Source organism: Dreissena polymorpha, chromosome 4 (assembly GCF_020536995.1).
Source record: "Dreissena polymorpha isolate Duluth1 chromosome 4, UMN_Dpol_1.0, whole genome shotgun sequence".
NCBI classification, from domain to species: domain Eukaryota; kingdom Metazoa; phylum Mollusca; class Bivalvia; order Myida; family Dreissenidae; genus Dreissena; species Dreissena polymorpha.
Window position 1 is genome coordinate 2,444,356 of NC_068358.1, and position 72,089 is coordinate 2,516,444.

At 35.0% G+C, this 72,089-nt stretch overlaps 1 protein-coding gene and 1 long non-coding RNA gene across 3 annotated transcripts; one reads left to right on the forward strand and one right to left on the reverse strand.

The window, feature by feature from the left end:
* Positions 1 to 2,400: 2,400 nt before the first annotated feature.
* On the reverse strand, positions 2,401 to 12,249 carry LOC127879801 (uncharacterized). The gene is made up of 5 exons (XM_052426852.1): positions 12,158 to 12,249; positions 9,750 to 10,125; positions 9,508 to 9,576; positions 7,694 to 7,805; positions 2,401 to 7,371 (listed from the first exon to the last, which is right to left on the reverse strand). Exons 2-5 carry the CDS (start codon positions 10,122 to 10,124, stop codon positions 4,412 to 4,414), a joined length of 3,516 nt encoding a protein of 1,171 aa, XP_052282812.1. The 5' UTR covers position 10,125; positions 12,158 to 12,249; the 3' UTR covers positions 2,401 to 4,411.
* Positions 12,250 to 15,799: 3,550 nt separating this feature from the next.
* Positions 15,800 to 25,907, forward strand: LOC127879689 (uncharacterized). Of its 2 annotated transcripts, XR_008049212.1 has the most exons (5): positions 15,800 to 15,852; positions 19,788 to 19,909; positions 20,359 to 20,451; positions 22,736 to 22,836; positions 23,342 to 25,907. It is a non-coding gene; the product is annotated as an uncharacterized LOC127879689 (long non-coding RNA). The 2 variants fall into 2 exon arrangements; XR_008049213.1 differs by lacking the exon at positions 19,788 to 19,909 and having other exon boundaries at positions 15,825 to 15,852.
* Positions 25,908 to 72,089: the final 46,182 nt, after the last annotated feature.

The window sequence follows — 72,089 nt, forward strand, 5'->3', positions numbered from 1 at the left end:
ACAATTTCAAGGAAGCAAGATATATGAGTCCCATAAAGGCAATCCGAATGGGTTTAGAAACCGGGAATCATAATGGGCTCCACATGGGAAAACCATAGAGGACCATTGTGGATCAATACCCAAGCTCCGTATCGGCTTCTTTTTGGCCACTTGTTGGCTGCTTGTGGGGTGCATATAGATTTCAAGACTTCCAACTTTATTTAACATCAAGTTTTATCAAATTTTCTTTGCCCACAATATGCTCATGCACTAATATGGCGTATTGATATTGTAAGATATTAATGTAATAGATAAAACATGTAATGGCATATGCAAGTAAATTACTACCGTCGGTTTTCTTGATTATTGGCGCTGTCGGAAATTTCGTATTTCTTTTTAAACTTTGTTCTGATGTCCTGATTGTCATGTTTTGTTTGTGTAACTTTATGATAACTAAAACACATCATAGTTGACGGTTATTACAGACACAGTGTTCATAATAAAACTACGCATACCTGAAAGCGATCTTCATAATTACTTTGTTAATGGCTATATAAATGGATATGATGGTAAATCATGCTTCTTTATATTGCATTGCACAACAGTTTGATGTGTGCTGCGTGGATGCAGTAGCGTGTATCCCCGTACTTATCTTCGATGTTGTTATATTTTCAGCCTTCAGAGGCTGGTAGCGGTATTGTGTTTTTATTATTTTTTGTTTTTAATGAAAATTCAATACTGCTCCAGCAGCTGGAGTTTCACTTCTTTATATTGCATTGCACAACAGTTTGATGTGTGCTGCGTGGATGCAGTAGCGTGTATCCCCGTACTTATCTTCGATGTTGTTATATTTTCAGCCTTCAGAGGCTGGTAGCGGTATTGTGTTTTTATTATTTTTAGTTTTTAATGAAAATTCAATACTGCTCCAGCAGCTGGAGTTTCACTTCTTTATATTGCATTGCACAACAGTTTGATGTGTGCTGCGTGGATGCAGTAGCGTGTATCCCCGTACTTATCTTCGATGTTGTTATATTTTCAGCCTTCAGAGGCTGGTAGCGGTATTGTGTTTTTATTATTTTTTGTTTTTAATGAAAATTCAATACTGCTCCAGCAGCTGGAGTTTCACTTCTTTATATTGCATTGCACAACAGTTTGATGTGTGCTGCGTGGATGCAGTAGCGTGTATCCCCGTACTTATCTTCGATGTTGTTATATTTTCAGCCTTCAGAGGCTGGTAGCGGTATTGTGTTTTTATTATTTTTTGTTTTTAATGAAAATTCAATACTGCTCCAGCAGCTGGAGTTTCACTTCTTTATATTGCATTGCACAACAGTTTGATGTGTGCTGCGTGGATGCAGTAGCGTGTATCCCCGTACTTATCTTCGATGTTGTTATATTTTCAGCCTTCAGAGGCTGGTAGCGGTATTGTGTTTTTATTATTTTTTGTTTTTAATGAAAATTCAATACTGCTCCAGCAGCTGGAGTTTCACTTCTTTATATTGCATTGCACAACAGTTTGATGTGTGCTGCGTGGATGCAGTAGCGTGTATCCCCGTACTTATCTTCGATGTTGTTATATTTTCAGCCTTCAGAGGCTGGTAGCGGTATTGTGTTTGCTTATCTTATGTTATATTTTCAGCCTTCAGAGGCTGGTAGCGGTATTGTGTTTTTATTATTTTTGTTTTTAATGAAAATTCAATACTGCTCCAGCAGCTGGAGTTTCACTTCTTTATATTGATGAATCATAGGCAAAATGCTAACCCTAGCATTATTTAGATCTTGTCGAATTAACTCCACGTAAATTAATTTTAATGTATCTATATAAAAAAGCTCTAACTGCTAAACATGTTCGCTATGTAACAAGTGCAAAAGGGAAACAATTTGATTTTTTTAATGTAAATTATGGAATAGAGTAATACCCCGTGTTTATCGCGAAAAGTCAATGCATTTAGCCAGTCATATTTCACAATGATTATCCGAAATGAAACGTAACAGTAATCTCAACGTGAAAGTTGATTTGAATTGTGCTGTTAATTTGTAAATACGTTTTCGTGTCTTTTAAGATGTTTTGAATTTTATAGGTTATACGAGTTCGTCAATTTCTTGGAATTGTATAAGCAATGCATTTGAGCATAATATAACATTCTGATTTATAATATAATAATAATAATGAACGCAAATCAATATAACCGGAGGGACAATAGAAAATCACCGTCAACGCAATGTTTAAGTCAATAAATAAGCACATTCTTTTCAATGAAGTAGAAGTAAACGAGAAAATTAACTTGGATCTCGAAGTAAAGCAACCAAACCTACCATTTTTCAACAGTTAAATACAGTCGCTGCTGGTTAAAACGCTGACAATATAGATACATGTATTACAATAATCCATTTCAATGCAATAAGACCATATGAGTCGCTAAAAATTACAAGTTTTACTTTTTTCATACCAAAATTACAGGCGTTACTTTCGACAGAACAAGTTTAGTAATGAAATGTTTTTAGCGTAAATTGACACAATTACATACTAAAAATATCTGTTTACATGGCCAATAAGTCAAAGCGCAAACATGAACAAAAAGGACAATTGCCATAATTATCGTATCGGAGCGCGTATATCGTTAAAACAGAAATCTGGTCTTTTGACAGCCATGCTTAATAAAATCCAGCCAATGCACTTTCATGTTTTGAACGAAAGCACTCAAAGAACAGTTTGGCAATTTATTAGCATATCTATAAGTTTGTGATTAGTTTGAAAACTGACCACTAATTTATTACAATTTACGTTTAATGTAACTTAATGACCCGGACGGCCATGTTTTCTTTGTGATATTTTTTAAGATGAAAATGAAAGATTCTATGGAATATTATTTTGAAATTAAACCATGCAGTTTTTACGGAAATAGTTGAATATAGTAAAATAGCGACACAATGACTCGTCACTAGGTTATTTTGAAAATAATACCAATTAACTTTTTTTAACAAGTTTACATACTTATCCGCTTAGCATAATTTCAGTAGGTTGTTTTTGTGAAGCTGACTGAATATAATATTACGCTAATGGTCTTAGAAAATATTCTATATTTCGGAACTGCAAACGTACACCAAAAGATTTCAATGTATGTGAACTTATTATTAAATACATTGATAAAATATTAAAATATACAATATTTTTTTTAATGCTACACAGATATATACAATATATACGTATTTTTAGTTATTTTAAGTTATTTACAGAATTAAAAAAATATTTATGTTATAAATTTACTATTTTGTTAGGCCTTTAAAAGCGCGGTGTTCTTAAAAAAAGAAATTTTGGACAAGTCGATATCTGTTGTTTACAGGTCTGCAGAGAAGATTATACACGTATACATCGGTATTGAATTCTATAGTAATTTTATCATAATTCTTGATAATATAAATAATAATTGAAACCACACCATTGCGCAAATTCATGATAGTTTAAATGCATACATTACAACACGCTAAAGAGGTATATGCAAACTCAACAAAATAATAAGCAAATCAAATATATAACATCTCACTCCTTCCGACCCAGTGGATTGTTTTAAGTCATTTACTTCATAAGTCCCTATTAATCATGGGGCATGGAAAGTTATGCTCGAACTGGAAGGATATGAACAAACATTTATAAGACACTTCATTATGTTACACACCAAATGTTTAAGCATCCTATCCTTGCGGTTTGAAAGATACTTTATTTTTTAATTGTCAAACTATTTTAAGCTATGGTTAACTTCATATGAAGTGGGACGGAAAGATAAAAATAAACCTTTAAAATGGGGTATACAAAGGATCTTTCGTGTAAATATTCTTTAAAATCAACAGGGCGGTTTAGAAGATGTCGTTTGAATAAAAAGTGTATGCAATACCCGTGGCAGAATATGCGTTCTAATAAGATGGTCCTGTACATTGCACAAATGAGTTTAAAAAACATTGCCTTCGATGATAAAGTCGCGTTAATTCGTTATAAATAAGAAGAACATTTCAAATTGCAATATAATGATTGAAATGTATGTGAAATTGTATCGATGGGGGCGCTTTATACGACATGATCTACCCTGCTTAAAGCTAACTATACCTACATTTACACCTACACATACACCTAAAGTTAGGTTTATATATAACACACAAAAACGGCAATAAAGATGCGCGATTCGACAACAAAATATAATAACGGTTTTGTATTTAGCTCATAAATAATCAGGCATAAATTTTAATTTCAAGTCAATATTTTCGAATAATACTAAATCTGTATTCATTGTATCGAATATTATGCAAAAACAAAACGTAAAATACATTTTAATATATATAGAATATTTGTAAATGTGAGTTCATGCCGTCGATATGATCACCGTAATCGTCACAGCCCCGATATTGACCACTCCAACTGTGTAGACTTACATCATAGTCATCGGCTGCATAAGCAGTAGCCATCATCACCATAAAAAGCAATGGCACCAGCAGCGGACCCATCAGAGTTTACAGCAGCATTAAGAATAGCAACCATAATATTGGCATATTCAAAATCACCACAAGTACCATCGTTTTCAGCAGAATTCCCATTCTCATGTTCGCCTTCTTTTAACACAAGAAAGATACCTAACAAATATGTAGCATCTTTAATTGTCAAGTGTGTGGGTTCATCTATGCTAATACCTGCACAGTTTGTTTGTTTGCGAATACATTCAAAATATGTAGGATCAACCATTCTTATTAAAAATTCGATCGCTCTTCGATTGCAGTGAGCATTTCGTCTCCTTTTGCTAAATAGTTTTACCCTTCGGAGTATATGGTACAATGTGTCGCCTCGTTTTGTAATAAGCCTGTGGTCTGCTTTGTATTTAATCAGCAACAGTTTTGCAATTTTTACATCGGCCTTTTCACATGCGACGTGCAAAGGTGTTCGGCCATAATTATCTCTGGCGTTCACATCCACGTAGGCTGCCAAAATGTCTAAAATTGTGGCGTTTCTTTTAAAAACAGCAGCGTGCAAAGGTGTATAGCCTTGTTTTTGTGGAATTGATTTATCCGCATACGTTAATAACATTTTGATCATTTTATTGCATCCGTTCATAATGGCAAAAAATAACGCTGTTCGGCCGAAGAAATCTCTTAGGTTTGGATCAGCTCTTTCACGGATAAGCATCTCCATCAATTTTGTATCTTCTTTCCAAACTGCAATATGAAATAACGACATCCCTTTAATGAATGATTTTTTACCGTAAGACTTGATTCTCAATTGATCTTGTTTTCTATCATGCTTGAGTAATTCTTCTACCGTTGGTGTGTGGCCTCTAATTGCAGCTAAGAATATTGGATAATGTCCTCGGTAGTCTTTTACATAGACGTCCGCACCTTTTGCAAGAAGTATTGTCACTAAAGCCAGAGCACCTACATCTGCAGCTATATGCAAAGCTGTCCTCTTGAACTTGCATTCTTTTATTTCAAGTGGAGCATTATGTGTCAGTAGTTCTTTTACAATCTCAGATTGTTCATAAATGACTGCCTTGTGCAAGGCAGTCAACTGTTTGTCATTTTGAACTGATGGATCAGCTCCATATTCCAACAAACATTTTACAGCATCAAAAAGTCCTTTTTTGCTGGCTACAATGATAGGATAATTGCCATTTATAGCATGCCCTTTGTCATTTATATCAAAGCCTGTATGCTGAAGTATTGCTTTCAAACAAGACAGATCTGGCCGGTGCATAGCTACATGAATCGTATCCCCCGTTACCTTAGCATCCTTTGATAAAAGCAATTCTACAATTTCGAGGTCGCCTAAATGCGCTGCAATTAACAAGGGGTCAATGTCTTCGTTGTAAAATAAGTTGTTTTCAACCAATGCTTTCGCCAGGACATTGATTTTACTATACAGCGCATATCCAGGGACACACATCGTCATCTCATTCATTCGAATGCCGTAATCTAAGAAGTGTTTTATCATTTTCATAACAGGCTCTCGAAATATTTCTTGCTCCAGGTTATCTCCCTTTATAACGTGTAGAAATTTTTTGACAAACTGCTCATTCAAAAAAACTGGGTGCTTGAGAATTCCAAAATCCAGGTTATGGATCGGTATTAATGCGTAACGGTGGTCAACTTGTTCAAGAATTTCTTGAGAAATTTCCGATGTAGTTAAATCACTTTCATTAACTGCATTGCAGTTTTTACGTAAGACCAGTTCTGTTACCTTTTTACACAAATGGAGATAATTGTCTTTACCGACAGCTACACAAATTTCATCTGTTTCTTCTGTGTCTAGACGGATTCTACTCATTAGAAAATCTCGTGGGCACAATTCAATGGTTTCATACATTTTGTGGTTAGGCTGTCCCAGTACAACACCAACCATGTCTCTTATGACATTATGCCTAAATTTATATTCTCCGGAGTGTTCTATATATATTAGAAAGTCTCTCTCGTGACTTCTTAAAGATGAACGTATGTTCTCCATGAATTTGTGGTTGACATCAATACCAAATAGATTTGCTACACATCGTATGTGCTCTGAAGCATTCGCAGGATTTCGTACGTCATCTGATTTTAAGTGTCCTTTCTGATCTGCCCAAACGATGACAAGAGCTAAAAACTTTTGGAACATGTCTTCGTCGTTCGCATTGTACAGCTGTTCAATACAAGCTTTGAAATGGGCTTCTGGTTTTTCAAAAAATTGTGCTCCTAATTTCATAATGTTTCCATCATGAACAAACAAATTAGCACACTGAGGGAAGCCAAAAACATAATTTTCAGTTTTGACAGCGTCCAAATTAATGTTTCCCATCGATTGTACTACGCAATCATCAATATCAATATTGTTCAGCAGTATCAAATTTTCTGCATTGGTTTGTTGAACACGCGAAATTAAAATTTCTTTTTTCTCTTCGTGGGATAGATCATTTGAGGCAAGATGTATGATATTCCCCTCTTTCGTCTTGAATATTGAAGTGTTATTAAGTGCATCAAGGGCCTCTTCCATAATATAATGCCGAGACGTTATAATTACATTCAATCGTTTCTGTCTAGCAGCTCGCTCTATTTCTGGCAGATACGCTTTCCAAGCTGAAACATAACTGTTGTCTAACGCACCAGCACCGAAAATATAATCTATTATTACAGTGTTGAACAGCTTCAGCGACCAGTCAACTTTTCGCCAATCGTGGGCGTTAGCCAATTTCAAGCAATTATCAGGTTTTGACCTGTTCAATGCTAGGTCCGCCGCCATCGTTGTCTTCCCTTCCCCTGGATGTCCAGTTAATATTGTCAGATGTCTGTCATTTAACATATTGTCTGCTAGATGCCAGGACTTAGTTTTGACGTAATATTGTTGATCACGTTGGTATTCTTTAAGGTCTTCTATCGTGATAGCTAAATGCAAAAGATATTAGGAGAGAAATATAGATCGCTATTACATACGAGCCAAGCGAGTTCGAGCCATCCGACAAAACTAAATATAAAAAATAGCAATAAAAAATCGGTGCTTCGAAGAGAGTTCGAGCCAACAGGAAATTCGAGCTAAGCCAGTTCTAGCCATCGGGTTTTGACTGTACTACATCAGCTAAACACCAACAAATGACTGATATACAAATACAATTAATATATATTAATATTATTATGTAACATTTAATACATATAATAGGATTGAACTAATTAAAACATGTAAATATTTTTTAACGTAAATTGTACAAACCTCGAAGGCTTTTCATTTCAGGTGTTACTATTTCCAAAGTTTTTGTCTTAATGTCAATTATTGTATTCTGTATATCGTTCATACCGCAACTGGTTCCGAGTTCGACCATAGCCTGCAATGCGAAAATGAAAACAGTGTCCATTCAATTTAATATTTCAATACCTAATGAGTAGCGCCTCACAACATATGAATCCTCAGACTCTTTTTTTTCAATATTGCTTCTTTGTTGTTATTTGTATGTCAGTCGTATGTTTTTAATTACGAGTATCAGTTACTATTCCCAATATGTAACAGCAAAAACAATCCTTACGGAATCTTTCTGAGATGGACGACGGTGATTTATAATTGTTATTTCCACTTGTATGCTTTGTTATAAAATCTGGCTAAAATTGATATTAAGAAAAGCCTATGACCGGTTTAACACACCGTTACTTCTCTTTCTCACTCTGAAAGCACCGATGCAGCTTTTATTTTTATACCATATAATTATGGTGAATTATTGCATTAATTGCCCTTGACGTTATAGAAAATAATACGAGTCCAAATTAAAATATAAACAAAATGAAACTTGACATACACAACCAGAAGAGAACGTAACACGGGATACATTTTTTTGAAAAAAAGGAAAAAAGTACAAAAATGAATCTGAGCATATAAGCACAAAACAAAGCACACAAATAAGTATTTCAGACATACACATGAATAAAACTATGGTCACCACCATGGACATGTTGAGGCAAAGGTTATTGGGCAAAGACTTTTAAACAATAAGAAATTAATGTGTTGCCCAACGGAATACCTTTTTCGAGCGTTGTTGTTTATTTGCAACGATACGCGGGTAATGTTTATTTACACGTCTATGTTTTGTGGAAAAGATTCGGCAATCGTTAAAACCGATGTAAATGACCAAGCACGGCACATAGCAAAAATACGCGGTAAACACACAAACATTTGCAATATTGGGGTCACCGCCATGGAATGGTCAATGCAACGCTTAGGGTTTAAAGAACAATACATGGTAACGTGCACTAACATCTGAATATTTTTCCAGACTTTTGCACTTTCGTTTTTTTTTAACTTTTCCAATATTCCACATTGGAATATGTATGTTGGTCATATCAGTTTATAATTGAACAAACGATGTGGCTTGGCGCCCATAAAACCGTTTTTAAATACCTGCTTATCAAACAATAACGTTTGTCAAAGCCGCCTTAATGTTTCTGCTGTTCCGTGTTGTACTAAGAAGTTTTATTGACATGCGTCTTTTATCTCCGTGTTATGCTACATTCTTTTTTTCGAAATGTTGTCCGTTTTGATTAATTACGGACCCCTTGATGCAAAATTGTTCTTTTGCTTTTGGTGTTTTTATTTATACAATTATGTTCATGTTATCTAACGTTTAGTCGTGAGTTTGATACATAAATATATGCATATTTCGATTCAACACAAAACAAGCAAATTCGTTGAATTGATATTCCCCGCCAATATGCTTCTGGACACAAAAGTGTTATATTTGACACTCAAAAAAGCATTTTTTCAAGATACAAAGGGCCATAACTGCGTTATTAACAGATGGTGTACAATGCCATTTGGCGTGCATCATCACCTTATCCATATATATATACTCATACCAAGTTTCAATGATATCCGCCAAAGCAATTCCAAGATATGGCTCCGGACGGACGGACGGAAAGACGGACGGACGGACAGACGGACAACGCCAAAACAATATCCCTCCGCCTATGGCGGGGATAATAAATTTATGCTATCATCATCCTCAATCATAGGTTATCAAACAATAATGTGTACGTTACCCTCTCTAGGATATCCCAGTCGTTTTGAAATTCCTGCTGTTCTAAGCTAGCAACCGCTTGGTGCTGAATCTAGAATAGATATACGTTAACACAAGACAAAACTTACAAATGTTAATAAGCTAGACAAAACACAATTTAAATGAATCCGACATGTTAAGTAATATTCATAATATTAAAATTCATGCATACTTTACTTCCAACTAAAAAAAATAACAAATGTTTTACTCTTTAAGAGCACTAACTTTGTTTCTTAAGTTCCTTATTCGCTGAATGTTCTCCTGGTCCGAGTTGCCTGTTATTTTACTGTTATCTTTTTCAGCCCAAACCTTGAGTTTGGGATACCAATAGCAGACGTTTTGAAGGAGACACAGCAACAATGTCGTATCAAAACGGTCGGATTGTGGATTTGGGTTTAATAATTTGTATTGTTCATTGGTTATTATATGATCTCTATGTAGCTTATCAAGTTTGCTCTTTGCAAACTTGAGTGTTGTAGCTAAATCAAGAGGTTTTATTTTAGAGTCAAACTTGGCTCGCAGAACCTTCTGCGCTTCCATAAGAAGCAAATGGAGGCGTATGTAATACGCCTCATTTTGAGTACCGTCGACAGACGCCATTCTGAAATAATATAGAATTGGTAAGTTGAAATTACACGTATTTAAGTTGAAATTACATGTATTGATATAACGTACTGTTTTAACGGTTCGCCTTATGAAATCAATCAAACAATAATTTGAATGTAGCAATAGCATCAGCACTCGGTAAGATTATTACCGTTTAATTATTTTCAATTAAAATAAATATTTAAAGATTGTGACATTTTGTGACTTTTAATTGTAGAGTTATTTGTTTCGTTTATTGATATGTCATCGAATCGTGTATCAATTAAATTAAATCTATAGGAGTAATCGCAATGGGTTATTTACGTTACGTCACGTGGTCAAACTATAAAAGAATTGTGCATTCGCACCGTTTCATATATACAAGGACAGAAAATTGCTGTTATGCGATGATAGATAATTTCGTAAACGGATCATTTGTTTTGATGAAGAATTGTTTAAAACATAATAATTATTTAAATAACATTTTGACAATAGGTAGTGTTTTTTTAATGTCCGTGCATGACCAACTTTTGAACAACAATTACGGAAGAAATTAATATGATATGCATCGATTGTTCATTCAGTAATTGGTTAATTCATTTACAAAAGCGTAATAGAATTGCACTCATTCTAATAATTATCCCGCTTATTATGGATGCAATTTACTTTTAGTGAGTTTATGTGACCTTTTTAAGTCTCAAAACCGCTCATTTGATCGTGAATAGTAATGAAAAATTAATAAGAAATTTATGTAGATGAAGAAGTCTCAAGAAGTCTTAGGCTATAAATATGTCAGGTTATATACAACTAATCGCAGTGATTACCTCCAATAACGATTAAAATCACTCAAATCTCTTTAGGTATACCACGGCGCAACTAAAATGGATAATGCCGGAATCATTTGCATTCATGTATTAAATGATAACGTGTTGCTATTGAAATCTGCATTGTGTCTTGATGTACCACAATCTGCTGGCAACCCAACATTTGTGTTCAGCTCCAAAATAAGTTACAGTAGGAACGCGCTTGGCTGTCAATCAGATTTTAGTATTGAACTCCATGCACAGTGTTCGATATTGTTTGTTACTGATAATAAAATGAAAGTGGATTGCAGATGTACATAATCCTTTATCTAAACATCTTCCCCGTAGAAGAACACCACTAATGCCATCAACCAAAGCAACAACAAGGAAAACATCACCCCTTCTTACTTTGCAGTATCATGATCAACAACAAAAACAGAACGATACAACCATCACCGCCAGTATTTTCATCAGTTTCGTCATCATGATAGAATCGTCGTAATCATCTTAACCGTCATCATATTATCATAAGTTAGTGATTGTATTCACCATTTTCATGATATAATACAGAATACAAACATCGTTATGGGATACTTCATCTCATTTTTCAAAGCAATAATTCAGTATACACAAATGAGTATTTCTTATATTTACTTACCAAATCGAATGGGCACTGATCGATGATTGCAATAGTGATGGGGTGGTGATCAGAAAAAAATGCTGTTGATTATGCTGATATTAATTTTGACGGGCCTGATGAAGACGGTGAAAAGTGAATCTGAAGATTGTGAATTTAATGATTTACATAGTAATAAGATAATCAATATTTTGATGACGATAATGATGCCGCAGTATGACACCGACGGTCAAAATGATGACGATGATTATGATAATGATGATGAAACTGTGAAATGAATTCTTAATGAACACAACAAAGAGCGTTTCATTTCAATAAATTGTTGAACCACTTCAACGCACTTTGGCGATGACGAAAAAAACGAAGTTCAGCTATTTTTGTGTTGAACACCAAAGTTGAGAGTAAAACAATGCGCGTAATACGTGGGTGCCCATCTTTTAACACAATAGCGAAACACTTGAATGTTTTTAGCGCTTTGATTATCATTCGTTAGTCAACAGCATCAAACTTATGTCAATGGCAACACTAACAGTGTAAGTTAGTAACAGAGGGATAACTGTACATATATATCCACTATGAAACGATATGATATTGACTGTTTAACATACCTGAGCGTAGAGGACGGTTCGTTTGTGTTATCTAAAATACATTCTTAACACCTGGATGTACGGAAATTGATATACGCTAGTTTCGATTTCCTTTGGTTTTCAACCTGCATTCAAGGGAAATAATCGAAATAGCCGTTTTCAGAAAATGAGGCCAGATAAAGCGTGGAACAAAACTTTGTCCCGACGCGTAATATCAGATGCATAACTGTCCCTTATTAATTAAACTTTTATAAAACTTATTTTATTTTAGTATTAATTAAATAGATTATAGGAACTTATTAATAACTTATGCCTACTGCAATTTATGCTATTTTTTGTTTTTAGTGTGAGCGTTTACAGGGTTACATGCAGTCAATTTGATATATAGCACACATTGTTCAGTGAATGCTGCCTAAGATTTGTAAAATAGAATGCAAATGGTTGTTTTTGGTATTAATTTGAAGGTATATTTGTAAGCAATAAGAAAAAAAAAGCCATTTTTGTGCTCTACTTTTTTCTGTTGATGGTTCCCGGCTTTGAAAGTAGGTCATACTATTTGAGTAAAAATGGTCGCCTCCACATGTGTCAAAACTGGTGTGCCTATTCTAAGGTAAATATTTTGAGTTACAACACATAGAATTTGATGGCATGCATTTTTTTCAAAAGATTATGCATTTATCTTTCCAATGATGTATGATGATATAGTGTTGAAACGCTTGGTCATGGTAAAAATTGATGTGGAACATCAACTATTTTATATGTAATATAGAAGGAAATTAATTGCGCATGCGTAACCTTAGAGCACATTTTGCAAATCAGTATGTGCTAAGAAGCCTTAGCTACGCTATGGAAAGACAACCACTGCCTGTTGCAGCAGACGCCAAATGCTATGAGCGTCTGCTAGGAAAGATAACCACCACATTTGCCTGTTTATAGTTCACCACGGGTACACTGCTATATGGGTGTATATGACTGATAGTGTTTAACAGCTTGTACGACGAGATTGGCCAGTCTAGTGTTTATCATTGAAATATGTACATATTGGCTGCTTTCATGGAAAACGGGGCTTAATGCATGTCAAATAAGATTAGCCTGTGCATACTGATTAGCCTGTGCAATGCGCACAAGCTAATCAAGGACGACATTTCTGATTTCATAATGTTTTTCGTTTAAAGAGAGTCTCTGGTACTGGGATGACAATTTATGCATATGCATGAAGCCCTAGCTGTTTCCCAAAATGAAGCTTAATTTATATTTTGTATTGATGATTTAAAAAAAATAAACCATCTGAACGTGTGCTTTAAAACACACTCTTTATAAATTTGAATGGGCTGTGTTCATTTAAAACTTGCAATACAAACTGAGTTGCCTCTAAACTTATACAACAGCGAACACCAAGAGTGCCTTCAGCGCTTTGATTATATATACTAAGTGATCTACGTCTATAGTGGAGACATGAATGTTCTGAATTTTCGTGTTTTTTTTAATAATTCTGAGTTACATGGGAACCGTTTATAAAGTACGTCACACTCCAGATAGGGAGAGGAGTGGAGTTATGTGTGCCAGTTTTTGACAGGGGGGGGGGGGACAGGCCATGTGTGACGTCGCACAATTTTATGAATCATTTTTATTTGAATTATGTTTATGTCAAAATAGCATGAAATGCTTATGTCTTGAATATGTTGTTCACGATTCCTCTCGCTATGAGCACTAGCAAGTATGCTGTTGCGAAGACTTGTTTTATGTATAGCCTTGCTTTATTCATGCCGGAAGTTGTACTATTATTATTTCCGCCGCATAATTATGTCACTGAGCGAGAAATTCGGCATTTAATTTAGTTATTATTATAATGCAAACATTTTCGTGGGATTAGTGTGTAATACTTTTATTATTTCATGATCGTGAACTTATAAATGTATACATAACGCCATTCTTTAAAATATATATGTGTGACGTACTTAAGGGTTGGGGTTCGGAAATGTGCGACAGTTTGTAACAGGGGGAAGCTGGGGGGGGGGGGGGATTAAATGGTAAAAAATAGCGTGACGTACTTTATTGGCGGCCCCATATGAGATTTGGCTCGTTACATGTACCTGAATCATAAGTAGCACGCCCTCTGAATGATTCGTTATCTTGATAGTGGAATTCATTTTCAAAAGACATAAGTTTATGTAAGTGTCTTATTTCTTTTGATGAGAATTTGCAAAGGGTAATTACAACGCACTAGTATGGTGATATATCTCATTATTGTTAGTAAGATGGCTTTCATGTGGCAATTGGCCAACCTGATGTCATCCGTTAGTACTAGTTGACGTTTTTTTCATCCTTGATATAGTTTTGTATGAACAGTGACGTTACTTTATTGCTTTCTCTGCTAGTGCTTATAATGCTCCTTAATTAGTATCGTTTTGGCTTAAACATGTGGTTCTGATCTTCAAAGGTGATGAAAGCGGTCAATTTATTAAAAACTAAATCTCAATTTTCTTGATTCATTTATGAATTTTCACCAACAAAATATCCCTTGCACAGAAAAATTTAACAAATAGTAATATAACGCCATAAATATCCAATAAGCACTTAATGTTCCTGTATTCCTCACTTAATCTTAAAGTCTTCTTTCATGATATGAAGTTGCATTTGAATGCCTTTATTGCGGTCAAATGTTCTTTTTTATTTATGGCTTTCGTTTCTATTTTTGTTTCATTTTTTTACTGTAAACCATTGTGAAGCATGTTGCACTGATTTCTATTAAAGGGATCTTTTCACGGTTTGGTAAATTGACAAAATTGAAAAAAGTTGTTTCAGATTCGCAAATTTTCGTTTTAGTTATGATAATTGTGATGAAACAGTATTACTGAACATTTACCATAGTCCAATATAGCCATTATATGTATCTTTTGAAGTTTTGAAAACCTAAAAATTATAAAGCGTTGCAACGCGAAACGATTGAATAATTTGGAGAGTTCTGTTGTTGTCGTTTACATTTACGAAACTACGAAGATTGCTTATATAAGGTATAAAATACATGAACTATGTATACTCGGCGGAATAGTCGAGACGGTTAATGCGTGTTTACTTCAGACTAACTCCAGGACTCCGGGGGTCACTGATTCGAGCCCTGCTACCGGCTACTTTTTTTTCCTTTTTTTATTTTATTTTTGATTTTTTACTGGAGCTTTTAAGATGCAATGTTTACATTTATCAATATAAAGCATTTAATGACAAACTTCAAAATATGCCAAAATCTGTGAAAAGGCCCCTTTAAATTATCGTGTTCTTATTATCATTTTTATACATACAAAACTTAATAAGAAATCCAGATCCGAGCATAGTATCACGAGCATATTTAAGTCAATGGTCTGAACCAATTTTGAGTTGTTTCTCATTTTAGATGAGATTATCATGATCAACTTGGTGTTCACCTATGCTGTTTTAGTTATGGGTTTAACGCTACTCTATCATTATAAGAAAATATAACCCCTTAATGAGAGAAAGAGTAACAAATATCTAAAATATATCCATCAAAGTCAAAACGTGGAATGTATCCTAAACTCATTTGACCGTTCCAAAAGTCAACGTATTTACCTTAAACTCATTTTACTCTTCCGAAAGTTAACTGTCTCAGTTTATAGCAACAAAAGTATGTGGAATGTAACCTACAATGAGAATGAATAGCCGCCCTTTTCTACAATTTCGACAAACATATTCAGTACGAAGTAAGTCAATTATACACGATATTTTATTCTGTTTAACAAGTCGTTTTACTTTAGGACACACGGCGAGTCGTGACTGTAGTTTGTTACCTATACAAACATATCTGAGAGTGTATAGGTCCATGTTGTGTGTCAGGCTTGAGACTAATTTGAGTAAAGTCTGAACTAGGCCAACTTATATTTTCAAAACTGAGTCATAATAACATTTATAATTTTATGTTTCTTAACTATTTTCAGGTATGTGCCAAATACACATACCTGCTATTTTGGACAAAAATTTACTAGGCAGTTTTAATGCACAACCTAGTTATGCTTATATAGAGAGTAATAGGTTGGTGACATGGATGGAGAATGGTTATCTGGCAAGTCGGATCAAATTTTCGGCTATCCCTATAAGATCCTCCGACCAGCTAGATAACTATTCTCCATCCACGTCACCAACCTATTATTCTCTTTATCATGTCATATTTACAACATTTGTTGAAATATTTCTTAAATTGAAATGTTTCTTAAATATCTAGTTTTCCTGTATTTTGTGTTAAAATATTTAATATCATTGGAAACACCATGCGTGTACAAAAACATTCATTGTGATGTCACATCATGCAAAGCGCTTAGGCTAGCTTCCGTCTTGTTAAACAACACAGAAATTGAGTTACTCGTTATTAATTCAATACAAAGACCAAATTATCCTGTTTAAATTATTATGTATAAACTAACAGTACTTTACATGTTTTTGGTATTTTATTAATAGAAAAAAGTATATTTTATTAATAGAAAATAGTAAAGGCTTGCACATTGGTGGAGAGCGACTGACGGATATTGGAGGTCACGTGGTCAACTAGCTTAATTTCTTTTGGGTTATTAGGTTAACTGGTTATCAGGCTGATTTAAAGGCATGTGACAGGATAAAAATAAATCTCTCTCTTTGTAAACAGTGCTCAAGCCAGGATTAAGAAGGGCATATACAACAGTCCTTAAATAACAAATATACATATCCTTGATTAAAAACAAATTTCTGATTTCTTTATCTTTTTTATCACTTTGACCAATATAATTTTGTTACCGTAATAAATACATACATGTAAACTCATAAATCACTTCTGATATCTAAGAAAGGAACAAGTCAGGGTGGCATAAATGGCAGAAAAAATAATCAGAACGGGAATGGGTGCTCTGTCCCTTCTATTGAGTGTTACAATGTAGGTGGAGCTTTAATTTGTGCATACATGCCAGACGGCCCGATCTTGGTGGGACAGTCCATCTTTTGCAGTGTTTGTCCAGGCGTCCTGAAATGAGACACAACATGTCGGAGTCCTGACATTTGTAAAAAAACGATGTACCATCTACAGGGGACAAAAATTCCACTCGTCCGCTCGTATTGACGAGTGAAATCTTGAAAGGACGAGTGAATTTCCCAAAAGCTCTCGTCCTACAGGACGAGTGAAAAAAAACTGATGTTAAAATATGTATATTCTGACCAGTAAGACTCTTTTTCATTAAATAAAATCATTTCTTAAAGCACATCTATTCCGAAAGTAGAACGCAAATGAACCGGAAATCGTAATTGTAAATTTCATACAGCAGGTGCGCGTTGTTATGCGAGACTGTGTCCCGAGTAAATATTGGCTTTTTGGTGTAAACTTTGCGCGTTCATGTTGACAGGGAACCATCTGACTTCATTCACTGTAGGTTACATTATCCTAAACGGAAGTGGAATTTGGGGGGTTACATGCAGTTGGTTTGCTACTAAGTACATATGATGCAGGTCCTGGTGCATAAGATTTTAAAAATGTATCTGAAATGAAGAGTTTAGGTGTCAGTTTAAAGGTACATGTGTAAGTCACAGGGCAAAAGGCCTGATTTGTGCATTTCTTTGTATGTTAGTGGTTGCCAGCCTCAATAGTAGGGCATGGTTTTTGCCTTCAAATGGCAGTGCCGGTAGCTGTCAAAACCGGTTCATATGTTCTAAGGTAATTATTTTGAGTTACACCGTATAGAATTTTTTCAAATGCAGTTTTTTTGTAAGTTTATGAAACCACCTTTCCAGTCATGTATAGTTATATATTGGCTTATCACTCGGTAATGGTGAAATTTGAGATCAAAGATTGCGAATTCTATATATAACAAAGAAGGAAATTAATTGGGCATGTGTAACCTGTAAGTATTGATTTTTTTAAAGAATTATTTTACTGCGAAGTACGGTTTTAAACCAGTCTGAATTTCATCTGAAAAATGTCTGACATACGAGCGTTCTTTAAAGGGGGCAGGAGCAATGTTCAACCATCCGAAATGGAAAGCACGCAAGCATTAGAAAACGGGAAAAACAAATTTGTCTTCATTTATTTATTTTGTGTTCCTCATAAATAAAGTAAGTTAACATTTCTTCTGTGATCAGCTGTCATGAATAACTAAGTAAGCAGCATTTTAGCAGTGATATACGAAACATTGTTAGTCATATCAGTCCTTTGCAATCTTTCTTTCACACATATTTGAAGGACAAGTGCAGTTGTTTGCAGGACGAGTGAAAATTTTAATGCACTTGTCCTGCAGGACGAGTGCAATTTATAAATATTTTTGTCCCCTGATCTATAAGATCAGAATGAAAATTGCTATTCGAGATCCTTCTGGCTTAAATATACCATCGCTAATCCTTTTTTTGCCCCCTGATAACAAACCATTTCTACTAGTCAATTGCTTCAGTGTTGTTTTTGAACTTGATCAGCGATTTATTGGCAATTTTGATTTTATCCGGCATTCACACCATGATGTTTTTATGATTGGGTCGCTAATTGCTATTGAAAAGTTCATCATAGTCAATTAAAAGCCAACTGCTTTTTATTTCATGGCCCAAATAAAGTCCAAAGATACTATAATGCAGTAATATACCATTTGAGACTAAAAACTGTCAAAACACACATTTTTATATCAAACAAATTAAGTGCTGACAGATACATATTAATGTTTCACATAACTTTAATTTACGACTGATTTTTAGAAAATAGTTTGTACATATTGCATCAATCTAACATTAAATTTATTTGATGATTGGTTGAGTAAAATCAGTGCTGATGCATGCACATTGTGTTAACGATTAACACATGTTAAATTAGGGCCTTTATCCCCATTGGTCTTCAAATAGAGACATGCCCCGCATATCATGTTATGGAGTCATCCGCATAGTGCACATGTGTGTTTACTGCTAGAAAATAGAGAACGTCTGTGTCAATGAAATTCTTAAGCATATAAATTTAGCATCATTTTTGGCCAGAAATTATGAGATTGTGTAAGTTATATACTGATTTCTACCTACAGTAAAGGTGGCATAATTGATTGTTTTAAGTGTCTTGCTTTTCTGTCAAATGTCCTGACTTTTTTTTGGAATGTCCCGATTTGGACCTAAAAAATTCATGCATGTATGCATTTAAGTGCTAGAGTATAAATATACATATCGAGACTAACAATGCAGTGCTCCAGCTAGGATTTGAAAAGGGCAGGGGGGCTTTTTTGTCCAAAGGGGACTTTCAACGCGCAGTATTTTGTGAAAAGGGCACGTACGAGCGCGCGGGTGTTTCTGGAATGCTTCCTATTGCATGTTAATTTATATGTTATAAATAATTGTATTATTCCCATTATTATTAAACCATTCAAATATAATGTCTACAATGAGGATTTAAGTAATTACAATGTAATAAGAGATTTATGAATAATCATATGTAAAAAAAAAAGGGGGGAGGGGGGGGCAGGGCGGAGGTTCGTGGGGGCAGGGCGGAGGTTCGGGAGGGCAGGGCGCGGCGCCCTTCGATTTAGGCCTAGCTGGAGCACTGCAATGGGTTGTTGACTATACAAAACTCCTTAATTTCACATTATTTTTTTTAATAACAGCTCACAATTTAGCCCAAGTCTTAGCGAAAGTTATGCTTTGTGAATTTTTATAGAAGAAAAAACAAATTGGCAAAAGAGATGGCTGCAAATTTGGTAGGAATGGCTTTTCTTCCCTACTACAGACATTTGATGGAGTTGCTGGAAACAAACCAAGAAATTAAGAAAACAAGCAAAGGTGAAGTGTTTCATTGGAAATCCCCATTAGCATCAAAGAAAAACTATATTGGAATTGTTATTTCTAAATGACCAGTATCTAAAATTATGTTAGGGTATTCTTTTTCAAACCTCAACATGCAGCTAATGTTTTCATATCTCTATATATTTAAACAATACAACACATTTTCAAATTTTGCCAGGTAACAAAATAGCAGAAATACGATGAAACTAATTACTTGCCAGATTTTAGTATAAATATTGTTAATTAATATTAATTATAATAAATATTGTTGTAATATTCTTGTAATAAATTATTAATTGGAAAACATTTGTTTTGAAAAAGACATGACCACATGGAAAGCACACACAACTATGTACTATATATATATATATATATATATATATATATATGCATTATTCTGCTGATCACATAATACATGGATGGTTTATTCTATATAAAACATACAGGGATATTCAAGCAGATGGCCTGGGCAGCTGGAGGCACATGTGCGGGTGGTCTGGTAGCTGGACCCCCAGGAGCATTGATTGGTGGTATTGCTGGTAAGAACACACTTTGTGACAGGGTCCCCTTAATGGACCTGTCCCTCGTAAGGATAGTACTTCTTTTGAATTGCACTGAAAATATTTTAAGTCTTAAGGGTAGGCAAGCTATAATTCTTAACATGCCTCGCCACCTCCAAAAAGAACATGTCAGGGCATATTGTAATGCTAGCGCCCGTATGTATATATGTATTTAGATAGCATACACTCTTCAATAAAGTTCATACAAATGTTTGTTATGATAGTAATGCTGCAAATTATAAACACCCGCCAAAATGCCATATCATTTGTTAACTTTCTGGTTTGTGAGTTATATGCAAATGTTCTTAAATTTAACCTGTTTCTAATGCCAGTTGAATGGATGTTTACCAACTTGTTTACAACAATTTCGAAACTGAGGTTATAAATTAGTTGAGATTGATGATGGTCAAAACAATATAGAAACTGTAGTGTTATTGAGTTTGTTTTGAAGAAAGTTTGCCTTATGTAATAGATTCCAACTTCTATGTCCAAACAATACACTCTTTATTAAATTTGATTCTTAGATCTTTACAAATTGTTTATAATGTACATGTATATACGACAGATTAACAGCTTTGGTATGTTTATTAACTTTAATCACTAAAGGAAAAAAATATACCATCTGAGAAAACATGATTTCAATTAGCTACACATATTTTTTTCCGATTAATGCCATCAAAGAAGCAGTGTCTTTGAAAATAAAGAAGGGGATGGGCAAAAGAGATGTCTAATTAATTCTATGAGTATGAACTACCGGGTAATTGCTAATTTCATAGGTTATATAGTAACAATTTTCCAATAAATGCATACATCAAAAATTGAAATGAAAAAGCCAAACGATTGAAGTAATGATTTATTATAGTGTTGAATATTTATACATCATCTAAATATTTCTGCATCATTATGTTTTAGGTTCTCTGATTGGTTACAGGTTACATTACACTAAATCATTGTGTATCCCTCCATGGTCCATTCGAAAGTAGTGCCTATTTCTAAAGGGTTCCTTTTCTCTTCTTGAATATAAGCCATTTAACAATGTGAGACATGTCTTTTGTGGTTATTTGTTATATCCTGTATGTGTTTTGGAGTACTTTGATGCCTTGGATTGGAAGCTAACTTAAAAGATGAACTTTTGAGGGTGTGTTTTCTATTGTGTGGGGCTTTTGTCGAAATTAGGATTCCGAAACACGTTTTTCTACGGTGGGTTCATTTGACAGCGATTTACTTTCTTAGAAGTTGCGAGACGGTATGTTTTTGATAGCAATAATTGGAAGAGGACAGATCCCTCCCCCACCCCTGAATTCCCCCCCCCCCCCCTAAATTTCTTTTTTTTTTTAAGATCATCTCTCAAATGTACACCACACCCTCACACTATACCCCCCCCCACCCCACCCCCCACCAATTTTTTTTTTTGAAACGGTTAAAAAACACAAATATTTATTTTTATTATTTTATGTTTGAAATACCGTCCAACCATCGCACCCAAGAATCCCCCCCCCCCCAAATTTTTTTTTGCATTTTTTTTTCCGCAGTTTTGGAAGATAATGTAATAAATGTCCACGCCCCCACACTATACACTCCTCTTCACTCCACCCCTCCCTCCTTTGTGATTGAAAATGAGAGTCCCTTCACTTTTAAAAAGAAAATAGATGAGCGGTCTGCACCCGCAAGGCGGTGCTCTTATTCTCTTTGTTTGTAGGCCTGACCATTTGTCCCTTGAGCCGCAGACGGTCAACAATCCGCTAGCTGTCTTGCTCTGACTTGTGCACTGGACATGATTTCAATGAGAGTCATCATACTGATTGTTTAATTCAAACATGAATTTCAGTTTGTTCGTTAAAGTACTAACTTAGCTGTGTATTTACAGTGGACGTAGTGGTGCGTCGCATGAGGTAGACTAGGTATTTCCATATATACACTATGTTTACAGAATTGCGGTCGGTGGAGCAACATAACTGATGAGTTAATAGCGCTAGTTCTTCAGACAAATAACTTTATTTTCAATCTATCAAGCATATTTAGCTGTAGGTGGGCCATTTAGCTGTAAGATCTGGCTTTGGTTCTGTTAAGCCCTTAGAGTAATGAATTTCAGAGTGAAGACCATAGCGCCTTTTCCTAGTCAAGTATCGGGCAGCTGTATGTCTTTTCAGAAATGCACATGTCTTCTTTAGCATGTCATTGTGATTGCTTTTAATAAGATAGGCAATAAACTCATAACCTTTAGATAAAGGAGCATCGGTAAATTCAGGTTTCACTATTTCAGAGTCAGCCAGACCATGATTGAGCTTAAGGATTGTGCTGCGGATGCGGCCTGTGCAGTTCCGGGAGAAAGTCACTGTCTTGGGCATTGTGGTCTGGTATCAGGTAAGCACTATTGAAAGCCTCACACTTTTGGGGGGTCTGAAGCCTTGTGCTGTCAATGCTATCTGGTTCAAGTACAATTAAAATGCATTCTTCAAGCAGTACTTCATCAGATATGGTTATCTCAAGCTTACAGTTCTCGGGCAGATATGACTTCGATGTGTTCTTGCCAGCAGAACCCCGACAGGCCAAACTATGCGTTAAGCACTATTTTCCACAGCAACCCTTGCAGACAAAAAACAATACTTGAAATTACTTCTGGCATTTAATTTCTAATTTCCTTTACATCTCTTTTGTATGTGTGTTTGCTCTTTTTAACTCTGACATGCCATCTTGCTCGGATTGATAGAGCATACCTGTTTTGTTTAGAGCCAAGTCCCCAGCGGCTCGAGTTTGCCGTGTCAATAATGCTAAAGCCATGGCATGATGTCTCCTTTATGTGTTTCCTTATCTCAGTGTTGAACATAATTGCCAGTTTCAGGGGTCTTAACATTTTATTTTATTAAAGGTCTGGATGATCCTTGCCTGACTCCGGGTTTGTGTACACCTCAATCCGACTTCCTGTCCGGTACCGAGGCTGCAGTGGTGCAGCGCTTGTGGACGATCCATCAACATCCTGAAAGGTCAACACTTCACCAAGCTGGGAAAATTGATCCTGATAGTCATCCCCAGGTAGTGGAATGAATGTACACTGAACTACAGAGGAATCACACCCAAATGACTTTCATGACATTAGTGTGGCCCCTCGCGTAGGAATTCCTTAGCAAACATGCTTTTTTGCATGGGGACTGTGGCATTTTTGCAAAACTTAAGCTTTCAACACTGGATTTTAAAGAGAACACTTAATAAAATGTAGCTAACAGGTCTTATTTTTATGAGAGAGACTATCTGGATGAGCAACAAATGTCACATTGTGTCGTTAGCTGTTGAAGGAGCGATTTGCGCCATTTTAAGTGTTCATTTTGGGTAGCAGGCTTGTATTGGCTTGAAAGCTGCAAGTTATTCCTCTCATCATAATAGCATTATTATTTTAACTGCAATGTGTATGTTTTGATTGTAAGTGAAGCTTTTAATAATAATTTTCTTGAAAAACATGATTTAATATGCTGTCAGTGAGGTTTTTTTTTGAAAAAAGTGCTTAAAATTTTAAAAAAGTCTCCTTTTTCATCAAAAAAAGTACACTGATTCACAATCAATACATTTAATTGGGCCTTTTGCTGATTTATTGGTGAATTTTGCATGCAATGATACCAGTTTTTGCCATAAAAGTTACGCGTAACAATAATTGGAGACACAAAATCAGCTGTCGTCACTTAGACTAAAAATCATGCATTCCTACTTGACTGCTGCAAATTTAGTCACCGCTTTTAATGGCCATTTTAAGGCTTTTGCCCCCATCCACATGCACTGAAATTGCATATTCATGGTGGAAATAGTTCAAATCTCATGTGGAGAAAGTTTGAAAAAGATAGGACAAAGTTAAGTTCCCTTAAAGGTTACATTACACTAAATCATTGTGTATCCCTCCGTGGTCCATTCGAAAGTAGTGCCTATTTCTAAAGGGTTCCTTTTCTCTTCTTGAATATAAGCCATTTAACAATGTGAGACATGTCTTTTGTGGTTATTTGTTATATCCTGTATGTGTTTTGGAGTACTTTGATGCCTTGGATTGGAAGCTAACTTAAAAGATGAACTTTTGAGGGTGTGTTTTCTATTGTGTGGGGCTTTTGTCGAAATTAGGATTCTGAAACACGTTTTTCTACGGTGGGTTCATTTGACAGCGATTTACTTTCTTAGAAGTTGCGAGACGGTATGTTTTTGATTGCAATAATTGGAAGAGGACAGATCCATCTTTCAAATGATACCAGGTTCGGTAAAATTGATACGTCGAAAAGGCAAGAAAAATGCTGTGAAAGTTGTCAGTTTTATAATGGGACCCTATGGGAATCGGAATTAGTGTAATATAACCTACATTAAATCGGATGAATACTCCTCAATGCTGAAAATTTTGCACAATTTAACAGACAAAGAAAAGCCTGAATTAGTGCGTAAAGTTCAGGAATTGGTGGGCAGCACAGCCCTGGAGTCTCTGACCAGCTTCATAGGGACACAGGTGCAACGAGAGCTGCTGCTTAACTGTGTGCGACAATTTCTTGGTAATAAAGGTGGAGGATAGTGGAATGTAACCTGTGAAACTCTCATTAGTGCACTTGAAAAGTGGGGTTCTGGAAGACATTTTCTTTTAAATATTCAAAGGGAACAATGAACTTGAAAAAATACAACTCTTAACAAATAATTATTAAATACTTTGATTTGTATGGTATATTTCCTTTTAAAGTGTTTCTTACAATAGCTACATGTATATGTTACACTTAAAAATGAAATTATGATTCCCATTAATTGAATAACAATGGCTTTTTTAATATCTATAATTCTTAATTTAGGCATTATTGACAGTATTTTTGCGTATGAAGAAGTAAAGCATGAACTCATTTATTAATTTAATTCAGGAAGTATCAATACCCTTGAACATCTAGTACTTGTACCTTTAAATATTGAGTTAAGTACCAGTACCCTATACTTTTGATTGCCAGTGCCTTTTAACATTAGTACTCACAAGAACATTGAACACATAATCATAGCTTTTATAATAGTTTAGGGTGATACTTTTTGATAATACAGAATTCATTTAAGTTTGCATGATGACATTGATAACATGTTTGTGTTACCACTACACAAAGTATTGCTCATTAAATCAAGTACCAGCAGACCATGTTTAGGGCCTTTCCCCAGGATTTATTTAAGGCTAAGAGACAAAGAGCCGCAATTGCAATAAGTTCTATTTTTAATTTGATTTGCCTTAAATTGTTGTCTTCATTACGTTAAAGCTAAAATGAGCACAGAAAGATGATATTTGTAAAATAAGTCACAGCGGAGCCACTGTTTTTGAAAATCAGCCACTAGGTTGCCCCTGCGCTTAAATACTGTGGGTAAAGGCCTGTCCATACCATTAATGTAATCTGATTTAACAAAGTGCATATACTTGTTATGCATGAATACACGTTAAGAAACATTTGTATATCATCATATTTAAATTAATGTTAGTAGTATTAACTAATCAGATAATGTGTTAGTTGTGTATATGTCTGCAAATGTTTCATTATTTTGTGATAATTTTATTCATACTGCATCAACCGTTAACTTCTATCTATTTCAACAACTATAATTTTGTGATACTGAAATGAAATGCTAGAAATTACATATGATTTATATTGTGTTATCATTCTTTTGTATGAGGTATGACTTACGTCAGATAATTAATTTGCTTTCTAACCTCATCTCAGCACAATTGTCTCATAGTGAGCTTTTGTGATTGCCTTTGTCAGTTATATGTCATGCTTCGTCCATCATCATCATTTACCTTGTGAACACTCTACATGCAACATTTATTGTCCTATCCTCATGACATGTGGTCAGAAAATTTGTCTTAAATGATGTCTTGGCAGAGTTTGCAACTGGGTCGCATGAGGTCAAAAACTAGGTCACTAGCTCAAATTAAACAAATAACTTGTTAACACTGTAGGAGTCATATTTACTGTTGAATCTTCATGAACATTGGTCAGAGCATTTTGTTTTAATGATATCTCAGTTAAGTTTTGAAAATGGTTCAGGTTTATCAATAAAGATGGCTGCAAGGGTCGAGGCAGTTTTCCTTATAGAGTTATAGTGAGATCTTGTGAACACTCTGGAATCACATTTTTAGTCCAATCTTCATGAAACTTGCTGAGAACATTTGCTTCAGTAATAGCTCTGTGTAGTTTGAAAATGCTTGTCGTCAAAGACATTTCTGCTGGGATGTTTTTCTTAATTGGCTGTACGTTGTGAACACTCTAGAAGTCACATATTTAGTCCATCTTCATAACATTTGGTCAAAACATTTGTTTTGATCGTAGATCAGCAGTTAGAAAATATTCTGGTCTTGTTAAAAAAAAAACAGCGGCCAGGTGGGTGGGGCGAGGCAGTTTTCTTTTTAATGTGATAGTGTTCAGGCCACATTGGGCACATTTATTGTCCAATCTTCAGAAAATTTTGTAGGAGCAATTTCCGACCGAATAACAGTTATGTTTAAAACTGGGTCATGGTTTTGGTTTTGAGAAAGACATGGCCACCAGGGGTTGGGTCAGTTTTCCTTATATGGCTATAATAAAAGGATGTGAGCCGTATAGAAGTCTAATTTTATAGTCCAATCTTCTTTAAACCTGATTAGAACAAGTGTTCTTACAATTTTTCTGCAGAGTTAAAAACTGCTCTGGTCTTGTTGAAAAACATGGCCTAGAGGTGCCCCGTGGGTGGGGCACTTTACTTTACATTGCATTAGTGTTAAAGCTCTATTGGCCACATTTATTTCCAATCTTCATGAAACTTAGTTGATCATTATTCTGAAGATCATTTTGCTTGATTGGAACTGGGTCACATGAGTTAAAAATAGGGATGGCAACGGTTATTCGGTTAGCCGGTTAGCCGTTTATGAAGGAGGTTAACCGGTTACAAAATTAATATTCGGTTACTCTTGCAGAAAACACAACTTTTGGTTGAATGCAATAAGTACTCAAATCGTTAGTTTTGTTTTACTTTAGTTCACTGTATTGGCTAATCCGCCCATCTTATCGCAAATTATCGGCAATTACCACCCTGCGATGCCCCCCCTGTGGATCAAAAGCGATTAGAGTTGTAAACCATCGGGGTGCAGCGTATTCATGGGCAGCCACACGAGCAATTAGCACATACTCTGCAGTGTGTTTGTTAAGCACTTTACATTTTATTGTGTTTCAATTATTCACATATTGATAAATTTATATTATAAACCGACCAATAAGGCTTGTCAATTATCATATTGGACTGCCTCATGTCCTTTTATTATGGTGCTAACTACCATTGCTTGATAAAATCAATAATGCTGGACACTGATTTCACCCGATCACTGTTGTTTTAACAACAAACAAACTTTAACGCACTAATAAAGACATTCAGTATATACAGGCCTTAATAACAGAGGTTTGGAAACCACTATGCCCATTGCAAAATATATTTATGCTAATTGACAATTGTTATTAATCCGTAATTCTTCAAGGATAATGAGTGTTGATAAAACACAGCATAATTCAAATTCTGCACTAGCTTTTATTGATCAAGATGTATAACAATAATAATGTGTAAATGACATGAAGGTAATATTACAACAAAGAAATATCACAGTTCAATGACAAGCATTTTAATCGGAAATGACTAAGTATTAATTCAAAATGTATCATATTAAATTTAGAATTTGAATTCCGAACTTAAAGGACCAACAAAATTTGTAAAGAAACAGTATTTAATTGATAAAATGGTTAAAGTAATTAGATTACAAGGCAATGAACAAGACAGAGTCTTTTTGTGTATACATGTAATTGTTTATAAACGTTTATGTTTTTTGGATTATTTTTTTTCATTGATGTGGTACAAATTACGACAGTCGGTTAACCGGTTAACCGCTCGAATATCAAAACAGGTTAACCGGTTACGGATTTGCTTTGGTTTGCCATCCCTAGTTAAAAACTATGTCACTTGGTTAAATCTTGGAAATCTTGGCAACACTATATACGTTGCTTTTGTGCAAATGATATCTCAGCCAAAATGTGCCTAGATATTAAATATTTATTTCTTAAATTAGTCTTATCATCTTCTAAGAATAGTTAATTCCCTCTGTCTCAGTTGAGCTCCTAAGGGCTCATATTGTGCATATCTCGTGCATAAAAATGTGACATTTGTTCAATTGACAGTGGGGAATTTGTTCAGGATTGTGACAAGCATTTGTTGACCTGAATGTATGTTCACATGTATAAACAAACAAAGGGCAGTCAAATTTTTATAGTTAGACAATTATGGATGAAATTGCTTTATACTTTGAATTTGTTTAAAATTCCTCAATTAAAAGGTTGTAAAGTTGTTATGACAAATCTTGCTGCTGATTTTTTACACTTCGCACAAACCTTGTCATTGTATGTGTGTAATGTATGTGCGTGTTACAATAAATATTTTATTGCTTTTAATTTAAGCTGTGTTAGTTGCTCATCATTGACCTGTTATATGTGACACCTGTTTCCCTGCCTTAAAAGTAAAGGGCATGCTTAAAGATCAATGGTAAAATTTGACTATAAAATAGCTGGTCAGGGCCTGTTTACATCAACCAATTATAAGACTTAAGAATGCAATGGTGCTTATAATAATGAACAAACTCAGTTCTCAACATATAATAATATTTATCCCACTTTAACAGCAAATTCGGTTGATAAAAGCCCCATTGGTTAAATTTCTGCTAAAAACCATGTCACGAAATGATGTCATTTTTTCGACAAAATGACATCATAAATCCAGCGAAGTTAAACTAATTTTGTTTAAATAAAAAGGCTTACTGAATAAAAAAGAGGGATAAATAGAATAATAGGTAAGTGTTGATTATAGATCAGGTTTATCATGCTCGGCATGAAAACGAAAAAGCACTCGCCAAGGCTCGTGCTTTTTGTTTTCTAAGCCTCGCATGATAAACCTGATCTATAATCAACACTAACATATTATTCTCTATATGTATAGAGGTTAAACTGAACTTAAGTTTCATGTTCCTTTAGGACATACCAGTTTTAAAAATAGTATTTATTAGATTAAGACAGCAGTTTTAAAAATGTTAGTTATTTTTGGACTGAAGTTTATGGTTAGTGACTACAGGCCTGGGACTGAAACTTTCCTCATGAAGTTTTAACATAAATTACCATCATGAGGAGACTGCATGTATTGTGTTACACTTGTTTCCCAACATCAAATGTCAAGGTAACACTTGTCCAAATGGGACACAAAAAAGAGGCTTGTTTGATGCTAAATTGATGGAATATTATGCATCAGAAATTATTAAGCCACTGTTTAAGGAAGTGGGGTACATTTGCCGCTGTATGTAGGCTGGTCACTAAGGCCTGTGGCAGCCAAAATTCCTCTCTTAACAATGATTTGCATATTGAGGTCTTTCTGCTGTGAAAGTTTGAGAAAAAATCCACAAAGCATTAAAAAAGATTTTTTAACAATATATCACATAGGGAAAACAGACTAGGGCCATTATTCTGCAAAAACTCAAAATTCCAAATTCCTTTCTCTTTATGATCATCTTCACATTAAGGAATTTCAACTGTGAGGGTTTGAGCAGGATCCACTAAGTAATTAAGAGGATATGAAAAAAAAAATTGGGACTAAAATATTCTGGACAAAGAAACCATTGGTTGTAATTCTGTTAAAATCATCAAAGCTTAAATTCTTTTGAGCAAGATACACCTAGTGTATATAGAGAAGCAAAAAAAAAACATAATTATGGGACTAAATATTCTATAGTGGAAAAACAGGTAAAGGGCCATCATACAACTTTGACTGCTTCAACAAGATCTACTTTATATTAAAACACACTTTGGAGACACAGGCTTTAGGACACGTGTAATAACAGATGGACAAGCGCAATGCTTAATGCCTCCAACACTGTTGGGATATAAAAGCTGTGTATGTTTGTGATAGTGGCATTTATGTTTTACAAAAAGCTCTTGTTTGGCAATGTATATCATGTTTAGGCAAACGATCACTTCCATGATATGTAGAGGGGGTCAGCTTTTATTAAACAATGTTGTTACAAGGAATTGATTACAATCAATTGGATATATAAACTTAAAATAAAGCGGCATTTTCTATTCATTCGGAATATGGCATGGTATGAACATGCAGTTCTATTACTCCCAGAATGACTCTAGTGAAACCCAAAAACTTGAAAGAAATTTTGTATGACATTTTATTGTTAAGTTTTCTCATTTACAAGACTATAGCATGACAAAACATTATAATTGCACATATCTAGCAACAATTTCAAGCTACAACAACTGTTTGCAGGCTACCAAAATCTATCATATACACCCATTTTGACTGTGAATTATATATTAATAAATGAAATGAAATTCTAAGTCAATCACTAAAATTAAGCTCTTGAATATTACACAATGTCTAGTGTAATCCTCAATAAAAACAACTCGGTTACAATACTTCAATATGTAAGTTATTTATTTATCAAGCTTATATCTTATGTTCCTTAAAAAGAATCCTATTAGTCTTACAACAACAATAAATGGATATAATTAACACCATACATTCAATTTTAGATATCAATCTTGCAAATTAAATGAATGTTTAAATAACAAAGAACTTCACATATAAATACAATAACAACAAGAATACAATAGCAGTGTCCATACTTTGATCATCAGCTTCCAGTATTCCTTACTAAATGTGCACACAGAGGGTCATTTAAAATCGTTTTATAATAACCTAACTTTATTAACATGTACAATGTAAACATTTTTGTGAAATTTTACTTTATCACAAACGTGCATGGAAACTTATTCAGTAATGAAAAAACAAAAGTGAAGTTTTTTTGTGGAAGTTTTCCCAGCATTACAAATGAAAGGTGAAGCTGAATTCAAATAATCACCTTAATAGCAAAACACTTGCATATTCTGCACTGTAAACATGCAATCAATACATGACATTCAGTATAATCATATTATACAGTCCAATTCACTAAATGTAATATGTAAGTTTGCCTATTAAAAATGAAGGGAACAACATTAACATTAACATAAAAGAAAAAAATCTGATCTATGCACTATTAAAAAAAGTATTTGCCATACTTTGGCCATCATTCACATATATACGTTTCAAACTTCAAATTTTCATAATTAAAGGCCTAGTTTAACCCATTTATGCCTAGTGTCTAGAAAAAAGGCATCGGTAAACAGCGTAGAACCAGATGAGATGCCGCATGATGCGGCATCACATCAGGGTCTGCGCTGTTTGCTTAAAGGAATTTCTGTAAGAAATATTCGAAATATAGAAATAACAAGGGCTGTTTGTAAAACATGCATGCCCCACATATATAGGCTGTCAGTTGTAGTGGCAGCCATTGTGTGAATACATTTTTTGGCACTGTGACCTTGACCTTTGACCAAGTGACCTGAAAATCAATAGGGGTCATCTGCGAGTCATGATCAATGTACCTATGAAGTTTCATGATCCTAGGCGTAAGCTTTCTTGTGTTATCATCCGGAAACCATTTTACTGTGTCAAGTCACCGTGACCTTGACCTTTGACCTAGTGACCTGAAAGTCAATAGGGGTCATCTGTGAGTCATGATCAATGTACCTATGAAGTTTCATGATCCTAGACGTAAGCATTCTTGAGTTATCATCCGGAAACCATTTTTCTAAGTTGAGTCACCGTGACCTTGACCTTTGACCTAGAGACCTGAAAATCATTAGGGGTCATCTGCGAGTCATGATCAATGTACCTATGAAGTTTCATGATCCTAGGCATAAGCGTTCTTGAGTTATCGTCCGGAAACCATTTTACTATTTCGGGTCACCGTGACCTTGACCATTTACCTAGTGACCTGTAATCATTAGGGGTCATCAGCGAGTCATGATCAATATACCTATTAAGTTTCATGATCCTAGGCATAAGCATTCTTGAGTTATCATCCGGAAACCATTTTACTATTTCGGGTCACCGTGACCTTGACCTAGTGACCTCAAAATCAATAGGGGTCATCTGCTAGTCATGATCAATGTACCTATGAAGTTTCATGATCCTACGCCTAAGCGTAGTTATCATCCAAAAACCATCTGGTGGACGGACGGACATACGGACCGACATGAGCAAAACAATATACCCCCTCTTCTTCGAAGGGGGGCATAAATATACCAGACATCCCTAATTTTGGAAATACATGTTTTTGTAAATTGATCCAATGTTGAAAGATGGGAGAGTCCACTAGGCATAAATTGGTTAATTATTCTTTATTTTATATTATATTTATATATTTTAATGCACATGTGCCTTCAGTCCATATTCATATGAAAAGCAAAAAGCAAACACGAATAAAATCGTGTGCATGTTTTATTTGTAATCTCACATAAAACTTTATTGCGTTGATGTTTATATCAGTGTTGTAGTTGAATCCTGTATTGCACTATTATGTGCTTAAAATGAAACACAGTTTGGGTTGTTTTTCGCGTACGTATTTTGCAAAACCAAACTTTGATTTCCTTTTGTTATTGCTATGTCTTTTGGTTACAAACTCTGAAATTCGAAATATAGAATTAAACTCATACAAAATTGATTGTAGGATCGAAAATACACGTATGAAAACAGCGTTTAAAATGGTAAACATAAGCATGAAGGGTGTGAGTGTTGATAATGTTCTCTATAGTAAATGTGTCGACTACTGCAATTACAATACTTGAACAAGTATATTTATAAGTACTATAACTAATATATGTATAATAGTGTGATCATTGCGTGCATTTCGGTACTTTGAATACGGTTACGATGCAATAATAGATTGTTTAAGATAAACGGGTATTTAAACTAACATACCTGTGTGTCTGAAGACCATCTGTATAAGGAGCAATTTCAACACGAAGTGTTATAATTTCTCTAGCATGATCCAGATATCCTAAGATTATCGCGTTTATGATAATAATCATAACAATTATCCAGATATCAATTTCACGTTTGTGATAATCGCTCACATACCATTAGTCAAAGAGATAACACTTGCATGTATTACTAACGAGAAAAACTGCAGATAAGTTTTACATCGGAACAAATATATCTTAAGAATAAATCCCAACACATATATCTAAATAAGGAATAACTGCCTACAAAAAGAGTGATTAAGATTCACAATATCATATTGTATTAAGACTGTCAAACATGCTGTATTCCTTGTATTGTCATTAACGTTAAAACAATAATATGAATATTTGTTCTAATTTCTTACACTATTCACGTTTAAAACATCAAAAATGAAACATCTTCTACGTTTTAAGCACTTAGCATTTAAATTTGTTAATACGCGTCAGCTCTTACTCATGCGTTGAAAATTTTCCAATACAGCATGATGTAATAATAAGAATTGAGAGTAAGTGCTCCTCGCGTTTAGAACGTACGAAAATAACCTTCACGAATCTTTCATTAATTATCTAGCTTTAGCAATTCTCATGTTGATGATACTAATTTTAATTAGCATCCCGATTTCAAAAGATGTTCACGTTAATGATAATTGCTCACATCAAATGAGACGAAGCGATAACACTTCCATTGATTACTTAAAATAAACTGCACTAACCTACCAGTAATTATATGGCCATAGATGATGCATTCTTTTAAAGTTTTATCCTTATATTTTTAGGCATACACGTTTGTTCTTTATAGTGTATCACTGAACATGCATTCTGTTCGTAAGACTTCATATTTAATTAGTAATAAATCTTTTGCAAGTAATCTACGATTGACGCTCTTGGTTGTGACAATAAACATACATGTTCATGTATTTTTTAAAAACTTTAAGAAAATTAATTATTATAAGTCAAATTTCCTTAAGTTTTTTTTGTATATTTCGTGCAGATGTGAAAGTTTGTATGATGTATATTATCGTTAACCACTTTTAGAATTTTTATAACCATAACTCGTAACTAAGAGTTGTTTTTCTACATATATATAATGATATGGAACTGCTTCACTGTGTTTGTGAGTACAAAAGTGAGACGTTTATAAACTAGTCCGTCCGTCCGCCCGCCAGCCCGCCCGTCCGTCCGTCCGCCTGTCTGTCGGTCTGTCCGTCCGTCCGTCCGCCCGCCCGTCATCCGTCCGCCCGCCCGTCATCCGTCCGCCCGCCCGTCATCCGTCCGTCCGTCTGTCTGTCTGTGTTAACGTTTTGCTTCTCACAAACAATAAAATCTGTTTTAAACGATAATATGCACATGCAAACATATAGTTACAAGCGAAACAATGTATTAACTTATGTTTAAATTTCAATAATGGTCGCATCACCGTAATATGGTCAATATACACAACTGTGCAATTTTGATGTGTGGACATTAAATAACGCGTGCTAGCATACGCAGTAAACATCCAAATACATCTCCTCCAAGCAATGAAGAACATGTGCCTGTCTAAATCGACAAATTCTTCAAACAAGGCGTATGGTGGTTATGTTCATTCAACTAAGACATCGCGAGAGATTTAGACAACATTAGCATGAATCACATTTTACTTAGATTGTTTTGACGTTTTAGAGTTTCCGTTTAAGTTTATGTTTTTTGTCTGTTTAATAACATTAGAATGTCAATGCGCAATTCAGGTAAAAGTATGTTGCTTATATTCAATAAATATCCCGCCACCTGTCAATCAAACTCTCGTATACATATCTATCGAGTATCGACCAGTAAGCGATCGATTAATCGAAAAGCCGATTGCTTTCGGTTTATACGCCATTTTCCACGGCAGACTTAATGTTGAGGTTCAATTTTTTTCTAACAAATTTCGTGTATTGTCTTTGAAAAAAAAAATAACGTTGTCAATGTAATAACTGTTATAGGTATCCATAATGATCCGTTGAAGGATTTATATTTAGTCAAGATCAATACGTGTTATTCATGAGCGTACTTTTTATCTTTATAACGTCAAAATAATGTCTGCATATAGGACACCATTTATGGTATATCTAGCTTCAATTCATTTATCATTTATGTGAAACGTATGGGCCTATCGTATTTGATAGCAGAAGCTATATGTAACATACAACTGTTGGATAAAAACTGTTGTTCAGGTCACAATATACTAAACGATGTCCTGAACTAATTAAATGTAACAGCAATAACTGCAACAAAAAATAAACGCAATAATCCTGTAGTTTCAATTTTTATTTTTACATATCCATTTTCAAATCGCAGTTTCGTTTTAAATCGTTTGTGATTAAGTACATATTTCGTATCAGATATTATCATTGATTTGTAACTCAGCTAAACCAAATATCGCAGAGCGATAACCCAGTTAGCGTCTTGAACTATTTTTGTTAGCTATTTCAAGATTGTTAGGTTAACAATTTAGCAGCTTAGTTTGATAAGACATATGCATTTAACTTGATTGCATCAAAGCCTTAGGCGTTTTTGGACATTGATAACATTCACAATTTCTTAACAATATTTTAGGATCAAACTCAAAACAGCAACAATAATACTTATAAACAAAAAACTATTGCTGCCTAACAATTTGTCATATTGTTTGTTCTTTTTCATTATTCTTTTTTGAATGTTATTTCTTCAGCTTCTTTTCATCTCACTTTTTTGGTATATGATGACACGTGACAGTATTTTATTTATAATTGTATGTATTCCAGACGATATACCAATACATTAGTCTACATAAAGTTTATTTTCTGTTCTGTTCTATAATGTTCTAAATAAACAAAACTGATTTAAAAAAAAACTTTCTTATTTGCAAAACAATCACACAAAACAATTAGTAAGGAACTTAGTTAGGATCCGCTTTTCTTATACACCACGTTAACGATTAAAACGTCAGCTTTCCATCGATTGTCTTTTTCGTCGTGCTTTTGCAGTGGAATCATGGTGTGACGCTTTGTTGGCCGTACACGTGTTGCCCAAGTAGGCGGAATAAGTGCCACAGGGCGGCATTTTTTATTGGGACATAAAACACCGATTTGGCGTATGTAATCCATGCACCGCATAATTCATTCTTTAATTCATAAATGTGACCGAGTAGGTTAAGGGTAGTTTCTATATGACTGTAAAAATTGTCTTTACCAATAAATTTATTCGTCAAATACTCCTCAATATTAATGCAGGATACACGTTTGGTATGTAAATCCTTTGATGATAGATATTGAAGGTAGAATAAAAATGGCCGGGCCTTTATCACAGCAGTGTCTTTCCATTGTTCTTTATACAGTGTAAAATAATCTGATTTATTGGAATCAGTGTCCCTCCTGTACATTTCATACACGAGATGTTTTGGTAAGCAGTGTGACTCTTCTCTCGAAAATGCAGGTGTCACAATCAAATGCAAACACTCCATTTCGATATTTGACGGTGAATTCGAGTGTGTGAATTTAACTCTGTCTCCGAGTTTCATAAAATCATCAAGGAACCAAGAGACTTCGACCATATCTGGCGCTATGTATAACTCTTTCAGCAGTGAGTCGGCTTTTTCGTATTGCTGCGTACAAACCAGCATAGAAGAATATTTTAAATAGCAAGTTTCCGGAACGTAATGAAACTGTGAACATTTCATTAATATCGTCTGATATCAAAATATTGTTTTCTATACATCGAGACGCTTCTATCGAAGCTTTTTGGTTAAGTATATAGTTTAAATTATATTCCCGTTCGCGCCGATAGGTATGGTCATTTTCTAATTCAATGTATTCTGATTCTATTATTAAAAAAGGTATCTACTTCACTTCTACTTTGTTTTGCTTCCCAATCTATACTAGAGCTCAAAACGCCATCGAAATTAAAGCAATATTGTAAAATAATCAGAGAAGTGTTTCTTCTTTCGTTGATAATCGTGATTTTAATCCATTTAACAACCTTTGCCCAAAATTGTCCATTTTTATCCATTCAACGCATGCAAGTTTCGAATGAATCATTGTTGAAATCTCAATTGCTAGCACGTCCATTTCGAAGACTTCCTGGATGAACAAGAAACATTCCACACTGTTTTGCACGAGTTATAGTTTGTTGTTTTGTCCGGGCTTTGGTCTTGTAAACAATACTTGGCAGTCATCTGGCAGTGATGGACAATAGAAGGCAAATGTTAAATTAATTTGTGAAAATTCATCAGGAAAGCAAAAAGCTGGACCGTGTTGTTCAAAATTCGATGTGTGTATATTGTGTTGTGACAGATTTACACAATTATCGAATATAGGCTTATATGAAACCAACATTCTGCCTTTTTTATCACAAACAAAGTGCTCAGAAATGTCAGCACCATTAGTCGAAACGATATTGAAGTTCGTCTCTGAATTCAAAGGACTAACTTGTAGAAAGCAGCATTGCGAGAAACAAATTTCATCCTTCACAACAAGCGCTGCGTATTGGGTGCTGTCGGTTATTTCGAAGCGTGTAAAATAACCCCCATATATAGTGCAACGGCTATCATATCTGTGTCCGAATTCATACCAAGTGTTGTAGAGCCTTCAACTTGGCTACCAACTGTGTGAATAGGTGTGAATGATGGCTCATTCTCGTGTGGGAAACGTTTCTCAGTCTTTAAATAAATATGACGTCTAAAATTGACCATTTCTTCAGTAACGCCAATGTCTTCCATTACCTCACATACTTTTGATGATATCACTTTAATTTTCTTCTTCTCCATTTTAAGGGTATGTAAGTTAATAAAGAATCTATATTCTTACACAACACGTACACTGTAGCTTTGTAATTAACTTAATCATTATTCCAATAGTACTTTACACATTTTATGTTTATGTTTTCATTTAAAATTGCAGTTTCGTTTTCAAAGCCGGCGTCAACAAGCATATTTTCTGATTAGGTATAATCATTGACGTGTACCTCATCTTAAACAAATATTGTGATAACCGAGTTAGTGGTTTGAACTTTTCACTTAGTAAGCTTCTTCAATAAGGTTAGGTAGATAATTTGGCCGCTTAGCTAAAATCTATTTGCAACAGCTTGATTGCGTCTGAAGCGTTAGGCTTATTTTGATACGCGCGCATTCAAGATGTTTACGACTAATACATGTTCAATTCATTTAATGAGCAAATTTGTAATAAATATGGTATACGGATCAATGTCAAAAGTTTCGTTTAAAAAAAATTACGTATATAATCAATTGTTTGCTAACAAAACTTTGTCGACTGTCTTTTTTGTTCCTACGGTGGGCGATACACGTATTGTCCAAGTGAACAGAAAAGGTGCTACAGCGCTGCATTATTACTTGAATGAATCTGTACAGACATGTTATGTGCATCCTCAGATTTATTTTCAAATTCGAACATGTGTCCAGACATATTAAAAGATGTTTCTAAATATCCATCCCATCCAGAAATAAAATTCAATACGCAGTACTCTGTACGTTTTGACGATGCTGCTTGTTTCTTCTTTGCATAAGTAGCAGCCTTTATTGAAGGTATTATATAAACGGTTTTGCGTCAATATTGCGTAGTCCATCAGGCTATCCACTATATCGTCATTTCCCCCCTTATAATCTTCTGTTTTCCTGAATATTTCATAAACAGTATGTGTTGATACACAATTAATGTCGTTAATTGAAAATCGAACATTCAGGATAAATTTTAAATAACACGCTATAAATAGTTCCGCTCGTGTATTTAAGTGTTTCAGATTCAGTGATACAAACTGCCGCATTCTGAATAAGGATATTTCAATCATTTCAGCTGTAATATTTTTCTCAGCATGCTCAATCAATGATTCAGCCTTTTCAAACTGTCGCATGCAAACACGTATTCATAAATACTTCAAAACACAGGACATATTTTTACCAGAAATGGAGTCTCGGTACATCTTCGTAATGTTTTCCGAAATCTGCATCTTGTTTGTTATGCATCGAGAAGCTTGAATGGACGCTTTGTCACTATTAATAACGTTCAAAACAAATTCAAGTTCGTTTATGACCTGAATTGCATGTACCAATTCATAGTTTGTCTTAATTGTCAATTTTTAGCTCAGCTGAGCCGTAACAGTTTAGGCCTTAAATTGCATGCATGAGTTATACCCACTGCCACTTTGTAAGTATAAACATTCAAGCCTCCGCAGTCTACTCAGTCTTCTGCCAGCGCTCACCACATGCACGCGCACTATCAAGTTGCCTGAAAATAAATATATAATGGATGTATAATAAATTTATAAATCATAAACAAAATCGAAGCCGCAACAAAAGCAATCACAGAGGATCAAAACCAGCCGTCAAGAAATGTCCTTATTGTGGAACGAATTGCATGCCAAACAAGTGCCCGGCCTTTGGAGTACAGTGCCGAAAATGTGGAAAGCTTTATCATTATGCGTCAGAATGTCGCTCAGCCAGAAAATCAAAACACAAAAGCCATGTGAAACAATGTGACCTTTTAGATGATGGGAATTGCGATGACATATTAACATTAAAAGCAGGAAAGTGTTTTCAGAACAAAATTTATGCAAACATGTTACAAGTGAAACTCAGGAAAAAATTAAAATTAAATTCCAATTATATTCAGGCGAGACAACAAATATCATTCCACTGTCACTAATCCCATGAGTTGAAATTGAATGCACTTACTCAAAATTGAGAATGTATGACAGTGATCAAAGCTGAAGGGAAATGCTAATAAATGATAAAAAAAAATCCAAAGACAAATGCTAGGTACAATGTTGATTTTTAGTGATTGATAAAGATGTAACCCCGCTACTGGGCGCAGAAGCAATCCAAGAAATGCCATTGATAGAAATTCAATATCAAAACATATGCCCTATGGAAAACTCTGATTGTTTGTCAATTCATGATATTGAACAGCGATTTTCAACAGTCTTTTCATTGATGAAGGTGAATTGTCTAAGCCACTTTATTTGAACGATGATGATACTGTTCAAACGGTGAAAATGCCTGTGCGACGCGTGCCGTTATCATTGAAACTTGAGCTAAAAAAAGCAGCTAGATAAACTTGAGAACAATTGGACATTTGCGAACGTTGACACCCCCACTGACTAGTTATCTAGTTTGGTAATTGTGAAACGTGCTTCTAGAATTATTCGTCTATGCATCGATCCTTAGCCCCTTAACAAAGCGCTGAAGCGTAACCACTACCTGATGACAGTGGTTGAAGATTTAGTACCAGAGCTCTCACAAGCAAAAGTATTCAGTAAATGCGATGTCTTAAATGCTTGTTGGCATGTCAAGTTAGATGAGGAGTCTAGCTATTTAACATCCTTTGAAACGCCTTTAGAAAATACCGTTGGCTCAAAATGCCGTTTGGAATATCTCCAGCACAGTATTTGCAAGTAAGCCTTAGTAGTCTCAGTGAAATATGCGCCATAGCGGACAATATAATTATCTATGTGAAAGGCTCCACATACGACGAAGCCGTCAGAGACCATGATAACAACTTGAAAAAGTTGTTGCAACGATGCATAGAACGCAACATTAAGCCAACAAAGGACAAGTTGCAGCTACACAAGACAAGCATGCCGTTTGTTGGTCATTTATTAACGGACGAAGATGTTAAACCGGACCCCGCGAAAGTTGAAGCAATCATGAAAATGCAGAAACAACCAGACAAAAAGGATGTGCAGAGATTATTAGGTCTTTTCAATTATTTGACAAAGTTTCTACACATGCTCAGTGCCAGCTAACACAAAAGGACAACTTATTCCAGCGGTTCCATGCGCATGACGAAGCACTATACGCGATCAAGCAAGCAGTGTGTAATGCCCCTTGGCTACGATGTTTCGATGCAAAGCTCGAAATTAAAATCCAAATTGATTCATCCGATACCGGATTGGGATGTGTAATGTTTCAAGGTGGACAACCAGTTGCATTTGCAAGTCGAAAAATGTCAAAATCAGATTTAAACTATGCGCAAATCGAAAAGGAAGAACTCTTACCTGTGCTATTCGGTTTTGATTTAGTTTCACCAATATGTATATGGTCGGAAAGATTCAGTAGAGAGTGACCATAAGCCGCTTAAAATAATAAGCAAAAAGCCGTTGATCAGAGCTCCGAAACGATTGCAGATGATGCTACTCAAACTGCAAATGTACGATTATGACATTGTGTACAAGAAAGGCGAACACATGTTCATATCGGATACGCTTTCAAGAGCTTATCATGGCCATGGTTCAACGAAACTCGACAACGTTCTACTCTCGGAGTACGAAAAAGAGATTGAAAGTACAAAAATGACGAATAATCTTGTGCTTTCTCAAGCAAAACAAGACACTCTACGCAAGCAAACACTAGCAGACCCGACCTTAAGAATCGTGATTAATCAAATAGGCATCGTATGGTCAAATACGCCACGAGAAGCAAAGCCATATGTATCAGTGCGCGATGAACTCACATGCGAAAATGGAATTATATTCCGTGGAGATCGAGTAGTGGTGCCGAAATCGATGTGAAAACACGCGATAGTACATATTCATTCTCACACTGTTGCTGAAGGATGTCTAGCAAGAGCACGCAACAGTGTTTATTTGCCGAACATGACGTCAGAAATAAAGGATAACGCCAGCAAGTGTGAAACATGCCAGTCGTTCGGTAGGAAGCAGTGTAAGCAACCGCTAATCAGCCATGACGTACCAGATTGCCCATGGACTAAAGTAGCAACGGACGTGTTCACAATCAACAACAAAGTGTACTTAGTGACAGTGGACTATTTCAGCAATTTCTTTGAAATCAATTACTTGGAACAAGCAACGTCCAAAATCATCAGAAGGCTTAAGCAACACTTCGCAACCTTAATTTGCTGAATTGACCGTGTAGCTTATAAAACATGTCAGTGATAGTGTTATTAGTACCTATTTTAGGCATAACCGACCTCTTTCAAGTGACCTTCGCGTCAGGAACAGAAATAACCATAAAATGAAAAACAACAACATGCATTATGTATGCTTATATATTCAAGCTAAATGCACAATCTGTTCTTGCGTAGTTGGCTCATAGAGTCCGTTGAATTCAAGTATGATTTCATGTAGCGCATTAACGCTACACAAATAAAAAATAATCAGCCTTCTCATTTAAATTTTGCACTCGCAAACGAAATGTTATGTTAACGCAAAATTTATTTAGGTCACAATATATGCGTCTTACTATCCTTTGGCGTATTTTGGGGATATTAACAGAGTAAAACAAAACTCAGCATATTTTTAAATTTAACTACGAGTGTTTTGCACTTGTTTAGGCAGAACCGTGTAACACGGTAAGATACTTGAAAAACGTGTACAACGCACAATGCAAACAAAAAATAACTCTTTTATGAGACAAAATAGTCTGGTAAATAAGAATATCAATCCGTTGTGTTTCAGCATTCCAGACATTATGAAGTATAAAATGGAAATACAATCTGGACGGACCATGGGTTTATAGACTAGCAATGGCGATGAATATATATATAGCTTCCGGTTTTCTTAAAATAAGACATGCGAACATAAATTTTAATTAAATTATTAGGCTTCAAATCTACCGCATCGGTCCATGGATCATAACCCCCCCCCCTCCCCCCGTGCGTCGATTAACTAAGCTTGCAGCAGATGTACATGTGGTGAAAGATATGTTTATATTTTTATTATTTTCTGCGATTTTGACGTTAATTTTTATATTACTAATGTTCACATATGTAAAGTGATATCTGACATTATTATTTAGTCAGTTTGTTGCAATAAATCCATGTTTTTCTACGAAGAAAAATAAATGGTGTCTTATCGAAATACACCTTTAGCAAAATGATTTGTTCTTAATATTTGAGTTTCGTCATCTATATGACGAGTTTTTAAGAACCCTGGTTCAAAGACATGATATAACCTATCTGAAAGGTCGTTTAACCGTTGATTATTACATTCTGCATGGGGTTGGGGCGAAAATCAATTGTTCCTTGGAATGGTGTGCCCACATAAGGATAAAGCTTTTTAATTAGTGGATTAATTCCAAACGAAAAAAAATCAGCGGCAGTTTTTGTGTTTTTTTTGTCACAGTATCATGTTCAGCTATTTTTCACAAAACTTTTTCAATTTATATATTAGTTAATACGAATCCTATTTACAAACTCCCTGTATTTTAGTTAGTACTTTGCCACTACTTTGTATTAAGTGCAATAATTTCGCACTATTTTTTCAATTGTTCTATTGCCGTTATGTTTCATTTAATACCGAATAATCGTACTGGGGCTCCTCTGGTTACTCATACATAGCATGATTGCTTTCAACGACAAAACTTCATTTAAAACTGTGTTATGCTTTTGTTGATCAATTAACAAGACATGACATCGATAATAAGTTAACTAAATTTGAATATTGCATGTGTTTGATTGTTCATTACGGTGACACATTTACAATCCGCGAGTTATCGCTTGTGTTTTATAAACCCATTTATGCCTAGCGTCTAGAAAACAGGCCTTGGCAAAACGGAGACCTAGAAGAGACGACGCATGATGCAGCGTCTCAGCTAGGTATATGCTGTTTGCTTAAAGGAATTTCTGTAAAAAATATTCTAAATATAGAAAAAAATATACTAGACATCACTAATTTTTGGAAGTAAATTGATCAAATTTAGAAGGATGGGAGAGTCCGCTAGGCATAAACGAACTATGTGTAAATTTAATTTTATTGTAAAAACATACATATTTTTTGTAACACACAAGAAATAGTTAAGTATTTGTCCGTCGATCTATGGGAGAAAGAATGGATTTCATACCGATTAAATAAATGTTATATCAATTTTACATTATATTCGCTCACGAAAATAACAAGTACAAGTTATTTTGATGCATTTAAATATAAAAAGCTGATGTCCAAAGAGGAATGGCTGAAACATACATGGGTTTGTATATTATTGCCAAATATAAATGGTGAAAGCATTTATTACATAAAATATCAACGAGTTTACTGGAGTGTTGACATTTTCAAGTGAATTGATAACATGTTGTAGCATAATAGGTCAATTTCTATCATAAGAATTCAAGATAAATACAGTATCGAATGACGAAAGTAAACATATGCTAAAGTGAACAGATGTATATCAGGGGAAAATGTAAAAATATTACACTTCACTCAACGAAGCCGTTGAGGTTGCATACATAAGCCTTTCATAGTTGATATGAACATCGAAATGAAGTGTCCTTACATTTATTAATGAATAGTTTAGATAATAATTACAAACTTGCCCATGATAGAAAGTCACAGTTGTTGAGTTTCGACATGTATTAAATAAAAGAATTAAATGTATTGATAAAATGTTAAAATCACCTGTTAATGTCACAAAACATTTATTCCTTTATACATAATAACGATAAAGATGACGACAGTCTTCATATAATTATATATAATATATAATATATAAATTATTGGGAAATCGACATAAGTTGTGTAGATAAGTTTTGACTTTGAACACGAAAATGACAGTTTTTATGTCATAATATAATAATATTTATAACAGGGTATTATACATCTATAGTGGGTTGCAAAGTATTATATTAAGTAGCAACTTAGAATTTTGGTTTTCAATAAAATATATTTATAACTAGAGCTTTGTCACAGACTTGACGTTTACCCCCACATGCTGCATTGACACAGAATACTTTGCATGTTGTCTTCACAAAACAAGAGAAGCTAATTTATGGCGATTTTTAAGAATTATTATTCCATTATCATTTATGGCCATTTTGACCTTTGAATCCAAAGTGTGTCCTTGACCTTGGAGATAATGACTTAATTCATAGCTATGACACACCGCTAAATGATTGTGAACAAATGTACCGAGTAATTTTAAAATCTCACAATGAATTACATAGTTATGGCCCGGACAAGATCATTTATGGCCATTTACGACCTTTGAACTCACAGCGTGACCTTGACGTTGCAGATATCGATGTAATTCTTTCGCATGACACACCGTCCAATGATGGTAAACACATGCGCCAAATGATTTTAAAATATCCCAATCAACGACATAGTTATGGCCCGGACAATCTCATTTATGGCCATTTTTGACCTTTGAACTTTAAGTGTGACCTTGACCTGGGGGAAATCGAAGTAATTCTTTCGCATGACACACCGTCGAATGATGGTGATTAAATGGCCAAATAATTTTAAAATCTCACTATGAACGACAAAGTTATGACCCGGACAAGCTCATTTATTGCCATTTTTGACATTTGAACTTAAAGTGTGACCTTGACCTTAGAGATATTGACGTAATTCATTCGTACGACACACCGTCTTATGATGGTGAACAAATGTTCCAAATGATTTTAAAAGCAAACAATGAATGACATAGTTATGGTCCGGACAATCTCATTTATGGTCATTTTTGACCTTTGAACTCAAAGTGTGCCCTTGACCTTGGAGATATCGACGTAATTCTTTCGCGCGACACACCGTACAATGATGATGAACAAATGTGCCAAATGATTTTAAAATCTCACAATGAGCGACATAGTTATGGCCCGGACAAGCTCATTTATGACCATTTTTTACCTTTGAACTCAAAGTGTGACCTTAACCCTAGAGATATCGACGTTATTCTTTCGCGCGACACACCGATCACGGATGGTAAACACATGTTTTTAAAATCTTACAATGAACGACATAGTTATGGTCCGGACAAGCTTGTTCCGCCCGGCCGCCAGCCAGCCCGCCGACATTCGGCAATCTAATAACCAGTTTTTTCTTCGAAAAACCTGATTCAAAAGGGCCATGTTTTTATGTACTTCAGTTCAGCGCATTTGGAAATAAGCTTGTAAATCGCGGAGCAGGCCCGTAAGGTTCTGGCCACCCGGTGTAATTTTAATTATTGGACTTCAAGATTTTACCTCTCGAAAGTTACTGAATATATCTTATTTATTGGAATATTTTGAGGACTTGTTAATAAGCAGAATAAAATCTAAATGAACACTTAATCGGACTTGTTTATTAATTGTCCTCCCTTCGAATAACGTGACAGTACAGAGCAGAATACTCAAATAGGACACTACAGCAATGATTCAGACACGCGTGAAACTTTGGATTCTAACATCAATGAAGATTAAACAAACTCTGATGAAGTCGATAATAAAATCTCAATGATTTTCTAGAAGAACGCCATGAAGATGTGTTAACATCCAAGTCAGATTTTGAAATAGACTAGGAAACCGGTATATATGAAGACTTAGTTAAGTGGATCAGTAAATATTCGATCAAACATAATGCTATAGATGATCTATTAAGTGTGATAAATACCAATTTTAATTCAACACTTCCAAAAACAGCTTGAACCTTGTTAAAACAGTCAGAAATGTTAATGTACCAGAAAAAACTGGGATGCAGTATGCAAATCTGGGCTTGAAAAAGCAGCTTTGTGTTAATTTTAGTAGGTATCCAGACACTGTTGTACGAGATATCCAAGAACGTTGCATAGCTATCAACATATATGGAATTCCTTTATTTAAAAGTTTTTGCAGTTGCCTTTGGCCTGTGCTTTGCTCAATCAATTTAAATCCTACAGTCGTCTTTCCTGCTGTTATATTGAACATCAAAACCTATAGACTTGGACTTCCTTGTTGAATCTGTAACTGAACTTAATAATGTAATGACAAAAAAAATCAGTTTGAAGAAAGATATTTGCAAGTTTAACTTTTGTGCATTGTTTGCGATGCTCTAAAAAAAGCTATGGTGAAAGGAATTAAGCAGTATTCTGGTTACTATGAATGCGATAGGTGTGATCAAAAAGGTGAATGGGTTGGACATGTGACACATCCGGACACTGATGTTGTGGAAAGAACAAACGAGACATTCCGACATCTGACACAGCCTCAACATTATATTAAATCGAGTCCCTTTGTAGAGCTGCAAATAGACATGATAGATGTGTTTCTTATTGATTATATGCATCAGGTTTGCATTGGTGTGACCAAAAAATTGATTCTTTCTTTGCTTCGAGGAAGTCGTGACGTCGAGTTGTCTTCACAGCAAGCTTACAAAATAAGTGTTCGGCTAACAAATATAAGGTTTGCCATTCCAGAAGCATTTGCAAGGCGACCAAAAGGCCTTCAGAATGAAATTGATCGATGGAAGACTTCAAAACTTAGACAGTGTCTTTTATATACAGGCAAAATAGTTCTTGACCTGAAATCCACAAGCATTTTCTTACATTAAGTGTAACTATATCCATAATGGCCAGTCCACATCTCACAGAATATCATCAATATGCACATGATCTTCTACTTTATTTCATCGAGGAAAGGAAAAATATGGAAAATAATTTCTTGTTTACAACCATTTTGTTCATTCCTTGATACACCTTAAAAGTTGTCTACAGCATTATTCAACATTATACTAGTGTACATGTAGCGCTTTACGATTTAAAAACTACATGCAAATACTTAAGCGGTATGCTCGTTCCGGGAAGCAACCATTAGTGCTAATTGTTATACGTTTATTAGAATTTCAAAATGTGGAATTGAATCAAACGAAGAAGCTTCAAATAAAAAGTAAAGCGCCAAATAATTTCTAGTTGGTTAGACAATCCAAAAACGTATGTGAAGTTATATCAGAAGCGAAAGAAAAGAATTAAAGAAACAATTGCAAAAAGATCTGTCGTGTGTATACACGACTACAAAGCGTGTTTGAAGAGCATGTGATTCAATAATCATTTGGGGTTTTCAAGGGCACTAGGAGAAATTCTAGTATTCAAGTTTTGGCAGATGACGAGTTGTCACGACAGGCAATCATGGTCAATGAAAATGAGAATAGAAGATGTGTACTTGAGAAAAATCCGATATTCTTACCTCAAGAACTTTACAAAGGTTGGTTCATGTGATGTTGACAATGAACAAGTCGCAAAGATTTACGATATTATTAAAGTTTTGTACAGAAAGTCCCATTTTATATTCGTTAAGAAAGTTTTTTTCGTTATGTGGTAAATTGATTATTTTTTCGACGTAGCTGTATACGCCAGCTTTTCACCTGCACCTGACCTATGTAAGTGTCCAGTCAGGCCTGAAACTTTTCGCAGTAGATAACGTGCTATGTACATAACGTTTTCTGGCGATTAGTTTAAACCCGTTGATAGGACCTTAACAAGAATCCGTCATACTAATTGCTCGTTGCGTAGTGGACAGTATTATGGAATTCATAGACGTTGCCAACGACGGCCAGATCAACGTCGGTATGTTACATTCAATAAATAACATGGATTGGGCTGCAAGACAGACCTTGGGTATGCGACATTCTATAAAACAAGGGGTTGGGCTGTGAGATAGACCTATGGTATTCGAATTCTATAATACCAGGGGTTGGGCTGCGAGATAGACCTAGGGTATGTGAATTCTGCAATCCCAGTTTGGCTCAAAGATAGAGCTCGGGTGTGTGCCATTCTACAATACCAGGAGTTGGGCTGCGAGATGGACGATTGGACATAGGGTATGCGACATTCTATAATACCAGAGGTTGGGCTGCAAGATAGACCTAAGGTATGTGACATTCTGCTATACCATTTGGGCTCAATATAGAGCTCGGGTATGTGACATTCTACAATACCATGGGTTGGGCTGCGAGTTAGACATAGGGTGTGCGACATTCTATAATGCCAGGGGTTGGGCTTCACGATAGACCTTTGGTATGTGACGTTTTACACTACCAGGGGTTGGGCTGCAAGATAGACATCGGATATGTGACATTCTATTATACCAGGGGTTGGGCTACAAGATAGATCTCGGGAATGTGACATTTTGCAATACCATGGGTTGGACTGTGTAGTGTTGTATACTGTATTGTAAAACCTAAGTAGTAAAGAGCGATTCACACCGATACATATTATTGCAGTATGGCCGTTTCATTAAAACAGAAAGCAGGTGTTTGCCGTTTTGGTTTCTTTTATTTAATATATGTACGAGCTACAACACAATCTCTAGCGACGAGAATTGCAAATCGTCCGCCATTTCCGCCATTTTACATCCACGACAGTGGCGACACGTCGATCTTAAAGCCTTCATATAATTCAGCAGACGTACGTTGGCGTAAGTGGGTGGAGAAGTTGGACAAATGTATTTGTTCCTTTGATATTAAGGATGACAAACGTAAGAAAGCACTTCTGCTTCACTATTATGGCGAACAGACATTTGATATCTACTCGTTCAGTGATGACCAAAAGGGGTTAGGTTCAACTAAAACTGTACAAAATGCAGATGGGGTCGATGTTGAAACTCCAGATAAGAATAATAAATTGAGCTTATCATTCAAAGAATATTTAACACCGAAACAGAACTTGACTTTTGAAATTTACAAATGTCTTCAAGCGAAACATGAGTAAGGCATTGATACCTTTATACAAAAGTATGAACACTTGCATCCACAAGTGACGTTCACAACAAAGATTCAGAGATACTTATCCAAATAATTCAGGGGTGTACGTCTTCTCGTATCCGACGTAGAGCATTGCGTAACAATTAATCATTAGGCAAGCTGATCGAGGAAGCTATAGCATTTGAGCTGTCCGAAGTTAGAGCTTCTGAAATTGAGGGCAGACCTGCGCATGAAGCAAACACACCAATCTTGATAGATCATCGTCATTATGAATCATCGCGTGGTCGTGGTCACTTCAACTCTTCACATGGGCGTGGGTGTACCAGATTGTTCCATAGAGCACAACCCAAGAGTCCTCGTACCGTTCAGGAAGGAACCTGTGGGAACTGTTACAAGCAACATACGTGTAAGCAAGGACCGCAAATGTCCTGTATCGGGCAAAAGTGCCATTATTGCAGAAAATTTTATCACTTTGAGAAAGTTTGTCGTTAAATATTGCAACATGTGAACTTTATGGAAGCTTAAAAACAGCCTACTTCATACTCTTATGATTATAGTTCAACTGATGAATTTGTATTTAACATACAAACTGCTGATTAAAGCATACCATCTGTTTGTGTCCAGATGTGTAGTTCTGAGGTTAAATTTTTGATTGATACTGGTTCAAGTATAAACTAAATGAATGAGCATGTTTATAAATGTCTGAATAACATTATAAAATAATGAAACTCCAGCTGCTGGCGCAGTATTGCATACTCGTTATACGCAATTAGTTGGACCTTTATTTAAGGCAAGTAACCATTTGCCAAAACAGTACGAAACAGCATAATACGAAATAACATACACACATAGGAGAATAAAGCTGGGGTCACCGCCTTGCAACGGTCAATGCAAAGCATTGAGGGTTTGAACCTTTTTAGAGCGCTCAACCTCACACTTGGCCCAGCAATATGCATGATGCATACACGTGTAAATACAATTTAACCTCATAGAATTGCAACTCAAACAAAAAATAATCAAAGGCAATTTAATCACTTTAATTACCATTTAATTACTGAATTGAAGGAAGGAGACCAGAGCAACATAGTTGCAACTATTTGAGGAACGATGAAATGAAATTACGAAAAGGTGTCAACTACATCCCTTCTGTTTAGAAAAAGATTTTAAAATATAGAATCATATAGTTTACATTTTAGATCATCATCGGGCAAATACAGGAAGAAGCAGCAATAATTGGTGTAAAAGATCCATATTACATAGCTTGGTTGTTTATGTAACTGCTAAAACAATTAATCAAACAAGAAACGCCCGTCAGAGAGAATATATTAATAAAGTTTAACGATATAAACCCGATGACCTATGCATGTTGCCAAAAACATTGAAAGTGGATCGGATGACGTAATTTAGAAGCGATGACACGAAGACGTTGAAAAATCCAATATAATTAAAGGGGCAGTACTGTAAAATAAAACAAGATCACCGCATAACGGGTACCAACGCTCGGTTGCGGGTGCATTTTTTAATAAATGAAAGCTTGTCAGATTTTTTTTTGATTTTTTAAAGAGGTCGTAGTGACCTTGACCTTTGACCTAGTGACCCTAAAATGGGTGTGGCGTGTAGAAATCATCAAGGTGCATCTACATAGAACGTTTCAAAGCTCTAGGTGGAAGCACTTTGATTTTAGAGCAAAATGTCAAAGTTTTAGCACGACGCCGGCGGACAGCGGGCGGAGGACGACGAGCTGGCTATGACAATACCTCGGGTTTTCTCCGGACGACGAGCTGGCTTTGACCCAAAACCTCGGGTTTTCTCAGAAAACAGCCGAGCTAAAAATAAAAATATTACAGGGGAAGTACTGTAAAATCGAATTGCCAATAAAACCATCTTTGTTTATTAAATATTTTAGAATCAACCATATAAAATGGTCATTCCATTATTAATTCCAAATTTTCAGAGAAGAAAGATATAGTGAATCGAAAACCAACCAGTATGTGTTTTTAAGTACATCAACATTATATCCTTTTGATTAACATTAGTAAATTAAATAGAAAAGATTAATATTAACATATTCTTTAAGATATTTTAATATGCGAAAACGCTTCAAAACATCTCCATTAAATGATGGGTGGGAAATTCCATTAGTAAAATTCCATTTTAAAGGAATATTATATGTTGAAATTAAATCATATTTGAGTGAAATTTAGCGAATTTACGTCGTAGGTTATGATATAAAAAACCTTGTTTTAGCAATTTCTTCGGTAATATATGATTACGAGCATTAAACTTTTTAATAGGATGGACCTTTAGGGATGATACCATCTAGGAACAAAACTACTCTTAACCTGTACCATTGATTTTTGCATATGGTGCATCTCAAACTTTAGACGTTAAGGGCTACTTTGGAACAAATAACACGTAAAAGGGTAAAACTTATGACAGCTATTCAGTCAGGCAACTGGTCTCACACCGATCTTGTGTCTTTTGTTCGTTTTCAAGACGAATTTTTCATAGTTGATGGTGTCGTTTTGCGTGACCATCGCATTATTCTTCTCACCTCTTTGCAAGAGCGTGTGGTGTATATGTCTCACCGCACACACCAAGGCATTGTGAAATCCAAGCAACTCATTAAAGAGAAAGTATGGTTCCTGTTATCGACAAGATGAATGCAAATGCAGTAAAGTCTTGCATCCTATGCAAAGCTTCATATTCAGGGTCCAATAACCGAGAACAAATACATCCCACAAGTTTACCTTCTAAACCAATTCAAGGAATTGCTGTTGACTTTGTTGGTCTATTTCCCTCTTGTCAATACTTGCTCATTGTTATTGATGAATGTAGCCGGTTTCCGTAAGTAAAAAGTTTATTCCACAACTGCCGAATTTGTCATACCTCGATTATCTTTTCTCGACAAGGCTTTCCCTCTGTCCAGAAGTCGGACAATGGTCCTCCCTTTGCTTCTATCTGTGTGATCAATCACCGTAGAATCAATCCTATCTTGCCTGAAGCCAATGGCCATTGTGGAAAGGTTTATGTGCACACTTAACTAGTTTGATAGGACAGCAGTCGCTGCAAACAAGAATTGGAGAGATGAATCTCCGGATTTTCTAATGCTTTACAGAGCAACTCCTCATGTATCCACTGAGGGATCGTCCTTTGAAGCTCTACATTTGAGCAAAAAGAGTATGTCTCCTGACATCTCACAGCCTATACATTCTGCTTTTGCCTCAAATCAAAGCAAAAGATGAAACAGTACGCAGACAACAGACGCCACACCAATCCATGTACTATGGTACCTGGAGACCATGTGTTGGTAAAACAACACAAGGTTGACAAACTTACAACTTCTTACAACCCTTACCCCTACGCGTTTGTAGAGACACGAGTAAGTATGGTTTTTGCTGATAGAAATGGTCACACCAATACACGCAATTCCTCACATTTCAGACCTGTAAAAGCCATCATTCCTGATGCTGAGGAAAAGGATAAACCCGACAATGCTGAGGAAAAGGATAAACCCGACACTCCACAGCAGTGTCTAGTCTCTCAATCATCCGACCTAGATTTCAGATAACCTGGCCCTCCTTCTTCTAAGACACTGAGTCCGTCCTCTAATAAGACTTTTGTTCCCGTGCGCAGAAATCCACCTAGAACTGCGGAAAAGCCTAAGAGATTCAGTGAATATTAACTTAAATGATTTAAAATAATTTCTATATTACAAGTATTTGAAACTACTATTATTAAGAAACAAATCTAAAGTTTAAATCAGTTTAATTGTGTTTGGTTTAAATATGTACTAGTACGTTTAAATTTGCGGATATGCCTATTTTGGTACTATTGGCCTAAATTAAGAAAAAAATGTTGAATAATACTAAATATGAGGAATAATACCCAAAATAAGCACATGCTTGTAACTGTTTACATTCACGTCAATTTCTAGTCGTTTATGTATGAGATTTGTGTATGTGTTGAATATGAGTAGTGTATTATAATTGGTATGATTTACCTCCCTCATAAATGCTAAACATCATCAATCATTATTTAGGGTCTTCATTTGTTTCAATTAAAATAGCTATCCGATACAATTATCAGATTATAGTGGTTTATTAATAACACTTAATATATTATTCATTCGATGACATTCGAGAATTTTGGTTTATCATTTAAAACAGTAAGACATTTGATTATTTAACTTTAGGAACGCAGCATGATTTGTTAAATTGTCCTTAATTGATCTTTCCTTTAAAGGTAGGGAGGAATGGAGTGTTGTATACTGTATTGGTGTTGCGTAACCTAAGTAGTGAAGTGCGATTCACACGGATATTTATTACTGCAGTATGGCCGTTTGATTAAAACAGAGAGCACGTGTTTGCCCTTTTCGTTTCTTGTATTAAATATGTGAACGTGCTTCAACACAATAGGCTGCAACATAGACATAGAGTATGTGAAAATCTACAATACCAGCTGGGCTCCAAGATTGACCTAGCGTATATGACATTCTAGAAATACCAGGGGTTGTGCTGCAAGATATACCTATGGTATGTGACATTCTACAATACCAGGGGTTATGCTGCAAGATAGACCTCGGTCATGTGACATTCTACAATACCAAGGGTTGGGCAGAAAGATAGACCTATGTCATGTGATATTATACAATACCAGGGATTGGGCTGCAAGAAATACCACGTGCATGTGACATTGTTTAATAACAGTGGTTTGGCTGATTATGGTCGGTGTGTTGAGTCGCCGTAGTGAATCACTTATCGATGGTGAAAAGTGGATTTACTTGGTCGTGAATGTTGCCGACTTTCGCTGTATTGGTAACGTATATGAACCGATTTTGCTTGAATTCATGTGTAAATGAAATTCATGGCATTATTGGCTTTAACACGATTAAATAGTCTCCGCTTAATTAATAAATGCAATGTTGTAAACATTATTTTAAATAACTGCAAACATAAGAGAGAAGTTCGTGTTTCAATTACATCGTCATGCTATCATACGCTTTAAATTAACATGACTATAAAAACCTATTTTTATTCCATGTGATCCAATTTCGAAATCAGCAGAGTTGCATATTTAACATTTCAGCGAGTTTTTGATCGGGAACAAGAAGATCAAGAAACTCCGCGAAATCTCGCCCGGAAGTCGAAAGAGGACGACACTTTATACAGTCGATATTCTAATACCTTCCGACACGTTCAGCAACTAACGTCCAGATTGCAAGTATAATAGTGGTTTTCTTATAATATGTACAGATAAATGTACGGAGATTAAACGTGAAGTTGATGTATGAATGTGTTATGTTTTTAAATACATGGAGCAATATAGCCGCAAATATATGGTATTATATGTGGATTTGCTTGAAAATGATCTATGCAACTTAAACGATTATGCTCATGTAGCAAGTATATACCTTGCTAGTGGAATAATACGACAATCCTAAATAAAGTAGTTTAATTTATGAGTAAGAGCAACTGACAAATTATTTGCAAGTTTTAATATTTTTGGTCAATTGATATTGCCCTTTTTGCCGTACAGTTATTACATCCAGAAGACAGGTCATCTTTTTTTATCATATCATACCAGCAAGACATGTTTTTAGAACTAAGAACAAGTATATCTTGACACTGCCAGGCTAAAATGGTTTGTTTTATGTCGTACCCATTAGGTTACACGACTTGCTAACGATGTCGCAGTAAAAATATATCATTTATAATATAAAATGTATTTTTACGACCGTTATCATTTATTAAAAGCACAAAATACATTTTTAACAACTACACAACATGGTTTTCGCCTTGTAAACATCACACAAGGCATGAATAGTGATGTGCATTCATTTTTCTGCCATCAATTAAAGGTTTAAGTCATATCTGGATGGTCAGTGTGTTGAAATGATGCCTTTTCAGGTTGAAGAGTCCCAAAACTATATGTCCCCAACAACGTCCTTGACCCCATCACCTGCTAGCAGTCGATGGTCATCCATCAATCCCTAAATATCATCATAATGTAGAGACCAATAATTTTTCGGACTACATGACATGGTTGTATGATTTGGTGTTTTCGCTGTTCTGAATTGTCTTTGTTCAATTGGTCTAAGATTTTAGAACACTTTAAAATGTTTGCTAAAATGTTCGAATTTTAATGGTAGGACCCACTTTTTTTCAAAATCTGTCGATAAAGAAACATTTTTCGAAAGCAATAATCAATATTATACCACAGCACTTGAATTCAAGCTTGGAAGACAATAAGAGATTCCAGTCGCATTTTATAAATGATAATTTGCAGTCGCATGTTTTTAACTTGTGACCAAAACAATAATAGAAAAAAAAGGTATTTCTTTTCTTAATTTTTTTTAGAGATGGCAAAGAAAACCTATATCGGTATTCGGATATTCGCAAATCCATTCAATCGAATATTCGAATATTCGCATAAAACGGCTGGATTGATTTAGGCGAAATATATCAGAAAAGAGTGAAACTTGTTCTGTGTTAACTTCCATTGTTTTGTAAGTTTTATCCGTTTGCCGAATACGAGGCTGTTTATTAACGTTGCTATCGAATAATTGTATCGCTGTCGGCTATTACTATGCTCGATACTGTAATCGGGCACAAATAGAAGGAAAAACATCATGTCATAGAATTTTATTTTTATTTGAAATTAAAGAAACATATCAATAAGGCATGCAAAGAACACCAAATATTCAAGAATAAATATATACAAAAACATCATATCGTAGAATTTATTTTTATTTGAAATTTTAAAATAACGATATCTTGTACGTTTATAAAAAGAAACATATCAATAAGTCATGCAAAGTACATCACAAAGCCTTTCGGTGGTGACAGCGCCTTTTTAATGCGATTTATGCTTCAGTGTCGTCCTGGCTCAAGGTCACATAGTTCTTGTTTAGGAAAATAATCTTGTCCACAAGGAAACAGGTTAATCTGTTAATCAATTTGTTCATTATCAGTCCTGCACAAGAAAATATCCTTTCGGATGGAACTGATGTAGCTGAAATTTCTAGAAGACGGCGGGCTACTATGGCGATGCGAGGAAAACGGCATTGATTATGTTGTCACCAGTCAAGAGGTAATGTACACTCATCAACTGGTTCCTGAAAGTATCGGCGTAGTTCGTCAGCCTGTGGTTTTGACATCATGAAACTCAGACGGGGACGCTTCGACGGTTCACTTTCAGGGAGACGTAGGGGTATTCATCTAGCCGGCCTTCTAAAGCCTTTTCTGCCTTCGCAGACGACAGGAAATCCAGATCCTTAAAGCGGAGGTCTAGCAGTGCAGCAAGCACAGGCATAGAACTGCCTGTTTCAGTTTCCGTGGGACGGAACCGCCCATGTAACTCTCCTGCTATGAGGTCTTCCACTCTCCTAACCACAACTGAATCGAAGTCACCAATACAGAGAGTATTGGCAAGCAGGCCTCGTACGATCAGGTATATCTCACGACATTATACATTCTTTTCTGTTGACATGTACGACGTTGTCTCTGTTAGGTCACTCAGAACAACACACAGCTCTGAAACAGCAATCCACTCATCGTCTCTTAGAGCCAGGTGCTGTTCTGCTTTCTTGGTAACCGCACTGTCCAGCATTAAGCCTGACAAAACTCGGCGTTTTTCGTTCAGTCGAGACAGCATAACTGACAGTTGCGTTCGACGTCCATGTGTCCGTTGTTATAGCAACACTTTGCACGGACTGCCAGCGTTTCACTAGGGAGTCAGTCCTTTACGACGTCGTACAATTCTTAAATACGCGCACGAATAGTATTTCGGCAATGGATCGTGTAATTTGGAGCTATATATGAAAGCAACTCTTTCAACCCTTTTAAATCCACAAAACTTATTGGGAGGTAATCAACCACAATCATTTTCACAATCTTACTAGTAATCACATCACTAGAACACCCACTAACACCAAAACTACCAGTAGCAGTAAACTGTTTCATTGATGGCTGTTTGACTTTATTACTAGCACTTTCCAGTGAACCAGGAGCTTAACAGTGACATGATTCCACAGATCTGTAGTAGACCGCGCATATGTAAAACTAATTTTACACACAGTACACCTTGCGGTCTTCTTATCCACAGACCGTGTAAAGTATTTCCATACTTCCGAAGGGGCTTGTGGTATTTTCAGATTTAAATTATGATCTCTTATCACAAATAATTGTTCTGAAGTTTGCTACCAAAAATTTACTTTTTGAATAGATATCATTTGTCAAATTTTAGTAATTCACATATTTTAATTTATGTTCAAACTGTAATAACAGAAACTAAATTACTATTCGCATGTCAATTGTAGCCCTTAATTGGCACCTAATTGACAAACAACAGTTCGGGTCCTTTCTTAGAGTGTGTATATTGCATTGCGCAATTCGAGTAATTCTCACATTTTAATGGCTTTTCATACTGTGATAAACTTAATTATTATTCGCCAGTAATTTGAATCCGTTAATTGGCACCCCATTGCCAAACAATAGTTCGGGGCCTTTCTTAGAGTTTGTATATTCATTGCGCAATCAACGCTGATACGGGCCGCGTTATCAGTTTGACACGAAGAAAGCCACATCAAACATGTTAATCCCATTTGATTTCGGATGCCAGTTAGTAAGTGGCTCGCAGGTCATAAAATATTATGGTAATGACGTTTGAAAAAAAATGCGAATATCAATGCTGTTATTCGAATACTGACCATTCAATCCAATATTCGAATAATTTTGCCATCCCTAGTTTTTTATATAAAATAATACACGAAGATAAGTGATGACGACAGTTCGACTATGTTTTATGTACGGTGGCTTAAAAAAAGTCACTTAAAGGGAGATTATACGATTTTTATATGTGTTAAAGTGTAATATATTGATAAAAAATTTGTTACAATAAAACAAAGTAGGCAACACAAATTATACATTGAAGACGAATTTTTAAATGCAGCAAAGACAAATTAGCGCCCCGAGCCGATTGTGACGCAAATATTTCGTACATATTTTCCTACAATAACCGAAGCATTCGTCTTTTTATTAGGATCGGAGTTAGTGTTCGTGTGTCGTATGAATAGATATCGTTGCAGGAAATTAAAATAATCCGTTAAACTAAATTAAGATTCACACATTTTCGATTTCAGAATTAAATATCTGGCTTATTTTGCATTTTTCGACACATGTTCTTCTTAACTTTTATTTTAATTTATATGGACATGTAAGTATAATAAAAAAATTTACACATTCAATATAAATTATATAATATAATATTAATATCAAGGACAAATGAGATTTCGACCATATCTGGAGTTATGTATACCTCATTCAGAAGTGACTCGGCTTTTTCGTATTGTTGTGTGCACACGAGCATTGAAGCATATAGCAAGAGATTTTTCCGTAACGTAAGGAGTCTCTGAACATTTCATGAATGGCGTCTGATATCATAATATCGTTTTCTATACATCGAGATGCCTCCACAGAAGCTTTTCGGTTAAATATTTCGTTTTATTCATATCTCCGTTCGTACTGATACTTAAGGTCGTTAGCTAAAGCATATGATTCGTAGACATTCGCCACTGAAGTTGTGAATACTCGTAAGAGAATTTTATCGTCAAAATCGAATCCGAACGATAATATGTACAGCCGATGTTTCCCGGATGAACAAGGAACATTCCACGCTGTTTTGCTTTAGTAATAGTGTGTTGTTTTGGCCAATGCCCGGGCTTTGGTCTTGTAAACAATACTTCGCAGTAATCTGGCAGTGATGTACAATGCAACGTAAATGCGAAATCAATATTATGAACTAAAGCCGAACACCTTAAAGCTGGACCGTGTTGTTCGACATTCAACAACAATTGTTTTATGTTATTTGAAAATAAATCGAATACAGGTTTATTTGAAACCAAGATTTTTCCTTGTTTATCACAAACAAAGTGTCCAGTAATGTCAGTTCCATCATTTGAAGTGATCTTAAGTTTAGTATTTGCAACCAAAGGACCAACTTGTAAAAAGCAGCATTGCGAACAACAAATTTCATCCTTTACAATGAGAGCTACGCATTGGGTTATTTCTGTGCTTTGACGATGTAAATAAACCTTCATATACGGTTCAGCGTCTATAATATCGATGTCCGAATTCATCTCAAGTGTAGTAGAGCCTTCAACTTGACTGCCAACTGCGTGCATAATTTTGCAAGCGGACATGTTATTGTATGGAAAATGTTTATCCTTCTCTAAATAAATATAACGTCTAAAGTTAACCATTTCTTCAGTAACGCCAATATCTTCCATCGCTTCACATAGCTTTGAGTTTATTTCCTCTAATGAGATCATTTTGTTAATTTGATTCTCCTTTTTTTGTAACACCTATATCGTCCATTACAACAAATAGTTTTGAGTTCATCTTATCAAAATAGATCGCGATTATGCTCTGCCTCTCCCTTACAATGGTTTTTTTATATTATAACGTGTACACTTTTCCTCAATTGCTATCATAAATCTATAATCCTATCGTTTTTCACGAAGTTTAAATATTAAAAGCAAATATTGTAAAGTCGCATTTTTGTTTAGAACTCCGGTTAAGACTTGTATGTTTTCTGATCGAGTATAATTATTGATTTGTAACTCATTGAACATAACTATTGTTTAAACGCAGTGAACGACGGGTTCTTATTATTGTGTATGCTACTTAAATCATGTTATGTTAATTGCTTGGTCTCTTAGTTAATTAATACCTATAAGTTTTAGCTCGATTTTATCGAACGCCCTAATCTTATTTAAACACGTTTTCATTCATTGACAAGATGTGGACGAATCATACATGTTGAGTTCACTCAAATTTCAAAATTGTAAAAAATATTTAGTTCTCAAATGGCATATTTCATATTTGTTGGATCCGTAAGGTTATCTTTTTGAATGAACGATTGATTCGAGAAATTAAAATTTTCAGGAGTGACGCAACTTGACAAAATCTCTGAAAAGCCCACACGTTTGGCATTGTATCTAGCTTTGAATTCCTGACGGAATAAAAACACTACAAAATTAAAACCTTTTATTATATAACATCAGCCAGTGTGGAAGATTTGAAAAGCATTGTGAAATGTTTAATGTTTGGCTGAATGTTGATTGTTTTATACTAATAAGTGAATGAAAATTGTATGTAATTAACATATAATGTTTAACTATATTGTAACAAATTAGTTAATGTAAAAATAGGATAATATATATGCGCAGAGGTATCGCACTAAAATCTCTCAGATAATCACGCAAACTGTTGTAATATATCAGTTTAATCAGGGACAGGATCCTGGTTTAATTGTCCAAACATAAACTTATTTTGAAACATAAAATTAATAGTGTCATTCAGACCGCTTATGATGTTGTGTTGTTGTTGCTGTTGTTGGGATTGGGGAGGTTTTAAAGTTTACTAAAACTTATACATTTCAGCTTATACAATTGTTAGAAAAACTCAAGATGACCAAAACCAAAACAATATCTGTATGTCCAAGTTTACTCAACGGGTAAAAACACGTTTGTTATTCAATTAATTACTATTTTTCTGCATTGTTTACACACACAAAATATTCAAGCTTAATTGTTTGTTTGTTTTTCCAAATTAACCGGTTCCATTCATAGGAAGTTTGTGAGGCCATATGCTGCATTTCTCTGCTCCCTATGCAGAGGCTGGTTTCTCAAACACAATGTAACGGCCATTTTTGCTAATAGCCATTGATTGTTCCATCAATGTATAAATATGACTAAATGGTTAACACTTCAATATATATTGGTTGTTAGCAAATGTGTTTGCTGGAATAATTTGAACTTGTTGAAACTAACATTGCTTTTACATTTATTATTTGTTTGGTCTGAAGTTTATCATAACAGACGTTTATCTTAACTGGCCGTTTAAGTTTTGAAAAAACCCGTATCGTGTCCAGCTGATCACACACAAAAGTGGTGTGCATTAACTCATTAGGATTACTAAGACATCCGTTGATCACAGGCGCCGCTTTTTTGCCATGCATTAAGATACAAGCCATTTATACTTCAAAGATGTCGCTAAGTTTGGGGGTGTTTTTTTGTTTAAAGAATGCAGAAATAAATGAGAGGAGTAAAGTGTTGTTGATTATTTTTCAACGTATGACACATTATTTATGCGATTCAGCGAAGATTCAGGTATCCTGTAAGTGCACAGAAATAAATAAAAACTTGCAAGCCACTTTTTATATCACAAATTAGCCTACAGGTTATCCGAACAAAGTGTGTTTTTTTGCGAATACTGCATTGAATGCTTATAACTGTATTCTTTATACTTGATAAGTAAAGGAAACATTGCACAATGTCTGGCGTCTTCATTCGAACGGGTGTTTATTGAATTGTATGCATACACAAGACAGTCAGCTTTAAATACAGTCAATAAAACCATGATGCTTTTCATTAATAATGAATAAATTAAGCGCATACTTATGAAACAAAGACTAGGACTCTAAATTGGTTTCTTCGACAAATTATTGCCTTTCCGATTATCAATATATTTCTTCAAACGCTTCAATACATGAGATTATGTGAGAAATGAGCTGCATGATAATTCTCGAGAAAGAATAACTAACTTGTTGGAACGACGTGTCAAATCTCGGGAACAAGTACCTAAGTAGTGGTAACAACATAGTTGACTCAGGGGAACAACTTAAGTCGTGAGAATGATATACTAACTCATGGTAACGACCAATCAGAATATATGCAGTTTAAATTACTAGTGTTCTGATTGTCTAGCTATGTCTTTACCACGACCTACTTGTTACATTCAAACGACTTGTTTTGCCAGTAATTTATTTCTTTTTCACGACTTGTTATGTCGTTACCACGAGTAAAGTATGTTGTTTCGGCGACTTTCTTACTCATTTTCTCGAGCAACATATCTTGATCACACAACATAAAAAGCTCTAAGAACGATATACTGAGTCATGCTTATAACGTAAATAGTACAACAAAATATTCGCATGTCACATCTATGCCGGTGTACAAGATGGTCAAGAAAACGCTTACTTCATGATCCGAGTAAATTGTAAGTAGTAAGTTTTGTGTAACCTATTATTATTATCAACCACTTTTTTTACAATAGCCTTTAGATATCATAAGGTCTGTGCATGAATATAAACGTAATTATATGGCTTATCTGCTCATGCAACCCCCGTCAAAAACGAACTTGGTAAGCATTTAATATTGTAAATATGCTTTAATATTGGTCTTTATTGAAAGAATGAAGTTTGCACTCTATGATAAAAATTGTTTTCCAAAGTTTTTTTAACTATTTTATATCAACTACACAATAATTATTCATTTAATCTCGTAATTTCGTAAAATAACCGTTTAAGTAAGGGTATGAAACTCATCTTGTCAAAGAGAAGTGCGTGTTGTTGTTTTTTATTCAAACAATCTTATCTTAAAAAGATGCATAACATATTTTTCAAAATATTAGGGATTCAGTTATAAGTTGTACAGGGTATTACACATTTCGGAAATATATTGAAAAGTATTTTTTATTCAGGATGCTGAGTTGGTTTGACTGAAATGGTGCATTTTGTATAAAAACTCCGTTATTCGAATGGAGAGTATGTATGATCTCTATTTTTTTGTTGTTGAGGAGTAATGAAAAATTAAAATGACTTACCATAGTTTTAGTCATAGGGATATACTATTGTGATACGTCGATTAAATTATGTCTTTTGCATTGGTGCCATTTTCTGTTCTGAGCGCAACCTCCTTAGAGCATTGGCTAGTGCTCTATTCGAAAATGCCATTATATGTATTTTCAACAATTTCCGTCCCTAAAACATGAGTGTTACAAACATAAATTAACCAAATATTTCAAAATATCAATCTTTTATCGAAATATGAATTAATTCTTTGACGGACCATTGAGGTAGATGAGAATCTATCTGTAGGTTACAAGGAAAGGTTTCCATGCGCTCTACCGTGCAAATATGATGCTAACAGCATGTTTTGAACATTCTTGATTTTCATTCACGACGCATACAATTATAGTGTCTGTCAGATAGATGAGTGAAAACAAACTTCTATTTTTACGTCTCACAACTTGAACTAAATTTTAAATATGTTGTCGCTAAGAGTTGTTCTCCATTAAAAGGCACGGTGTTAACTGTTTGCTGAGCATTATTATAAGGTTTGTTCTGAATTTGAGTGTTTCTCCTTTATATCTCTAAATAAGTGATACACATTTGTTTCACATTCAACTCGAGCTCACGATCTATCAATAGTTTCCCATTTTATTTTTAAAGAAGATTCTAGTGAATTAATTTCGTAGAAGTTTTGGAACCGACTCTGGGTCCGAACATTATAAAGCCTCAGGCGCGTAAGGACCTCGTTAACTTCAAAATATACATGCACAACCACACTGTAACCAGCATTGACACTTTAACCCCCCTCCCATCCCCAACTTCAAAAACAACAATACAGTAAATTCAGCAACAACAATAAAAAACACATCTTAAGCAGTTTTTTGTAAAAAACAACACTGTTTGTCTCGAAACAAGTATGTTTTTTTGGACAATTTAATTGATATCCATTATTTGTTCCAATTTAACGTGTATTTAATCATGTTTTTATTACATGTATCATATTTTATCAAAAATAGTTTGTTTGTTTAAATATTTTTTTTATAAATTGCTTAAATTAAATAGCTAACCATAATGGAAGAAATAAACGTTGTTTCTGCCATTTATGAAAACACAGTATTTTATAGGTTTGTGGGCAGCCATCTTGGATTTAGACACCATGTGATTAATACGTTTCGTGGGAACGCAATAATATTTAACCCAAGACAATGTAGATTAGCATAAGTATTTTAAAATAAAACCTCAGAATCGTGCAGCGTGAGCCCCTGTTTCTAATAGAGCTCAGTGTAAGACATGTGTATGCCCTTTGTTAATAAATGATTTGTATCTATATTTTTACTATTATTATTAAGAGAAATGTATTGTATGTTTTAAACCAAAGTGTGTCCTCTTAAAAGTATCAAAAAGATCCAAATATTAAACATAACAAGTTAAAAAGATTAGTATATCTCGAAATATATCAATATGCACAGAAGGCATATTTTCTTTCTTTTTGCCATTTACCCCGCCCTTTTTTGTCTTATATATCACAATTATTGATCATATTCACATGAAATATAATACTGTTATTATGTTTATTAGTCCTATATGTGTGTTTAAATTTTGTTAGGATTATAATTGTATCTAAAATAATTTTCAGGTACAAAGTGAAACATGTCAAAAGCTAAAAACACATGATTTTCGTACCTTTTTTTCATTGCTACAGTCATTTTTTCATTACTTGTATAATATTTCACCAAAAAGACTTATTTGTTTGATAAGAATACTATGTTATCAAATGCTTAAATTAAAAATCTTACCAAAATCATGGAAAAATATATGTTGCTTGTTTCATTTCCAACAAAACGGCATTTGCTTGGTTTTTAGTCGGCAATCTTGGTGGCGATCTTGGATTAAGACCCTGTGGGCACAAATATTTTTTTGGAAACAAAAATGTTCTTTTACCCAAGATAATGTTAAACATCTTTAGCATATAAGAAAAAAAATCCAATCATGCATCGTGGGCCCCCGTTCGTACTAGACTATAAGACTTATTTAGATGCGTGCGCATTCAAGATTTTGACGACGCAATTCATTTTGTAAGCTTCCATGTTATAAATGTGGTATACGGGTCAATGTCAAAGTTTCGTAAAATACTTTTTGCATAACTTACACATCACATGAAGTAATTGGAACGAAAGGAACCTAAAAAGCATAAGTATGCACCATTTAAAAAAGATAACCGTGTTGATTTATAATATTAATTTATAATTATATCACACAATTATGCCATATAGGTCCATTATCATCATTCCAATATTATGGCCCAATATATGTTTCAGATACGAATACGTTCAGGAAAAGCTGGTTTAAGTATACTATTCAATAAAAATAGGATCTGGCACGAGTTGTCATATCATACCATATTTTATTAAACGAGTTCAGGATTTTTGTAATTAAGCGGGCCTTTGGCGAGCTTACTAACGAATTGCCTGGACGAGTTTAATAATATATGGTATGCAATTACAACGATTGTCAGATCTTTTTATCACATGCTTTTAAATAACCTTCCCTAATGTTAAATGGGAGAACATTAATAGCGAAAAATGAGCCGGGTAAAACGATCTTGACTTCTGGAAAAAATAAAATAATTATGGTTTATGTAAAACTATACAAGGTAGTGTTTGAACACACATCCTATCTAAGAAACCGATCCTTTCAACCTTAGTTATGGGTTTTCCTACGATACGTAAATATGATCTGGGGTTTCTACTATGCAAACATTGTTACATACACAAAACGTGTCGTTCCAATGACTGTACAGTGTTGACAATTTTGCTTTCTATAGGATGTCTTTTCACCACAAGTAGTGTTTTACTATTCGGACGTTTTTCAATAATACAATATCGGTGATAATGATACTCGATTCTAACTATAACTATTGTAATAATAACACAACTTATCATGCTCATAGTATGTAATTTGCGATGTAACGTGTTCTCGCATTGGACATTTTCATCGCTGATTATTAAAATTACCCTTAAATAAAAATTCACACAATACACGACCTATGAATGCCGTGTATAATCAAGACGCGTGCTTTACTACTTGTTATAGATTTTCATACACACAATGTGCCTTAAGCATGTTGTTGATGCCGCATTACTCTTGCAAAGGGAGGCGATCCAGAACGCGCGGTTATTGGAATGTGACGATGTATACGATGTTTTAACACGTCGCAAAACCAAGATTATACTGATATACGGTCGAGTCTGATTGTAATCTGACTCAAACACCATTCACCCATGTCGCATTGTGAACTGCAGTCCTCGGGTGGCATGCTGCGCATAATTTCGTGCAAATAAGGAGCGTTGTTAACATCAGTATGAGCAAGCAACAGAAAAAAGACGTATTATCGATATAAGCTTACCCCAATCAGTTGAATGACTAACGGCTTGTATTTTGCAGTTATCGAATTGAATGAGCAAATTAAATAAATATCTGCGCAAACGTAATGGTAAATCCCGAATGTTGTTTACATTTCGTGACTTCATTTGACGTTGCAACGTCATTTCAGCAAAATAACAAAATGCGATATTGGTCAATCGAACGAAAACCAAGCGAATTAAAACGCTTAAACAGTGTATTACACATGTGTAAGATAAAAATATTCGTAATGGTTACATTACATGGGTAACAGGGTATGGCATGTGATAAAAAAAACTATTCCATTAGGTGTGTAAGGATATTTATGAACCCATCAAGTTGCTGAAATTGTTAATTATGCACATAATTATATTTATTCAATCTACATGGGTGCCGTACGGAGAACATATAGGTGACATGAATGCAATTTGATAAACGCCAAACGCCCTAAGATTTGTATTTTTAGACACATTTTATCCAAAACTTATCATAACAACCGTAGTTTCAAATTGAGAATCGATGTAATACACAATTCAGCTTGAATTTAAAACACTTCACATAGTTTGTGTAAAGGGTATTTCTCAAACAGACTGAAATTTGTTTTCTTTGATCGTGATTTTCGGAACATTTGCTAAACTAGTAATGCTTCTGCTTGAGTAAAACTTTATTAATGAAGGTATGTTTGCATGTTGACATTTTTCTTTCGATGTATTTTTCACAAGTTTTGAAATAATATGATAATGGGTGCTTGCTTATTAACAAGCAAAAGCTTATTTGATAACAATGAATGCTCAATAAAAACAATCTATAAATGTCAGGACATGATGTGTACTTAAACATTTTAAAACTTTGCATAAAACTAGGAAATTTAGCCAATCATTAAAAATGTCAGAAACACAATGCTTTTCACATCTTCCAAACTTGCTGATGTTATATTATCAAATGTTTTAATTTTCTAGCATTTTTATTCCGTCAGGAATTCAATGCTGGTTAAAACTACTGATTATTCAGTTGGTGAACCAGTTGCAGAAGACTTTTGTCTGCTGCAATGTCATCAAAGGCTAGGCTGTAAATAGACACGGTGATATTATATACGCATTAAGAAGTAAATGAACAGCATTGTAAGATGAACATATTTTTAAGTATTTTATTGAGAAATATTTACCCCGAAATAAAATACTAAAATATTGATACGACATAATTTGCGGATTTTAAAAAAGTTATATGATTATGGGGACTTTAAAAAGAATCAAGATTAAATTTAAACAGTGTGTGAATGTTTTTCACTAAAGACACGAGCGTCTGTTATGACACATTGAAAACAACGAAAAACTACCACTGTCTTTTAACATGAGTGAAGTGATGTAAGATATGTGTCATTCAAGAACTAGTTGATATATCCACATGTTAAGTGAACATTTTGAAATGATTCTAAGCGGCCCGTTCCGGTCGAACGAGTAAATCTTTGGTAGTCTGTCTGAAGGATCTTCAACAAGACACTGATCGCTATACACGGGGCATGTTCAGGAAATCATGACTTAACCTTCCTTTATGCCAAACATAAATGAGAGAAAATTTATAACGAACAGTTGAGCCGAGGAAAACAATCTTGATATCTGGCAAAAACATAATAAATATGATGAACGTAAAACCGTACAGTGTACTGTTTGCACTCACACCCTTTCTAACAAATAGAGCCTGTCAACCTTTATTATGGGTTCCTACGATGCGAAACGACGGTCTGGGGTTTCTACTATTTGATGCTAACTTATCAAATCGTGTAAACAATATGGATTTAAGTGGTCATTTGTAATAACTTCATTTCTTCATGCCTCAGAAAGTTGCTTTTTTGTTGCTTTGTTGCCTATTTAACCATTGTATAATTAAACTGCAATTACATCGAATTTAATTATTATTGTTTTTCGTTTTAAATTGAATACCATTGCTTTGAGGTTATTTTTTACAAGTGTATGTTGGTGGTGTATTTACCGCTAAATTGGAAGTTCGACCCGTCATTCAACCGATTTGAACGCTCAATATTATGAATTGTGTGTTTCAAGGCCTTGTGTCCAGCTTAATCATGTTTATGATTTAGACGCGTTGTATGTATCGTCCTGCAATGTTTAGACATTCGTTTTCGAAATAAGAACGGATTAAATTTTGAAATCGAGGTGATAAATATAATAAAAGGTTAGAGTCGAATACATTTACTGATCATGAAAACAAGAACCGGTCGCCAAGACTCGTGGGTTTTCTATGCCTCGCTGAATAAAGATATATTGTATTCGATGATAAACTAGTATTGTCTCTATATATAAATTTAAAATTACATACAATGTGCCGTAAGCATGTTGGTGATGCCGCATTACTCTTGCAAAGGGAGGCGATCAAGATCGCGCGGTTATTGGGCTGTGAAAGGCCCCGAATACGGTGTTTAAAATCAAAGTACTGACAGTACTGGTGTTACGATGCTTTTGAAGAGGATGGATATAAAAGTATTAATTAATTTTAGTTTATCTACATCGGCACAATTGTTTAATTGTTATTGTTTGTCATGTGTCGGCATCCTTAATTTAAGACTTGTCTTATCTTCAGTGTACATGGACTTTTAGACAATCATCTATGACGAGTGATCATATAAAATAACATTTTCACGAGTGGCGCAGTCACGAGTGAAAATATGTATTTTTTATGATCACGAGTGAATTAAAATCGATATTCCATCGAATCCAACAAATTTTCTTTTTAGTTTTTCCTTTTTACCGTTTATTTACATTGCAAAAGAGTTTAACTGGATAATTTCGCTGGATTTATGACGTCATTTCGTCGAAAAAATGACTTCATCCCACAGTCAAACAGTGAAATATGTCGTTATTTTTCACTGTTATTTTTCACTGTTTAAAAAATGAAAAAATGAAATACTAGTTTTATTTCACTGATATTTATCTATAAACCGCCGGAAAGCATAAAATAAAATGCCTTCTTCTTTCCTTCGTATATAAATATGAATTATAAGCAATCTTCAATTATATACAAAAATAGTCTTAAACCACGTTACAATTAATATTTAATTACAAAGAAGCCAACATTATTTACTGATTGAGGTATTTAAAGCCTGTATTGCAATAGCGTCCTCAAGGTTTCACCGTAACCCATTTGGCAATATCGGGATGCTTCTGTGTGTCTTTGCGACGAGCTCGGACAGCTGCGTGGCTGATTTTTAACAATGCTGCATCCTTCGTGGACCATTGGTTCCTGATCTGAATTGAAATTTATAACATTTGCTTGACGAATATTTCACCAGGGACGGTTTTAGGATGATCTGAAAAATCTACAACCGTTCGGAAAGTTCTGGAACCCGTCGATAGTGTATCGGTAACTGAAAAACTTTTCAAAGTTGTATCCACCATGAGCGGATACTGCAAGACGCAGGACGACAGCAGAAATATCCAGGAAGAGCTCTTGTCCGATGATTGACAGATGATTAACGATGCTCTAAAATGCTCTAAAATATCCAATATAGGCATATTTTCACGATTAAAAGCGATATAAAGCATTGCAACGCGAAACAATTGAATAATTTGGAGAGTTATGTTGTTGTCGTTATATTTTGAGAGGATTAAACAATTACAACACATATCTCATCCACTATATCTGTGTGACCCTAAACCAAAGCTGGGTGCATAGGTGTCCTAGAAATAAAACAATTACCACTAGCTCATCCACAATGTCTGTCTGACCCTGAACACAGGTCGGGTGCATAGGGGTCCTAGAAATAAAACAATTACCACTAGCTCATCCACTATATCTGTGTGACCCTAAACCAAAGCTGGGTGCATAGGCGTCCTAGAAATAAAACAATTACCACTAGCTCATCCACTATGTCTGTGAGACCCTTAACACAGGTCGGGTGCACAAACGTCCTAGAAATAAAACAATTACCACTACCTCATCCACTATGTCTGTCTGACCCTGAACGCAGGCCGGGTGCATAGGGGTCCTAGAAATAAAACCATTACCACTAGCTCATCCACTATATCTGTGTGACCCTAAACCAAGGCTGGGTGCATAGGCGTCCTAGAAATAAAACAATTACCACTAGCTCATCCACTATGTCTGTGAGACCACGAACGTAGGCCAGGTGCATAGGCGTCCTAGAAATAAAACAATTACCACTAGCTCATCAACTATGTCTGTGAGACCCTGAACGAAGGCCGGTGCATAGGCGTCCTAGAAATAAAACAATTACCACTAGCTCATCCACTATGTCTGTGAGACCCTGAACGTAGGCCTGGTGCATAGGCGTCCTAGAAATACAACAATTACCACTAGCTCATCCACTATGTCGGTGTGACCCTGAACGCAGACCGGTGCATAGGCGTCCTAAAAATAAAACAATTACCACTAGCTCATCCACTATGTCTGTGTGACCAAAAACGCAGACCAGTTGCATAGGCGTCCTAGAAATAAAACAATTACCACTATGTCATCCAATATGTCTGTGTGACCCTGAACGCAGACCAGGTGCATAGGCGTCCTAGAAATAAAACAATTACCACTAGCTCATCCAATATGTCAGTGTGACCCTGAACGCAGACCAGGTGCATAGGTATTCTAGAAATAAAACAATTACCACTAGCTCATCCACTATGTCAGTGTGACCCTGAACGCAGGTCAGGTGCATAGACGTCCTAGAAATGAAACAATTACAACACATAGCTCATCCACTAGGATTGCTTATCTTAAATTTAAAATTCATCACTTATTGTATGGGAACGGATGTCCGAGTGGTCTAAGCATTAGAATTTTGCTCGAGGGGTCAGTGGTTCGAACCCAGTTGAGGGTTATTTTTTTCTTTAATTTTAGTCTTGTTTTGTTTCTGGAGCTTTTTAGATCTAATGTTAACATTTATCAATATAAAGCATTTAATGACAAACTTCAATACACTCCAAAATCTGTGAAAAGGTCATTTTAACACTTTGCTATTGACCACGAAGTGACACGCCTACTCCACATGGTGTTCACTTTTTGTAAATTGGTAGTGTGTTAATTGCATCTTGCCTGATAAAGTTAAAGTATTGATAAGCTGTTTCAAGGATAATTTTAAACGTTGATCTTTATGTGTTGCTTAGACTTTGTTTGCCATGAAGCCTGTGTAACATGGCACAGTCTTAACAAACTGATCATTTGTGGTAAATAATTTTCAAATCGAACTCTTAATGAAAAGTCCCATACCGGACAAGCTGTTTTTGGCCGAATGAAACATTTGACAATAAGTGTGTATTC

Excerpts from the sequence above, each read along its gene's own strand:
- LOC127879801 (XM_052426852.1), bottom strand. The coding sequence starts at position 10,124 with ATGGCGTCTGTCGACGGTACTCAAAATGAGGCGTATTACATACGCCTC. Across the intron at positions 7,806-9,507 it reads ACTGGGATATCCTAGAGAGG|GCTATGGTCGAACTCGGAAC; the intron begins GTAACGTACACA and ends TTCGCATTGCAG. Across the intron at positions 7,372-7,693 it reads TGAAATGAAAAGCCTTCGAG|CTATCACGATAGAAGACCTT; the intron begins GTTTGTACAATT and ends TTTTGCATTTAG.